The sequence below is a fragment of the Oncorhynchus mykiss genome, chromosome 9, assembly GCF_057628025.1.
Source record: "Oncorhynchus mykiss isolate SJ-2025 chromosome 9, ASM5762802v1, whole genome shotgun sequence".
In the NCBI taxonomy this organism is placed as follows: domain Eukaryota; kingdom Metazoa; phylum Chordata; class Actinopteri; order Salmoniformes; family Salmonidae; genus Oncorhynchus; species Oncorhynchus mykiss.
The window spans coordinates 83,802,917-83,875,005 of NC_143030.1; the positions used below are offsets into that span (position 1 = coordinate 83,802,917).

At 48.2% G+C, this 72,089-nt stretch overlaps 1 protein-coding gene across 1 annotated transcript; it reads left to right on the forward strand.

Annotated features, from left to right (window-relative positions):
- Nucleotides 1–18,469: 18,469 nt before the first annotated feature.
- Nucleotides 18,470–40,790, forward strand: sephs3 (selenophosphate synthetase 3). Its single transcript, XM_021617016.3, has 8 exons — nt 18,470–19,380; nt 21,278–21,381; nt 21,755–21,862; nt 29,932–30,086; nt 30,256–30,346; nt 30,617–30,716; nt 31,008–31,220; nt 39,986–40,790. Exons 1-8 carry the CDS (start codon nt 19,095–19,097, stop codon nt 40,216–40,218), a joined length of 1,290 nt encoding a protein of 429 aa, XP_021472691.3. The 5' UTR covers nt 18,470–19,094; the 3' UTR covers nt 40,219–40,790.
- The last annotated feature ends 31,299 nt before the right edge of the window (nt 40,791–72,089 follow it).

Genomic DNA, 72,089 nt, shown 5'->3' on the forward strand with positions numbered 1-72,089 from the left:
AGTTAGGTCCTAAAGCTGAGACTGACACCAGATACAGTTAGACCCTGAAGCTGAGACTACACACTGACACCAGATACAGTTAGGTCCTAAAGCTGAGACTGACACCAGATACAGTTAGGTCCTAAAGCTGAGACTGACACCAGATACAGTTAGACCCTAATGCTGAGACTGACACCAGATACAGTTAGACCCTAAAGCTGAGACTGACACCAGATACAGTTAGACCCTAAAGCTGAGACTACACACTGACACCAGATACAGTTAGGTCCTAAAGCTGAGACTGACACCAGATACAGTTAGGTCCTAAAGCTGAGACTGACACCAGATACAGTTAGACCCTAATGCTGAGACTGACACCAGATACAGTTAGGTCCTAAAGCTGAGACTGACACCAGATACAGTTAGGTCCTAAAGCTGAGACTGACACCAGATACAGTTAGACCCTAATGCTGAGACTGACACCAGATACAGTTAGGTCCTAAAGCTGAGACTGACACCAGATACAGTTAGACCCTAAAGCTGAGACTGACACCAGATACAGTTAGACCCTAAAGCTGAGACTGACACCAGATACAGTTAGACCCTAAAGCTGAGACTGACACCAGATACAGTTCGGTCCTAAAGCTGAGACTGACATCAGATACAGTTAGACCCTAAAGCTGAGACTACACACTGACACCAGATATAGTTAGACCCTAAAGCTGAGACTGACACCAGATACAGTTAGGTCCTAAAGCTGAGACTGACACCAGATACAGTTAGACCCTAAAGCTGAGACTGACACCAGATACAGTTACACCCTAAAGCTGAGACTGACACCAGATACAGTTAGACCCTAAAGCTGAGACTGACACCAGATACAGTTAGACCCTAAAGCTGAGACTGACACCAGATACAGTTAGACCCTAAAGCTGAGACTGACACCAGATACAGTTAGACCCTAAAGCTGAGACTGACACCAGATACAGTTAGGTCCTAAAGCTGAGACTACACACTGACACCAGAGACAGTTAGACCCTAAAGCTGAGACTGACACCTGATACAGTTAGACCCTAAAGCTGAGACTGACACCAGATACAGTTAGACCCTAAAGCTGAGACTACACACTGACACCAGAGACAGTTAGACCCTAAAGCTGAGACTGACACCAGATACAGTTAGACCCTAAAGCTGAGACTGACACCAGATACAGTTAGACCCTAAAGCTGAGACTGACACCAGATACAGTTAGACCCTAAAGCTGAGACTGACACCAGATACAGTTAGACCCTAAAGCTGAGACTACACACTGACACCAGATACAGTTAGACCCTAAAGCTGAGACTACACACTGACACCAGAGACAGTTAGACCCTAAAGCTGAGACTGACACCAGATACAGTTAGGTCCTAAAGCTGAGACTGACACCAGATACAGTTAGGTCCTAAAGCTGAGACTGACACCTGATACAGTTAGGTCCTAAAGCTGAGACTGACACCAGATACAGTTAGACCCTAAAGCTGAGACTACACACTGACACCAGATACAGTTAGGTCCTAAAGCTGAGACTGACACCAGATACAGTTAGGTCCTAAAGCTGAGACTGACACCAGATACAGTTAGACCCTAATGCTGAGACTGACACCAGATACAGTTAGACCCTAAAGCTGAGACTGACACCAGATACAGTTAGACCCTAAAGCTGAGACTACACACTGACACCAGATACAGTTAGGTCCTAAAGCTGAGACTGACACCAGATACAGTTAGGTCCTAAAGCTGAGACTGACACCAGATACAGTTAGACCCTAATGCTGAGACTGACACCAGATACAGTTAGGTCCTAAAGCTGAGACTGACACCAGATACAGTTAGGTCCTAAAGCTGAGACTGACACCAGATACAGTTAGACCCTAATGCTGAGACTGACACCAGATACAGTTAGGTCCTAAAGCTGAGACTGACACCAGATACAGTTAGACCCTAAAGCTGAGACTGACACCAGATACAGTTAGACCCTAAAGCTGAGACTGACACCAGATACAGTTAGACCCTAAAGCTGAGACTGACACCAGATACAGTTAGGTCCTAAAGCTGAGACTGACATCAGATACAGTTAGACCCTAAAGCTGAGACTACACACTGACACCAGATATAGTTAGACCCTAAAGCTGAGACTGACACCAGATACAGTTAGGTCCTAAAGCTGAGACTGACACCAGATACAGTTAGACCCTAAAGCTGAGACTGACACCAGATACAGTTACACCCTAAAGCTGAGACTGACACCAGATACAGTTAGACCCTAAAGCTGAGACTGACACCAGATACAGTTAGACCCTAAAGCTGAGACTGACACCAGATACAGTTAGACCCTAAAGCTGAGACTGACACCAGATACAGTTAGACCCTAAAGCTGAGACTGACACCAGATACAGTTAGGTCCTAAAGCTGAGACTACACACTGACACCAGAGACAGTTAGACCCTAAAGCTGAGACTGACACCTGATACAGTTAGACCCTAAAGCTGAGACTGACACCAGATACAGTTAGACCCTAAAGCTGAGACTACACACTGACACCAGAGACAGTTAGACCCTAAAGCTGAGACTGACACCAGATACAGTTAGACCCTAAAGCTGAGACTGACACCAGATACAGTTAGACCCTAAAGCTGAGACTGACACCAGATACAGTTAGACCCTAAAGCTGAGACTGACACCAGATACAGTTAGACCCTAAAGCTGAGACTACACACTGACACCAGAGACAGTTAGACCCTAAAGCTGAGACTGACACCAGATACAGTTAGACCCTAAAGCTGAGACTGACACCAGATACAGTTAGACCCTAAAGCTGAGACTGACACCAGATACAGTTAGACCCTAAAGCTGAGACTGACACCAGATACAGTTAGACCCTAAAGCTGAGACTGACACCAGATACAGTTCGGTCCTAAAGCTGAGACTGACATCAGATACAGTTAGACCCTAAAGCTGAGACTACACACTGACACCAGATATAGTTAGACCCTAAAGCTGAGACTGACACCAGATACAGTTAGGTCCTAAAGCTGAGACTGACACCAGATACAGTTAGACCCTAAAGCTGAGACTGACACCAGATACAGTTACACCCTAAAGCTGAGACTGACACCAGATACAGTTAGACCCTAAAGCTGAGACTGACACCAGATACAGTTAGACCCTAAAGCTGAGACTGACACCAGATACAGTTAGACCCTAAAGCTGAGACTGACACCAGATACAGTTAGACCCTAAAGCTGAGACTGACACCAGATACAGTTAGGTCCTAAAGCTGAGACTACACACTGACACCAGAGACAGTTAGACCCTAAAGCTGAGACTGACACCTGATACAGTTAGACCCTAAAGCTGAGACTGACACCAGATACAGTTAGACCCTAAAGCTGAGACTACACACTGACACCAGAGACAGTTAGACCCTAAAGCTGAGACTGACACCAGATACAGTTAGACCCTAAAGCTGAGACTGACACCAGATACAGTTAGACCCTAAAGCTGAGACTGACACCAGATACAGTTAGACCCTAAAGCTGAGACTGACACCAGATACAGTTAGACCCTAAAGCTGAGACTACACACTGACACCAGAGACAGTTAGACCCTAAAGCTGAGACTGACACCAGATACAGTTAGACCCTAAAGCTGAGACTGACACCAGATACAGTTAGGTCCTAAAGCTGAGACTGACACCAGATACAGTTAGGTCCTAAAGCTGAGACTGACACCTGATACAGTTAGGTCCTAAAGCTGAGACTGACACCAGATACAGTTAGACCCTAAAGCTGAGACTACACACTGACACCAGATACAGTTAGGTCCTAAAGCTGAGACTGACACCAGATACAGTTAGGTCCTAAAGCTGAGACTGACACCAGATACAGTTAGACCCTAATGCTGAGACTGACACCAGATACAGTTAGACCCTAAAGCTGAGACTGACACCAGATACAGTTAGACCCTAAAGCTGAGACTACACACTGACACCAGATACAGTTAGGTCCTAAAGCTGAGACTGACACCAGATACAGTTAGGTCCTAAAGCTGAGACTGACACCAGATACAGTTAGACCCTAATGCTGAGACTGACACCAGATACAGTTAGGTCCTAAAGCTGAGACTGACACCAGATACAGTTAGGTCCTAAAGCTGAGACTGACACCAGATACAGTTAGACCCTAATGCTGAGACTGACACCAGATACAGTTAGGTCCTAAAGCTGAGACTGACACCAGATACAGTTAGACCCTAAAGCTGAGACTGACACCAGATACAGTTAGACCCTAAAGCTGAGACTGACACCAGATACAGTTAGACCCTAAAGCTGAGACTGACACCAGATACAGTTAGGTCCTAAAGCTGAGACTGACATCAGATACAGTTAGACCCTAAAGCTGAGACTACACACTGACACCAGATATAGTTAGACCCTAAAGCTGAGACTGACACCAGATACAGTTAGGTCCTAAAGCTGAGACTGACACCAGATACAGTTAGACCCTAAAGCTGAGACTGACACCAGATACAGTTACACCCTAAAGCTGAGACTGACACCAGATACAGTTAGACCCTAAAGCTGAGACTGACACCAGATACAGTTAGACCCTAAAGCTGAGACTGACACCAGATACAGTTAGACCCTAAAGCTGAGACTGACACCAGATACAGTTAGACCCTAAAGCTGAGACTGACACCAGATACAGTTAGGTCCTAAAGCTGAGACTACACACTGACACCAGAGACAGTTAGACCCTAAAGCTGAGACTGACACCTGATACAGTTAGACCCTAAAGCTGAGACTGACACCAGATACAGTTAGACCCTAAAGCTGAGACTACACACTGACACCAGAGACAGTTAGACCCTAAAGCTGAGACTGACACCAGATACAGTTAGACCCTAAAGCTGAGACTGACACCAGATACAGTTAGACCCTAAAGCTGAGACTGACACCAGATACAGTTAGACCCTAAAGCTGAGACTGACACCAGATACAGTTAGACCCTAAAGCTGAGACTACACACTGACACCAGAGACAGTTAGACCCTAAAGCTGAGACTGACACCAGATACAGTTAGACCCTAAAGCTGAGACTGACACCAGATACAGTTAGGTCCTAAAGCTGAGACTGACACCAGATACAGTTAGACCCTAAAGCTGAGACTGACACCAGATACAGTTAGACCCTAAAGCTGAGACTGACACCAGATACAGTTAGACCCTAAAGCTGAGACTGACACCAGATACAGTTAGACCCTAAAGCTGAGACTGACACCTGATACAGTTAGACCCTAAAGCTGAGACTGACACCAGATACAGTTAGACCCTAAAGCTGAGACTGACACCTGATACAGTTAGGTCCTAAAGCTGAGACTGACATCAGATACAGTTAGACCCTAAAGCTGAGACTGACACCAGATACAGTTAGACCCTAATGCTGAGACTGACACCAGATACAGTTAGACCCTAAAGCTGAGACTGACACCAGATACAGTTAGGTCCTAAAGCTGAGACTGACACCAGATACAGTTAGACCCTAAAGCTGAGACTGACACCAGATACAGTTAGACCCTAAAGCTGAGACTGACACCAGATACAGTTTTGTCCTAAAGCTGAGACTACACACTGACACCAGAGACAGTTAGACCCTAAAGCTGAGACTGACACCTGATACAGTTAGGTCCTAAAGCTGAGACTGACACCAGATACAGTTAGACCCTAAAGCTGAGACTGACACCTGATACAGTTAGACCCTAAAGCTGAGACTGACACCTGATACAGTTAGACCCTACTGACACCTGATACAGTTAGGTCCTAAAGCTGAGACTGACACCAGATACAGTTAGACCCTAAAGCTGAGACTGACACCAGATACAGTTAGACCCTAAAGCTGAGACTGACACCTGATACAGTTAGGTCCTAAAGCTGAGACTGACACCAGATACAGTTAGGTCCTAAAGCTGAGACTGACACCAGATACAGTTTTGTCCTAAAGCTGAGACTACACACTGACACCAGAGACAGTTAGACCCTAAAGCTGAGACTGACACCTGATACAGTTAGGTCCTAAAGCTGAGACTGACACCAGATACAGTTAGACCCTAAAGCTGAGACTGACACCTGATACAGTTAGACCCTAAAGCTGAGACTGACACCTGATACAGTTAGACCCTTCTGACACCTGATACAGTTAGGTCCTAAAGCTGAGACTGACACCAGATACAGTTAGACCCTAAAGCTGAGACTGACACCAGATACAGTTAGACCCTAAAGCTGAGACTGACACCTGATACAGTTAGGTCCTAAAGCTGAGACTGACACCAGATACAGTTAGACCCTAAAGCTGAGACTGACACCAGATACAGTTAGACCCTAAAGCTGAGACTGACACCTGATACAGTTAGACCCTAAAGCTGAGACTGACACCAGATACAGTTAGACCCTAAAGCTGAGACTGACACCAGATACAGTTAGACCCTAAAGCTGAGACTGACACCTGATACAGTTAGGTCCTAAAGCTGAGACTGACACCAGATACAGTTAGACCCTAAAGCTGAGACTGACACCAGATACAGTTAGACCCTAAAGCTGAGACTGACACCTGATACAGTTAGGTCCTAAAGCTGAGACTGACACCAGATACAGTTAGACCCTAAAGCTGAGACTGACACCAGATACAGTTAGACCCTAAAGCTGAGACTGACACCTGATACAGTTAGACCCTAAAGCTGAGACTGACACCAGATACAGTTAGGTCCTAAAGCTGAGACTGACACCAGATACAGTTAGACCCTAAAGCTGAGACTGACACCAGATACAGTTAGACCCTAAAGCTGAGACTACACACTGACACCTGATACAGTTAGGTCCTAAAGCTGAAATTGAAAATGGGGAAATTACACACTCTAATTGTTTAATATGTTTTACATTTTGTCAGGAAATGCAGCTCCGTCTCAGGTTCTGCTGTGGTGCTGTGGTTACACAGCCTTTCCTCTACAGGGAGCCAGGTTCTGCTGTGGTGCAGTGGTTACACAGCCTTTCCTCTACAGGGAGCCAGGTTCTGCTGTGGTGCTGTGGTTACACAGCCTTTCCTCTACAGGGAGACAGGTTCTGCTGTGGTGCAGTGGTTACACAGCCTTTCCTCTACAGGGAGCCAGGTTCTGCTGTGGTGCTGTGGTTACACAGCCTTTCCTCTACAGGGAGACAGGTTCTGCTGTGGTGCAGTGGTTACACAGCCTTTCCTCTACAGGGAGCCAGGTTCTGCTGTGGTGCTGTGGTTACACAGCCTTTCCTCTACAGGGAGACAGGTTCTGCTGTGGTGCAGTGGTTACACAGCCTTTCCTCTACAGGGAGACAGGTTCTGCTGTGGTGCAGTGGTTACACAGCCTTTCCTCTACAGGGAGCCAGGTTCTGCTGTGGTGCTGTGGTTACACAGCCTTTCCTCTACATGGAGACAGGTTCTGCTGTGGTGCAGTGGTTACACAGCCTTTCCTCTACAGGGAGACAGGTTCTGCTGTGGTGCAGTGGTTACACAGCCTTTCCTCTACAGGGAGCCAGGTTTTCCTGTGTCTACCCTTCTCAATGGCAAGGCTGTGCTCACTGAGCCTGTAATTTGTCAAGGTTTTTTTTTAATGTTTTAAAGGTTTTGATCAGTAACCATGGTCAAATATTTAGCCACGGTGTACTGTTGATTTAGGGCCAGATAGTACTGCTTTGTGCTTGTGTTTCCCAGTAAGCAATGTAGTGTTGTTTGACTGTTGTAATTTGGTTTATTCTGATTGATTAGATGTTCTGGTCCTGAGGCTTCAGTGTGTTAGTAGAACAGGTTTGTGGCCCCAGGGCCAGCTGGATGAGGGGACTGAGGCTTCTGTGTGTTAGTAGAACAGGTTTGTGGCCCCAGGGCCAGCTGGATGAGGGGACTGAGGCTTCTGTGTGTTAGTAGAACAGGTTTGTGGCCCCAGGGCCAGCTGGATGAGGGGACTGAGGCTTCTGTGTGTTAGTAGAACAGGTTTGTGGCCCCAGGGCCAGCTGGATGAGGGGACTGAGGCTTCTGTGTGTTAGTAGAACAGGTTTGTGGCCCCAGGGCCAGCTGGATGAGGGGACTGAGGCTTCTGTGTGTTAGTAGAACAGGTTTGTGGCCCCAGGGCCAGCTGGATGAGGGGACTGAGGCTTCTGTGTGTTAGTAGAACAGGTTTGTGGCCCCAGGGCCAGCTGGATGAGGGGACTGAGGCTTCTGTGTGTTAGTAGAACAGGTTTGTGGCCCCAGGGCCAGCTGGATGAGGGGACTGAGGCTTCTGTGTGTTAGTAGAACAGGTTTGTGGCCCCAGGGCCAGCTGGATGAGGGGACTGAGGCTTCTGTGTGTTAGTAGAACAGGTTTGTGGCCCCAGGGCCAGCTGGATGAGGGGACTGAGGCTTCTGTGTGTTAGTAGAACAGGTTTGTGGCCCCAGGGCCAGCTGGATGAGGGGACTGAGGCTTCTGTGTGTTAGTAGAACAGGTTTGTGGCCCCAGGGCCAGCTGGATGAGGGGACTGAGGCTTCTGTGTGTTAGTAGAACAGGTTTGTGGCCCCAGGGCCAGCTGGATGAGGGGACTGAGGCTTCTGTGTGTTAGTAGAACAGGTTTGTGGCCCCAGGGCCAGCTGGATGAGGGATATTTGAGATGTTTCCAAAACTGAATTGCTCTTTTTTGAGTTTTTATTATTAGTGGATATTGGCCTAATTCTGCCCTGCATGCATTGTTTGTAGTTTTCCTCTGGACATGCAGGGGTGTTTGTCCCATTTGGTGAAATCTTGTTTTGCAAGTGGACCCCACACCTCGCTGCCATAAAGTGCAATTGGTTCAATGACACATTCATTTAGTTTTAGACAAATTTTAATAGGTATTTCAATTTGAATTTGTTTTCTTAATGATGTAGAATGCATGTTTCTCTCTCAATTCATTCACTGCCTCATTAAGGTGTCCAGTTGAGCTTATTTTAAACCTCAGTAATTGTAGTGTGCAGTACTCTCTATATTTTGTACTAATTGAGAACTTTGGTCTAATTCCCTGAGATCTGGATCTTCTCTGGAAAATAATGATTATTTTCTGTATTTTTGGCTTTGCTATCTCTCTCCCTCTATATATATATCTCTCCATCCCTCCATCTCTCTTTCTTTCTCGCCCTCTCTCCCCAAATCTCGCCCTCTCTTTCCCCATCTCGCCCTTTCTCCATCCCTCCATCTCCTTTCAGATGGTAGACTGGAAGAGCATGTGGGAATGAGTCTACCTGACCTCTAACCCCAGTGGTGTCTATTAGAATATAAGCACATGATAATCCACCATTCCCATTTGTGTGAATATTATCTGTAGTTATTGGTCTTTCAGGCCAGATAGTGTTTTATATTGTTGTATTGGAGAGGTAATAAATATTAACATATCACAAAGTGAATTTAGTGTTTCAGTTCCCTACTTTGCCAGTGTCATCCACCAGGGGGCGCTGAGAGCATGAAGGAACACTGGGATGAGACCACTTGAGTCAAGATGGGTTGGTTGCTTAGTAACAAAACAGACACGTGAACAACCATGGAGCGAAACAGACAGGGTTGGCTCAGATTGTTGACATGTAAACTGTATTTAGTCTCCAGAATGAATGAGCACTTGTCTGTCAAATACATGGTTATAGTTGTGAGTTAGCGAGCTAGAAAATGTTATCCATATTAGCATGGATATGAAATCAGTCAAAACAACTCAAAACAAGACATGGTATCAAGAACAAGATGAAACGAGCTGCAAGGAGTCACGATTCCCCACATGTCAGTTTCTTGTCCTTGTTGGTATCTATCTGGCCACCCAGAATCAGGGCAGTTTAAAGTCCTTGTTGGTATCTATCTGGCCACCCAGAATCAGGGCAGTTTAAAGTCCTTGTTGGTATCTATCTGGCCACCCAGAATCAGGGCAGTTTAAAGTCCTTGTTGGTATCTATCTGTCTTCTGCCCCATTGAAGCAAATGCATTGTTTTCCTGACATTGTCAGGTAACCCATCTAACCCTAACCCCAACCCCTAACCCTAACCCCCAACCCCAACCCTAACCCTAACCCTAACCATTGTCAGGTAACCCATCCAACCCCAACCCCAACCCCAACCCTAACCCTAACCATTGTCAGGTAACCCATCCACAGGTCAAATCCTAATTTCAGCTAAGAAATATTATACGAGATAAAGTATTGTAATGAAACAGGCAGGGAGCAGGTCTCGAACCCTCAACCTTCTAGTCCGAAGTCCAGCGTGCTATCGACTGCCCCAAAAGCTCGAGTGGTGGAGTCGATATCCGCGCTTATAAACCCAGGGTCCTTACACTATTATAACATACATGACTTCTGATTCATCTGAAATACACTGATAAAATCTGGGGAAAAGAGACAACTGGGGTTGGAGAGACAACTGGGGTTGGAGAGACAACAGGGTTGGAGAGACAACGTACGGATGTTGGTGTTCCTGCTGCACCTGACGCTGTTGTCAAGAGAACTGGGATCTCTGGAACAAACAAGGTCAAATCATGACGTCAGGGATTTTCAGGTCAGAGCTCTAGGAAGATGCCCGAGTTGACCATTTTAAACTATACTTCCCCAGTCGGAGCTTGTTGTTATGAGTTCCCAGTTGTTTTGAGTGCGGTAATGTGTCCAATAATGTGTGATTGGGGTCGCAATTCAGGCCGTTCTGCAGGAACCCCTCATTATGCTTCTATTGGTCCGTTTTTACACTCCAGTACAGTAGGTGGCATTAATGCACAATTAGGTTGGATGCCAGCCGCCGATAAACCCCACAGAAGAAGGGGTGCGGGCGACTACGGTAGCTAGCTAGCCGCACACCGGTAGGGCACATCGACCGTTTTTTCACCTTGTCAGCTCAGGGATTCGAACCAGTGACCTTTCAGGTTACTGACCCAACGCTCTTAACCTCTAGGCTATCTGCCAACCATGACAGACAGTTGGTGCTTAGTGGACTCAATGCCCATCACTAGTATAATAAGAATGGGGAAGACTCAATGCCCATCACTAGTATAATAAGAATGGGGAAGACTCAATGCCCATCACTAGTATAATAAGAATGGGGAAGACTCAATGCTCCATCACTAGTATAATAAGAATGGGGAAGACTCATTGCTCCATCACTAGTATAATAAGAATGGGGACGACTCAATGCCCATCACTAGTATAATAAGAATGGGGAAGACTCAATGCTCCATCACTAGTATAATAAGAATGGGGAAGACTCAATGCTCCATCACTAGTATAATAAGAATGGGGAAGACTCAATGCTCCATCACTAGTATAATAAGAATGGGGAAGACTCAATGCTCCATCACTAGTATAATAAGAATGGGGACGACTCAATGCGCCATCACTAGTAAAATAGGAATGGGGAAGACTCAATGCTCCATCACTAGTATAATAAGAATGGGGAGACTCAATGCTCCATCACTAGTATAATAAGAATGGGGACGACTCAATGCTCCATCACTAGTATAATAAGAATGGGGAAGACTCAATGCCCATCACTAGTATAATAAGAATGGGGAAGACTCAATGCTCCATCACTAGTATAATAAGAATGGGGAAGACTCAATGCTCCATCACTAGTATAATAAGAATGGGGAAGACTCAATGCTCCATCACTAGTATAATAAGAATGGGGAAGACTCATTGCTCCATCACTAGTATAATAAGAATGGGGAAGACTCAATGCTCCATCACTAGTATAATAAGAATGGGGAAGACTCAATGCTCCATCACTAGTATAATAAGAATGGGGAAGACTCAATGCTCCATCACTAGTATAATAAGAATGGGGAAGACTCAATGCCCATCACTAGTATAATAAGAATGGGGAAGACTCAATGCTCCATCACTAGTATAATAAGAATGGGGAAGACTCATTGCTCCATCACTAGTATAATAAGAATGGGGACGACTCAATGCGCCATCACTAGTATAATAAGAATGGGGAAGACTCAATGCTCCATCACTAGTATAATAAGAATGGGGAAGACTCAATGCCCATCACTAGTATAATAAGAATGGGGAAGACTCAATGCTCCATCACTAGTATAATAAGAATGGGGAAGACTCATTGCTCCATCACTAGTATAATAAGAATGGGGACGACTCAATGCTCCATCACTAGTATAATAAGAATGGGGAAGACTCAATGCTCCATCACTAGTATAATAAGAATGGGGAAGACTCATTGCTCCATCACTAGTATAATAAGAATGGGGACGACTCAATGCTCCATCACTAGTATAATAAGAATGGGGAAGACTCATTGCTCCATCACTAGTATAATAAGAATGGGGACGACTCAATGCCCATCACTAGTATAATAAGAATGGGGAAGACTCAATGCTCCATCACTAGTATAATAAGAATGGGGGAGAGAGCAAGAGCTCTCTTGGAGGTGGGACCAGTCGGTTTCTTCTAATCAATCAGATGAGGTTTTAATTTACCAGGATATTCTACACTGCTTGGTGACTATGGAAGTGTTTACCATGGGCAAATGATACATCAATATTATGTTTGCTATTCCTTTTCCTAAATGGGTATGCATGTTTTGTGACAAAATTGAAATGAGAAATACATACTAAATGATAATTTTCATGATTGAGAATGCATAAAGTCTGCCAATCTGAAAAATACATAGCAAAGTGTTTATATTTAATTTCCATGGCACTATCCAGTACAACACTGACACATTTACAACCTAAATGTGAATGCTTCAATTACAAATCGTTTATCCTGTTTTCTATTTCATTTCCTTGTTGTGAGAGCAAGAACTGTATTCTCAATGGTATACTCTGTGTGGTTTAAGACTGATCATTATAATTTTGACAATCAAATTCGATAAATGCTTAATTTTGCTATTCCATTTCCTCATTGCTCATTTACATTTTCGATGTTAGACATGTCAATCAAGCACAGTGGGCTCGATTACGGACTGACATTTTAGGACAAATCTTGTAATTCTGACGTACAATAATACCTTTCAGAGACTTGGCAGTTTCATCTCAACTAAAAAAATGTACACCAAACGGCCTGTGAACAAGCATAACACAGAAGTCAGGGAAACCGGAAAGAGGTATCCTGCACTTTTGAAGTTGAGCTTCCGTTCTCTATTACACTTCAACTGAGTTTAGATAGCTAATGGAGTTGATTACCAGCGCAATTCTAGATAGCACTAGCCGTATTATGCCTACAGCAGTCAAGTTTCAGTCCTCTAGAGGTGTCTCTCTCCAGCATGGACATTTCTCTGGGTGACGTCCCCATGCATGCACCGTATCAAAATATGACTAATTCAATATTGCACCACCCCATTCTCTGGGCTCTGTCTGCAAAAATAACCAGTAGTATTTACAGCGCATTCGGAAAGTATTCAGACCCCTTCCCTTTTTTCACATTTTGTTACGTTACAGACTTGTTCTAAAATGAATTAAATAAAAAATATATATACACAACCCTCATCAATCCTCATCAACCCTCATCAACCCTCATCAATCCTCATCAATCCTCATCAACCCTCATCAACCCTCATCAATCCTCATCAATCCTCATCAACCCTCATCAATCCTCATCAACCCTCATCAATCCTCATCAACCCTCATCAATCCTCATCAATCCTCACACAATAGCCATAATGACAGCGAAAACAGGTTCAGATTTGTTTGCACATGTATTAAAAATAAAAAACACCTTATTGACATAAGTATTCAGACCCTTTGCTATGAGACTCAAACATAGGCTATTCCCTCCATCCAGCTGCTGCCCAGTTGAAGAGCTTGTGATCTCCATGCAGCACCACAGCACCATGCTCCTTCAGAAAAGCCCCCCTCAGCCTCAGAAGATGCCCTTCTGAAGGCATGCAGCCATACAGTCCTTATACCCTTATGTAGGCCTGTGCCTTCGAGCCAAATAAAGTGCAGATCATGCATAATGCTTGCAACTCATCATTCCAACATATTTTATCATTTCATTCATCCTTCATTCAGTTCAGTCATCCGTTCAGTCATTTGTCTGAGTTGCAATAGGAACTAAACCAAAGAGAACAGAATATCCATTTGTTCATTGAAATCCATGTGTGTATTCAAACTTATCTACATTTTCCAAGGTTCTTTAGCCTATCCCTTTAATAATTCAATATTTAATTTAGGTCTATCCCTTTAATAATTCAATATTTAATTTAGGCCTATCCCTTTAATAATTCAATATTTAATTTAGGCCTATCCCTTTAATAATTCAATATTTAATTTAGGCCTATCCCTTTAATAATTCAATATTTAATTTAGGCCTATCCAAATAAAAAAATAGGCTTTCAACTTGTTGCAATTTCGGCTATCATTTCGCGTACTGGTGTCTTGCGGAATAATTTTTGAATTATATTTGTGTTTTATAACAGTTTTTATTACAGGCCTCCCCTTAAAAAGAGACTGTAGTTCACAGGCCTCTAAATACATTTGAAACAAAAAGAAGCACATGCAGTGGCTGATAGGGAAAATCTGTGATCTGTGAGATATACCTGATCTGTGAGCTGCTCTGACAGCTGATGCTTACAGCTAGTGAGGGAGATATGAGTCTCCAGCTTCAGAGTTTTTTGCAGTTCGTTACAGTCATTGGCAGCAGAGAACTGAAAGGAAAGGAGGCCAAAGGAGGAATTGGCTTTGGGGATGACCAGTGAGATATACCTGCTGGAGCGCGTGCTACAGGTGGTTGCTGCTATGGTGACCAGTGAGCTGAGATGAGGCGGGGCTTTACCTAGCAGAGACTTGTAGATAACCTGGAGCCAGTGGGTTTGGCGACAAATATGAAGCGAGGGCCAGCCAACGAGAGCATACAGGTCGCAGTGGTGGGTAGTATATGGGGCTTTGGTGACAAAACGGATGGCACTGTGATAGACTGCATCCAATTTGCTGAGTAGAGTGTTGGAGGCTATTTTGTAAATGACATCACCGAAGTCAAGGATCGGTAGGATAGTCAGTTTAACGAGGGTATGTTTGGCTGCATGAGTGAAGGATGCTTTGTTGCGAAACAGGAAGCTGATTCTAGACTTAATTTTGGATTGGAGATGCTTAATGTGAGTCTGGAAGGAGAGTTTATAGTCTAACCAGACACCTAGGTATTTGTAGTTGTCCACATATTCTAAGTCAGAACCGTCCAGAGTAGTGATGCTGGACGGGCGGGCAGGAGTGGGAAGCGATCGGTTGAAGAGCATGCATTTAGTTTTACTTGCATTTTTAAGAGCAGTTGGAGGCCACGGAAGGAGAGTTGTCTGGCATTGAAGCTCGTCTGGAGGTTAGTTAACTCATTCCAAAGGGCCAGAAGTATACAGAATGCAAAATAAATATATTTATTGAATCATCATGGTGCCCATAGAATATATCATGGTGCCTATAGAATATATAATGGTGCCCATAGAATATACCATGGTGCCCATAGAATATACCATGGTGCCTATAGAATATATCATGGTGCCCATAGAATATATCATGGTGCCCATAGAATATATCATGGTGCCTATAGAATATATCATGGTGCCCATAGAATATATCATGGTGCCCATAGAATATACCATGGTGCCTATAGAATATATCATGGTGCCCATAGAATATATCATGGTGCCCATAGAATATATCATGGTGCCCATAGAATATATCATGGTGCCTATAGAATATATCATGGTGCCCATAGAATATATCATGGTGCCCATAGAATATACCATGGTGCCTATAGAATATACCATCGTGCCTATAGAATATATACCATGGTGCCTATAGAATATATCATGGTGCCCAAAGAATATATCATGGTGCCTTTAGAATATATCATGGTGCCCATATAATATATCATGGTGACCATAGAATATATCTGGTGCCCATAGAATATACCATGGTGCCCATATAATATATAATGGTGCCCATATAATATATCATGGTGACCATAGAATATATCATGGTGCCTATAGAATATATCATGGTGCCTATAGAATATATCATGGTGACCATAGAATATACCATGGTGCCTATAGAATATACCATGGTGCCTATAGAATATATCATGGTGACCATAGAATATATCATGGTGACCATAGAATATACCATGGTGCCTATAGAATATACCATGGTGCCTATAGAATATACCATGGTGCCTATAGAATATATCATGGTGCCTATAGAATATATCATGGTGACCATAGAATATACCATGGTGCCTATATAATATATAATGGTGCCCATATAATATATCATGGTGACCATAGAATATATCATGGTGCCTATAGAATATATCATGGTGCCTATAGAATATATCATGGTGACCATAGAATATACCATGGTGCCTATAGAATATACCATGGTGCCTATAGAATATATCATGGTGACCATAGAATATATCATGGTGACCATAGAATATACCATGGTGCCTATAGAATATACCATGGTGCCTATAGAATATACCATGGTGCCTATAGAATATATCATGGTGACCATAGAATATATCATGGTGCCCAAAGAAAATGCAACCGTTTGGGCTTCAGGCCATCATCAGCCGTTTGGGCTTCAGGCCATCATCAGCCCTTTGGGCTTCGGGCCATCATCAGCCGTTTGGGCTTCGGGCCATCATCAGCCGTTTGGGCTTCAGGCCATCATCAGCCGTTTGGGCTTCGGGCCATCATCAGCCGTTTGGGCTTCGGGCCATCATCAGCCGTTTGGGCTTCGGGCCATCATCAGCCGTTTGGGCTTCAGGCCATCATCAGCCATTTGGGCTTCGGGCCATCATCAGCCATTTGGGCTTCGGGCCATCATCAGCCATTTGGGCTTCGGGCCATCATCAGCCATTTGGGCTTCAGGCCATCATCAGCCGTTTGGGATTCAGGCCATCATCAGCCGTTTGGGCTTCGGGCCATCATCAGCCGTTTGGGCTTCGGGCCATCATCATCCCTTTGGGCTTCAGGCCATCATCAGCCGTTTGGGCTTCGGGCCATTATCAGCCGTTTGGGCTTCAGGCCATCATCAGCCGTTTGGGCTTCAGGCCATCATCAGCAGTTTGGGTTTCAGAACATCATCAGTAGTTTGGGCCTCAGGCCATCATCATTGAGTGTGCAAAGCTGTCATCAAGGCAAAGGGTGGCTTTTTGAAGAATCTAAAACATAAAATATATTTGGTTACTACATGATTCCATATGTGTTAATTTAATAGTTTTGATGTCTTCACTATTATTCTGCAATGTATTAGGACATTAGGATGCTTGAGAGCCTGTTGGTGATAACGTCCACCACCTCCTCCCACTCTGCAGCCAATAGTATGGCCAATAACTCCACTGTGTAAACAGATCAATTATCCGTTGCTCTTTTTGTCACTGCCATCTAAAACTCAGGAACACTAAAAGCTGCTCCTGTCCTCCCTGTTTAGGGTCCTTAGATCTGTGAATATGTTCAAGAAATCATAGTATTGTGTTGTTAAATGTTCACTTACATCTGAATCTACTCCTTCCTCAACATCTCTTACCCTCTCAAGCAACCCTAGGTCTATCACTGGTTGAGGGAGAAACCAAGGTGTGATAGCAGGAAGAACCACAGATGGGCTGAACTCCTTGCCAAACAACCCCATCTCTCTCACCATGCCATTGCCTGTCCACCCATTGCCTGCACCCTTCTCGTTAGCTATGTTCTAGAGAGCAGTCAAATCCATGATGCATTGTGGGTAAATGGTGACTGACTTATTGATCCACAAATATGAATTAATTGTTATTTATGATGCAAGGTGATCTGTAGATCAGTTAGCAGTCGCCTGCACTGTTGGCTGCAATTTCGAACAAGCCCTGTGTGTGTGTGTGTGTGTGTGTGTGTGTGTGTGTGTGTGTGTGTGTGTGTGTGTGTGTGTGTGTGTGTGTGTGTTTTCAGGAATTTGGAAAAAACGAGGTAAAATAGTGACGTCAGTGATTTTCAAGTTGGAACTCTAATATGATCCCAGAGTTTTTGACTGAGAGTTCCGTGGTGGATGACTGTTCTAAACGATTTTTCCCAGTCGGAGCTTGTTTTCCCAAATTCCCAGTTGTCCCAAACACACTGTCAACACTAGCCACTTTAACAATGTTTACATATCTTGCATTACTCATCTCATATGTATATACTGTATTCTATACTATCTACTGTATCTTAGTCTATGCTGCTCTGACGTTGCTCATCCATATATTTATATACGTTCTAATTCCATTCCTTTACTTAGATCTGTGTGTATTGGGTAGTTGTTGGGGAATTGTTAGATATTACTGCACTGTCGGAACTAGAAGCACAAGCATTTCGCTACACTCGCAATAACATCTGCTAACCATATGTATGTGACCAATCACATTTGATTTGATGTCCGAGTGTTCCGAGTTCCCAGCTGTCTTGAACGCGGTGTGTGTCAGTGATGTCACTACGCACAGATCGTCACTCTCCCCATTCATATCTACCAGAGAGGAAGAGGACGAGAGAGGCCAACTCGGTGGAAAATCTCTCTCCCTCCAGCATGTGGCGTTTTTTTGTTGTTGTTTCGCTCACCAAGCAATGAGTTTTTGTATAGAAGTCAATGAGAGTGTCGAATTTGGTCGACAATACAATTAATTGCTTATTAGCTAAGTGATATTTATTTGACCGAAAATAAGTTTCGTAGTGCATTAGCTGTTACTCTTGAACTGAAATAAGTAGGACACGTGACAACTCATGCAACGTTGAATCAAGATGCCTATGCATATTCATGAGATAACGGCTCTCACCATTGGATACAGGCGGTGACGTCAACAACCCTATTCAAATATTCAAAATAGGATTACAATAAGGACATGTATCCACCAATCCAAAGAAAGGATAGGCGGGAGCTAGACAGCCCGCCGGGCCGCTTTGTGGACAGCGAACTCCCATTGGTGGGACGGAGATACGTGTATCTTGTCAGTATATCCATAATCTTTGTATTTATTCATCACACACACGCTTTCCTCTCCTCTGTTGCTGGGATCTGAACTAGCTAGTCGAGCTATCCTCCAAACAGACAAACTACCCAGCAATGTCAGCTACCTCTCCTCCCACCCCACCGGCTGATGCTTCGGCGGGGACAGAATCATGCTTCCCCCCGGGATACAAGCCTTTCCGTCCCGAAGAGCATGGCCTGGACTCCGGCTTCCGCCTGACGGGCTTCTCGGATATGAAGGGATGAGGATGCAAGGTCCCCCAGGAGACGCTGCTCAAACTCCTGGCGGGACTGGAGCCTCACCGGCCCGGGGAAACCGGGGACCAAGGCACCGATTTCGGACAACTCACTCCCAACAACACCTCCGCTGGCCCCCGACTAGGTAGCTAGCTCGTTAGCATAGCTAGCAAAATTATATTCGTTTTCAAGTAAACTTGTCAAGTTATTTAATGTAGCTAACTTGTTTTATATTATTATTATCAAACTAACATAAGCTGATTAGTTAACTATGTCGTGGCTAAGTTAGCAATGTAGCCATATAAGCCTGCTAACAATCAAGTCCCTTCTCGAGCCAACTAGCAGTATGTATGCTAGCTGAAGGTAGGGCTGTCCCGGTGCGCCTTATCTCTTAGCATCTCTGATGCAAGGCCAGATAGCTGACTGTTGATGGTGTCTAGCTAACTGCTGTTTAGTAAATGAATAACGTTGTCTAGGTAATAAACAGGGGTGAAAGTATTATTTATTTCCGGTACTGGACCTCCAGAAATGATGGGCCTAATCATAGAATTCCATATAGAACCCCTATTAATTCAATAGGATCTCTGTGGGCCTATTCATAAAAATGTCATTTAACTTTGAAAATGTGTTACATTTTTAATTGTGGCATAAACAACCAGTCATTATTATTATTATTTTTTTATATATATTTTTATCAATCACTTCAAAAGGGCTCCTTTACTCAACTTGGTCTCAGATCATTTCGTATTATTCTGCACGTACATCCGAGACACTCCATTTAGTGTGATATGTTACGTTTCTTATGGTATGTATTAGTTTGTGGATGGCCTAGAGCAGTGTTTGTTAATCCTGGTCCTGGGGACCCAAAGGCTGTGCATGTTTTGTGTTTGCCTAATTCAAATGATCAACTCATCATCAAGCTTTGATGATTTGAATCCGGTTTAGCACTAAGGCAACAACTAAAACGTGCACCGCTTTGTGTCCCCGGGATCAGGATTAAGAAACACTGTCCCAGATCCATTTCATAAGATTTGTTACAAATTCCAATATGTGCTATGTTTTGCAAAATATACATTATGGTACAAAATCTATCTAGGTGGCTAACATTAGATAGTTAGGGTTAAGTTAAAGGGTTAGTGGAAGGATTAGCTAACATGCTAACTAGCTGCAAAGTAGCTAAAGTTGTCCGTGATTCGATGTTGATGTGGGCGTATAACGTGAACATCTAGCAACCTTTGGGCTGCTAGACGTTTTAACGACCCCCCCATTTAGCCAGCCACCATACTTTCATTTTTGCCTTAAGTAACCAAACCAAACTTAACGTATCATACTAAATGGAGTGTCTCGGATTTACTTTTTTTAAATTTAAAATTTAACCTTTCATTTAACTAGGCAAGTCAGTTAAGAACAAATTCTTATTTACAATGACGGACGACCGGGGAACAGTGGGTTAACTGCCTTGTTCAGTGAGACAGAACGACATATTTTTACCTTGTCAGCTCTGGGATCCAATCCAGAAAGCTTCTGGTTACTTGTCCAACGCTCTAACCACTAGGCTACCTGCCGCCCCATTACATACAGAATAATATAATGCTTTGAGACCAGGTTGCAACATTAGGCTACCCACTCATGTCCATCTACTTGCAACATATAGTACCAGTCAAAAGTTTGGACACGCTTACTCATTCCAGATTTTTCTTTATTTTTTACTATTTTCTACATTGTAGAATAATAGTTTAGACATCAAAACTATGAAATAACACATATGGAATCATGTCGTAACCAAAAAAATAGAATTCATATTTGAGATTCTTCAAAGTAGCCACCCTTTGCCTTGATGACAGCTTTGCACACTCTTGGTATTCTCTCAACCAGCTTCATGAGGTAGTCACCTGGAATGCATTTCAATTAGCAGGTGTGCCTTGTTAAAAGTACATTTGTGGAATTTATTTCCTTACTTTCATCCCCATTCATAAATCAGTCAATCATTGCATACCATGGTAGCATGAATATTGTTAAAGTGTGTGTGTGTGTGTGTGAAGGTATAGGCATGGACTCCTGTGTGGTGCCTCTGCGACATGGAGGCCTCTCATTGGTCCAAACTACAGACTTCTTCTACCCTCTGGTGGAGGACCCCTACATGATGGTGAGTTCTGACACTTGACCTTTAACCCCTGACCTCCATTGTAACCTCTCATCTCCTAACATTTCTTAGGGCATGATTTATGCTTTATGCCCCAACTTATATCATCTGTATGAGTGAATTACATTTAATTTTCTTGTCAAATCGCCAGTTGGTGACCCATCCTTTACGAGATTGTATGTCTCTCTCTCTCTCTCCTTCCCCACATCTCTCGCTCTCTCTCCTTCCCCACATATCTCCACCATCTCTCGCTCTTTCTCCTTCCCCACATCTCTCCACCATCTCTCGCTCTCTCTCCTTCCCCACATCTCTACACCATCTCTCGCTCTCTCTCCTTCCCCACATTGCTCTCTCTCTCTCTCTCTCGCCCCCCCAGGGAAGGATAGCGTGTGCTAATGTCCTCAGTGATCTCTATGCTATGGGCATCACAGAGTGTGACAACATGCTGATGCTACTCAGTGTCAGCCAGAAGATGTCAGAGCAGGTAGGTATTGTTGTGTAATATGATGTTGTTGCCATCCTAATGCACATTCAAATGTTCAACTCTGCAGAGCTCTCCCTGTCTTCTGCCGTGCCCTGATTGTATTACTGCTGATGATATCCGGAAATGTGCATGTACACCCTGGCCCATCTACAATTGCTAACCCCAATTCTGACTTATGCTCTATCTGTTTAACTGATTTCTGCTGTCGTAAAAGCCTGGGTATTCTGCACGGTAACACTAGAAGCGTATTACCTAAATTGTGACACGCTTAGTTTCCTTAAACGGATGTCGCGGGTTTAAGAGCCGTTTGAACGTAAACTTTAATAAAATCAAAATGCGTTTGTTGTCTCAGCCACTGCCTGTCACCAAGGGAGTACCCCAAGGCCCGATCCTAGCCCCACACTCTTCTCAATTTACATCAACAACATAGCTCAGGCAGTAGGACGCTCTCTCATCCATTTATATGCAGATGACAGTCTTATACTCAACTGGCCCCTCCACAGATTTTGTGTTAAACGCTCTACAACAAAGCTTTCTTAGTGTCCAACAAGCTTTCTCTTCCCTTAATCCCTTAACCTTGTTCTGAACACCTCCAAAACAAAGGTCATGTGGTTTGGTAAGAAGAATGCCCCTCTCCTCACAGGTGTGATTACTACCTCTGAAGGTTTAGAGCTTGAGGTAGTCACCTCATACAAGCACTTGGGAGTATGGCTAGATGGTAAACTGTCCTTCTCTCAGCACATATCAAAGCTGCAGGCTAAAGTTAAATTTAGACTTGGTTTTCTCAATCCGTCTTTCACCCCAGCTGCCAAACTAACCCTGATTCAGATGACCATCCTACCCATGCTAGATTCCGGAAACGTAATTTATAGATCGGCAGGTAAGGGTGCTCTCGAGTGGCTAGATGTTCTTTACCATTCTGCAATCAGATTTGCCACCAATGCTCCTTATAGGACACATCACTGCACTCTATACTCCTCTGTAAACTGGTCATCTCTGTTCACCCGTCGCAAGACCCACTGGTTGATACTTATTTATAAAACCCTCTTAGGCCTCACTCCCCCTGAGATACCTACTGCAGCCCTCGTCCTCCACATACAACAACCATTCTGCCAGTCACATTCTGTTAAAGGTCCCCAAAGCACACACATCCCTGGGTCGCTCCTCTTTTCAGTTAGCTGCAGCTAGCGACTGGAACGAGCTGCAACAAACACTCAAACTGGACAGTTTTATCTCAATCTCTTCATTCAAAGACTCCATCATGGACTCTCTTACTGACAGTTGCAACTGCTTTGTGTGATGTATTGTTAGGGTTGCACATTTTGGTAAATATACAGAGGTGGGAATTAACTTTAATTAAATGAGTTGACTCTTCACATGGGATGATTTCACTGTACAACAAAAGGGAATATTGAATGATCCCCAATGATCCATCGTATCTCCCAAAAACGTTTTCAACATGCATCTGTAAAATGATAATCTATAAACTAAAGCTTTGGTTGACTTCCTCTCAGGCTTCCATGTCTTCTCCCTGAACCTCCTCAATGTCCACCTCTTGAACATCAGACTCTGAGGCCTCATCTTCACTGTCACTTTCCAACCTTGTTGAGGATAACTCATTGTCAGGCTCAAAAAGCCTCAAATTTGCACGGATGGCCACCAATTTTTCAACCCTTATATTGGTCAGCCTGTTGCGGCCTTTGGTGTGTGTGTGTGTGTTCCCAAACAAGGACCAGTTACGCTCTGAGGCAGCTGATATTGGTGGGATTTGGAGGAGGAGGATGATGGAGGCAACAGGGGAAAGAGTCTCACATCCACAAAGTCCCTTCCACCAGGTGGCTGATGAGATGGTGTAAAAAAAAAAAAAAGTGTGTGACCCTTTTGGAAATGCCTGGATTTCTGCATAAATTGGTCATCAAATTTGATCTGATCTTCATCTAGGTCACAACAATAGACAGTCTGCTTAAACTAATAACACACAAACAATCATCCGTTTTCAACGGTCAGGAGGAATTCTGGACCATTCCTCTTTACAAAACTGTTTCAGTTCAGCAATATTCTTGGGATGTCTGGTGTGAGCCACTCTCTTGAGGTCATCCCACAGTATCTCAATCGGGTTGAGGTCAGGACACTGCATCTCAATCGGGTTGAGGTCAGGACACTGCATCTCAATCGGGTTGAGGTCAGGACACTGCATCTCAATCGGGTTGAGGTCAGGACACTGCATCTCAATCGGGTTGAGGTCAGGACACTGCATCTCAATCGGGTTGAGGTCAGGACACTGCATCTCAATCGGGTTGAGGTCAGGACACTGCATCTCAATCGGGTTGAGGTCAGGACACTGCATCTCAATCGGGTTGAGGTCAGGACACTGCATCTCAATCGGGTTGAGGTCAGGACACTGCATCTCAATCGGGTTGAGGTCAGGACACTGCATCTCAATCGGGTTGAGGTCAGGACACTGCATCTCAATCGGGTTGAGGTCAGGACTGACTGGGCCACTCCAGAAGGCGTATTTTCTTCTGTTGAAGCCATTCTGTTGTTGATTTACTTCTGTGTTTTGGGTCGTTGTCCTGTTGCATCACCCAACTTCTGTTGTGCTTCAGTTGGCGGACAGATAGCCTTACATTCTCCTGCAAAATTTCTTGATAAACTTGTGAATTCATTCGTCCGTCGATGATAGCAAGTTGTTCAGGCCCTGGGGCAGCAAAGCAGCCCCAAACCATGATGCTCCCTCCACCATACTTTACAGTTGGGATGAGGTTTTGATGTTGCTCTGCTGTGCCTCTTTTTCTCCACACATGGTGTTGTGTGTTCCTTCCAAACAACTCAACTATAGTTTCATCTGTCCACAGAATATTTTGCCAGTAGCGCTGTGGAACATCCAGGTGCACTTTTGCAAACTTCAGACGTGCAGCAATGTTTTTTGGGACAGCAGTGGTTTCTTCTGTGGTGTCCTCCCATGAACACCATTCTTGTTTAGTGTTTTACGTATCGTAGACTCGTCAGATGTTAGCATGTTCCAGAGATTTCTGTAAGTCTTTAGCTGACACTCTTCTTAACCTCATAGAGCATTCTGTGCTGTGCTCTTGCAGTCATCTTTTCAGGATGGCCACTCCTAGGGAGAGTAGCAACAGTGCTGATCTTTCTCCATTTTATAGACAATATGTCTTACCGTGGACTGATGAACATCAAGGCTTTTAGAGACACTTTTGTAACCCTTTCCAGCTTTATGCAAGTCAACAATTCTTAATCTTATGTCTTCTGAGATCTCTTGTTCGAGGCATGGTTCACATCAGGCAATGCTTCTTGTGAATAGCAAACTGAAATTTTGTGAGGTTTTTTTTTATAGGGCAAGGCAGCTCTAACCAACATCTCCAATCTCGTCTCATTGATTGGACTCCAATTAGCTTTTGGTGAAGTCATTAGCCTAGTGGGTTCACGTACTTTTCCCAACCTACACTGTGAATGTTTTAAATGATGTATTCAATATAGACAAGAAAAATACAATTTGTGTGTGTGTGTGTTTTATTGGTTTAAGCACAGTGTGTTTGTCTGTTGTTGTGACCCAGATGAAGATCAGATCAAATGTTATGACCAATTTATGCAGAAGTCCAGGTATTTCCAAAAGGGTCACACACTTTTTCTTGCCACTGTGTTTTTGCTTGACTGCCATATTGCGTCTCAAAGCCCTTGGAAGTGTACTTCGCCAGACTGCAAAGAAACCTTGCCCTCATCCAGGCCGAGGTGGCGAGACACGATAGTGATGACACCATAGGCCTTGTTGATCTCTGCACCAGACATCATGCTCTTGTCAGCATACTTGGGGTCCAACATGTACGCTGCGGCGTGTTTGGGCTTCAGGTAAAAGTCTTCACACTTTTTGATGTATTTCAGAACGGCAGTTTCCTCTGCTTGGAGCAACAGTGAAGTGGGCAGGGCAGTACGGATTTATTATCTTACATCTGCAAGCAGAGTCTGAACATCAGACATGATGGCGTTGTCTCCCTCAATCCGTGCAATGGCTACTGCTATAGGTTTTCAGGAGTTTCAGACTGCTTTCCACTCTCTCCCAAAATACATCATCCAGGAGGATCCTCTTGATGGGGCTGTCCATATCGGCAGACTGTGATATGGCCATTTCTTGGAGAGACTCCTTCCCCCCCCAGGAGACTGTCAAACATGATGACAACACCACCCCAACGGGTGCTGATGGGCAGCTTCAATGTGGTGCTCTTATTCTTCTCACTTCGCTTGGTGAGGTAGATTGCTGTTGTAACTTGATGACCCTTCACATGCCTAACCATTTCCTTGGCTCTCTTGTAGAGAGTATCCATTGTTTTCAGTGCCATGATGTCCTTGAGGAGCAGATTCAATGCATGAGCAAGCACAGCCAATGGGTGTGATGTGAGGGTAGGACTCCTCCACTTTAGACCAAGCAGCCGTCATGTTCGCAGCATTGTCTGTCACCAGTGCAAATACCTTCTGTGGTCCAAGGTCATTGATGACTGCCTTCAGCTCATCTGTAATGTAGAGACCGGTGTGTCTGTTGTCCCTTGCCTGTGCTCTTGTAGAATACTGGTTGAGGGGTGGAGATGATGTAGTTAATTATTTCTTGCCCACGAACATTTGACCACCCATCAGAGATGATTGCAATAGTCTGCTTTCTCTATGATTTGCTTGACCTTCACTTGAACTGGTTAAACTTTGCATCCAGCAAATGAGTAGATAATGCTTGTCTGGTTGGAGGGCAAAGAACATTCAGAAATCTCTTCCAATACACACTGCCTGTGAGCATCAGAGGTGAACCAGTTGCATACTCGAGCAAGACATTCATCAGCATTTCTCTGACTACATTCCTCAATTGAGTCAAAACAAACTAGGAGGACGATGAGCTGTTGCTATCGATAAGGTGTCTGATTCATAATTTTCACCTCCAATAGAAGTAGAGGGACTTTTGTCAGAGGTTGCTTGTTGTGAACGCTGAGGGAACTTTATGCACTTGGCCAGATGATTCTGCATCTTTGTTGCATTCTTCACACATGATTTGGCACAGTATTTGCAAATGTACACAGCTTTTCCTTCTACATTGGCTGCAGTGAAATGTCTCCACACATCAGAAAAGTGCCCGTGGCATTTTCCTGTAAAGATTAGAAAAAATGTGTTAAAAAAAAACAACATACAATTCCATGTACAGATTGTTAAGCAGTTAGAACAACTCCTTTGTGTGAATGTTTTAAAATGAAACGTATGGAAACAGGTGAATTAACACTCCTCAGTTAGCAGGCTCAAGCAAGCTAAAACCCCACATGGTAGCAGAAACTAACTAGAAGAAATTGTTAACGAGTTAGAAAATGATTTAAACACACTTTGCTGTAGGCTACTATTTACTAGTTTAAAAAAAATATAATGTTTGTCGTAGGAAATATCTTCACCCAGTATTGTTATCAAAACCTACCAAAAAGCATGGCTCAGACAGTGCAGTGGGTTCAATAGCATCTCATTAGTTAGCAAGATCTTGAGAATTGTATTTTTATTTATTTAACCTTACCTGGGCAAGTCAGTTAAGTACAAATTATTATTTACAATGACGGCCTACTGGGGAACAGTGGGTTTAACTGCCTTGTTCAGGGGCAGAACGACAGATTTGTACTTTCTCAGTTCGGAATTCGATCCAGCAACCTTTCGGTTACTAGTCCAACACTCTTAACCACTAGGCTACCTGCCGCCCCTCCGCTCTAACCACTAGGCTACCTGCCCCCCTACACTCTAACCACTAGGCTACCTGCCACCCCTACACTCTAACCACTAGGCTACCTGCCCCCCTACGCTCTAACCACTAGGCTACCTGCCCCCCTACGCTCTAACCACTAGGCTACCTGCCCCCCTACGCTCTAACCACTAGGCTACCTGCCGTCCCTACACTCTAACCACTAGGCTACCTGCCCCCCTACGCTCTAACCACTAGGCTACCTGCCGCCCCAGAATCAGCTGTACATGTGATGGAAGAATGCGCTGTGCATGCAGAGGGTTGCAATTGGGTTGCAATTTATCCAAAATATGCCACAAGACATAGTTTTGCCTTATGTGTATCCCACAAAAAAAGGTTCACTGTTATAAGTTAACTTTTTTTGATGAATTTAAGCAAAGCTCCCCAAATTAACTTCCCATTGAAATTTACCGTGAAGTTTCCGACCCTTTGCAGCCCTATTTGTTGTCTCCTGTGTGTGTCGTTGTCTCCACCTTCTTGCCCTGTGTGTCGTTGTCTCCACCTTCTTGCCCTGTGTGTGTCGTTGTCTCCACCTTCTTGCCCTGTGTGTGTCGTTGTCTCCACCTTCTTGCCCTGTGTGTGTGTCGTTGTCTCCACCTTCTTGCCCTGTGTGTGTGTCGTTGTCTCCACCTTCTTGCCCTGTGTGTGTGTCGTTGTCTCCACCTTCTTGCCCTGTGTGTGTGTCGTTGTCTCCACCTTCTTGCCCTGTGTGTGTGTCGTTGTCTCCACCTTCTTGCCCTGTGTGTGTCGTTGTCTCCACCTTCTTGCCCTGTGTGTGTCGTTGTCTCCACCTTCTTGCCCTGTGTGTGTCGTTGTCTCCACCTTCTTGCCCTGTGTGTGTCGTTGTCTCCACCTTCTTGCCCTGTGTGTGTCGTTGTCTCCACCTTCTTGCCCTGTGTGTGTCGTTGTCTCCACCACCTTGCCCTGTGTGTGTCGTTGTCTCCACCACCTTGCCCTGTGTGTGTCGTTGTCTCCACCACCTTGCCCTGTGTGTGTCGTTGTCTCCACCTTCTTGCCCTGTGTGTGTCGTTGTCTCCACCTTCTTGCCCTGTGTGTGTCGTTGTCTCCACCTTCTTGCCCTGTGTGTGTCGTTGTCTCCGCCCAATAATGTGTGTACCATGTTTTGTGCTGCTACAGTGTGAGCGTGCACACACACTCCGGTCTTCGGCGTTGCTTGTCCTAATATTTATATATTTCTTAATTCTGTTCTTTTACTTTTAGATGTGTGTATTGTTGTGAATTGTTCAATATTACATAAGCATTTAGTTAGATACTACTGCACTGTTGGAGCTAGAAACACAAGCATTTAGTTAGATATTACTGTACTGTTGGAGCTAGGAACACAAGCATTTAGTTAGATACTACTGCACTGTTGGAGCTAGAAACACAAGCATTTAGTTAGATATTACTGTACTGTTGGAGCTAGAAACACAAGCATTTAGTTAGATACTACTGCACTGTTGGAGCTAGGAACACAAGCATTTAGTTAGATACTACTGCACTGTTGGAGCTAGGAACACAAGCATTTAGTTAGATACTACTGCACTGTTGGAGCTAGAAACACAAGCATTTAGTTAGATATTACTGCACTGTTGGAGCTAGGAAAACAAGCATTTAGTTAGATACTACTGCACTGTTGGAGCTAGGAACACAAGCATTTAGTTAGATACTACTGCACTGTTGGAGCTAGGAACACAAGCATTTAGTTAGATACTACTGCACTGTTGGAGCTAGGAACATAAGCATTTAGTTAGATACTACTGCACTGTTGGAGCTAGGAACATAAGCATTTAGTTAGATACTACTGCACTGTTGGAGCTAGGAACATAAGCATTTAGTTAGATATTACTGCACTGTTGGAGCTAGAAACACAAGCATTTAGTTAGATATTACTGCACTGTTGGAGCTAGGAAAACAAGCATTTAGTTAGATACTACTGCACTGTTGGAGCTAGGAACACAAGCATTTAGTTAGATACTACTGCACTGTTGGAGCTAGGAACACAAGCATTTCACTACACCCACAATAATATCTGCTAAATATGTGTATGCGACCAATAAATGGATTTGTTGTTAACCTGATGCTGTGTGTAGCAGGGTGTCTGGAGGGGATTCAGAACAGTTGCCTGTTAATTCATAAACCCACTAATCTACAAATATCAGACTTTAGACTGACTTCCATGTGACGCAACCTCTCTGTGTGTGTGTGTGTGTTCCTGAAGTTGTGCCTAGTCAGTGTAACTTGCAAAACTGGGAGCTAGTTGGTCGTGATGAAATGATAACCGCGTGTGTGTGTGCAGGATCGTGAGCGTGTGATGCCTCTGATGATCCGTGGTTTCCGTGACGCGGCGGAGGAGGGCGGGACTTCGGTGACAGGCGGCCAGACGGTGGTCAACCCCTGGATCATCATAGGGGGTGTGGCCTCGGTCGTCTGCCAACCCAACGAGTTCATCATGTAAGAGAGGGAGTATTCTGTTCAGACTGGGATCAGGGTGTTCTGTTCAGACTGGGGTCAGGGTGTTATCAGTTCTTGTTGGTAATCTTGATGTTAGAGAGTCGGGCCAAACAGGATCAATTCTAATGGGGAGTTTCCTTGTCAATACTGTGTCTTACTGTGTGTGTAGGCCAGACAGTGCAGTACCGGGGGACGTGTTGGTGCTGACCAAGCCTCTAGGAACCCAGGTAGCTGTCAACGCTCACCAGTGGCTGGACCAGGTACTATACCATAATACTGTCTATCTGGTGGCTGGACCAGATAGGTGATAAACAGACCAGGATGCTAGAATATTTTTCTGGTGGCTGGACCAGGTAGGTGATATTCTAGCTTCCTGGTCTGTCTTCACTTTCTCTCTGGGGAAGTCAGAGACTTATTTTAGATTTTTCTGTAGTGTCCAAAAATTAGGATGTCTTATTGAAATAGGTAAATAATCTCTCCTCTTTCGATCCCTACCTCTCTCTCTCTCGTGTGTGTGTGTGTGTGCGCAGCCAGAGAGGTGGAATAAGATCAAGCTAGTGGTCTCTAAGGAGGAAGTGGAGCAGGCCTACCAGGAAGCCATGTTCTCCATGGCAACGCTCAACCGCACAGGTAACACACACACACACACTAATATAACAGGTAGCCTAGCGATTAAGCGCTTTGGGCCAGTAACCGGAAGGCCGCTGATTCAAATCCCCGAGCCATCAATTAAGGCAACGCCGCACCTACCTCTCTGATTCAGAGGGGTTGGGTTAAATGTGGAAGACACATTTCAGTTGATTGCATTCAGTTAAAAAACTGACGAGCCCCCCCCCCACCTCCCACACACACACACATTAACATAACACACACCACAACCTAGTCTGTAACAACCCACTGTGTGTTTGTGTGCGATCACAGCGGCAGGCCTCATGCACAGGTTCCAGGCCCACGCTGCAACAGACGTGACTGGGTTTGGGTTGCTAGGGCACGCCCGTAACCTAGCGACGATGCAACGTGATGAGGTAGCCTTCGTCATCCACAACCTCCCCATCATTGCCAAGATGGCCGCCATCAGCAAGGCCTATGGAAACATCTTCAACCTGCTGGGGGGGACGTCCTCGGAGACATCTGGTAGGAGACTAGAGCTTGGCCAAAATATCATCTCACAATATGTTTCATATTTATTTGATGTTTTTGAGTAATCAAAGTTCTTCATTTGCTTTATGAGTGAACCCAGGGTGTCAACACACACATTCGAAGTGATTTTATTGGGTCTTTCTCCATTCTGATGGTTTCATAGTGTTTTCATTCATCTATTTACCCTGTTTTCGCCCCAATGTCCTGGTATCCAATTGGTAGTTACAGTCTTGTCTCATCGCTGCAACTCCCGTATGGACTCGGGAGAGGCGAAGGTCGAGAGCCGTGCATCCTCCGAAACCTAACCAGGCCGCACTGCTTCTTGACACAATGCCTGCTTAACCCGGAAGCCAGCCGCACCAATGTGTCGGAGGAAACACTGTGCACCTGGCAACCGTGTCAGCGTGGACTGCGCCCAGGCCCACCACAGGAGTCGCTAGTGCGTGATGGGACAAGGACATCCCTGCCTGCCAAACCCTCCCCTAACTCGGACGACGCTGGGCTTATTGTGCGCCGCCCCATGGGTCTCCCGGTCCCGGCCGGCTGCGACAGAGCCTGGACTCGAACCCAGAATCTCTAGTGGCACAGTTAGCACTGCGATGCACTTGGGAGGCCTGTTTTATACCGTTTAATCAAACTTCAACCAAAGGTTTCTAATTTGAGATTTCTACACTGCCACAGTGTGGCCAAAAGTATCTAGGCCTTAATTTTGACCAAATATTGCAATTAGATAAAAACACAAGTGAATTGTTGGAATCATGGAAATAGAATGATTATTCTGTAGTCAGAATGTAATCCTGGGCACTTTGAAAACAGTTTTTGACACGACAGCGAATTAAATAGGCAGGGAGGCGTTCATAGAAATAGGAATTAGAATACTAGTAGGGTCTCTATGGAGGCACTATTGTGACAGGGTAGGAACCAAAGTGTTGGTCAGTTTAAAGGGACCCTATACATTTGACTTGTCATGCTTATGTATATAGGTTAATTTGCATAACTTTGGAGTTAAATTGGTGCGTATTTTCGTTAGTGGTTATGTAGCCCATCTTATTCAGCACACAACATACAGATCCTATATTTGAGTGGAAAGTCTGTCGAAGTGCAAGAGCTGTTGCTACAGCTCTTCAAATGGCTCTTTCTTTGCTATTGGAACTAAACGTTCTTTAATCAACGTGCCCAATCAATGCTCAACAATTCTAACTGCAATCTCGTGTTTTGATGGCCACGATTAAAAAAAAAAAGAAGCTATTTTTATTTCTCAGCTGGTAATTGAGGCTTCCCATTCTCCATTCAAGTGCTTAGCCAGGCTTGAGCATGTCACACATTTGAAAACGTATACTTCGTTGTTTGAAAGTTTTTTTGTTATTTATTTCATATTATGAGGCATGTTTTACCTTGCTTCAAAGTAGCCTAGTCAAAATTATTTTGTAAAGACTTTCAAATGCCATTGAAATCAGTAGCCTATTTCTCCCATGCTCTGTTAGTTTTCAAATCAACTTTCTTTCATTGTCCAGTAGCCCAACCAGTCCTAGTCATATTAGCATCCCATGCTAGTTGATGATAATCCTAGTCATATTAGCATCCCATGCTAGTTGATGATAATCCTAGTCATATTAGCATCCCATGCTAGTTGATGATAATCCTAGTCATATTAGCATCCCATGCTAGTTGATAATCCTAGTCATATTAGCATCCCATGCTAGTTGATAATCCTAGTCATATTAGCATCCCATGCTAGTTGATGATAATCCTAGTCATATTAGCATCCCATGCTAGTTGATGATAACCCTAGTCATATTAGCATCCCATGCTAGTTGTTGATAATTCTAGTTATATTAGCATCCCATGCTAGTTGATGATAATCCTAGTCATATTAGCATCCCATGCTAGTTGATGATAACCCTAGTCATATTAGCATCCCATGCTAGTTGATGATAATCCTAGTCATATTAGCATCCCATGCTAGTTGATGATAATCCTAGTCATATTAGCATCCCATGCTAGTTGATGATAATCCTAGTCATATTAGCATCCCATGCTAGTTGTTGCATCTTTAGATCTCTACATTTCTAATTGATATTTTCCTATCTGTCACGCCTGCATGTGCAGTGCGCTTTTGGCAATGGAGTTTTCCCATCAATTTCTTAATGAAACGAACATTCGTGTGTAGCCTTGTGCTGCACTTAAAGTGAAATAATACTTCACCGTTTGAAGCTTAATGTTATGGTCTGTTGCATTGGTTCTCTTCGCTAACATTAAGACCCTTTTTTTTTAACTCTGCAAAAATGACTAATTAAAATGACTAATTAAAATGACTAATTAAAATGACTAATTAAAAAGACTAATTAAAAAGACTAATTAAAAAGACTAATTTAAAATGACTAATTAAAATGACTAATTAAAATGACTAATTAGCGGTTTCAGATCCAAATATGTATAAGGCAAATATTGCTGATAATGCGGTGGTAGATGTTCACTTCCCCTTATGGCTCACTACATACATACGCACGCACACATTTACACACGCACACATTTACACACGCATACATTGTGTACAAAACAGGGATGCTGGCCCATGTTGACTTCTCACAGTTGTGTCAAGTTGGCTGGATGTCCTTTGGGTGGTGGACCATTTTTGATACACACAGCAAGCAAACTGTTGCGCTACGGCTGGTCTATACAGTGCCTTCGGAAAGTATTCAGACCCCTTGACTTTTTCCACATTTTGTTACGCTACAGCCTTATTCTAAAATTGATTAAATAAATAATGTCCATCAATCTATTCTAAAATGTATTAAAAATAAAACAACATAGCTTATTTACATCCGTATTCAGACTCTCCTGGGAGACTTGAAATTGAGCTTAGGTGCATCCTGTTTCCATTGATCATCCTTGAGATGTTTCTACAAGTTGATTGGAGTCCACCTGTGGTAAAATCAATTAATTGGACATGATTTGGAAAGGCACACGCCTTTTTTTATATAAGCTCCCACAGTTGACAGTACTTCAGAACAAAAACCAAGCCATGAGGTCAACGGGATTGTCTGTAGAGCTCCGAGACACAAATGTGGGGAAGGGTACCAAAACATTTCTGCAGCATTGAAGGTCCCCAAGAACACAGTGGCCTCCATCATTCTTAAATGGGAGATGTTTGGAACCACCAAGACTCTTCCTAGAGCTGGCCGCCCGGCCAAACTGAGCAATCAGGGGAGATGGGCCTTGTTCAAGGAGGTGACCCAGGACCCAATGGTCACTCTGACAGAGATCTATAGTTCCTCTGTGGAGATGGGAAAACCTTCCAGAAGGACAACCAGCTCTGCAGCACTCCACCAATCAGGCCTTTATGGTAGAGTGGCCAGACGGAAGCCACTCCTCAGTAAAAGGCACATGACAGCCTACTTGGAGTTTGCCAAAAGGAACCTAAAGACTCTGACCACGAGAAACAAGATTCTCTGTTCAGATTAAACCAAGATTGAACTCTTTGGCCTGAATGCCAAGTGTCACTTCTGGAGAAAACCTGGCACCATCTCTACGGTGAAGCATGGTGGTGGCAGCATCATGCTGTGGGGATGTTTTTCAGCGGCAGGGACTGGGAAACTAGTCAGGATTGAGGGAGAGATGAATGGAGCAAAGTACAGAGAGATCCTTGATGATAACCTGCTCCAGACAAAGGGTCACCTTCCAACAGGACATCCACCCTAAGGACAAGTCTCTGAATGTCCTTGAGTGGCCCAGCCAGAGCCTGGACTTGAACCCGATCGACCATCTCTGGAGACCTGAAAATAGCTGTGCAACGATGCTCCCCATCCAACCTGATAGAGCTTGAGAGGATCTGCAGAGAAGAATGGGAGAAACTCCCCAAATACAGGTGTGCCAAGCTTGTAGCTTCATACCCAAGAAGACTGGAGACTGTAATCACTGGTGCTTCAACAAAGTACTGAGTAAAGGGTCTGAATACTTGTGTAAATGTAATATTTCTGTTTTTATTTTATTTTAATAAGTGTGCAACAAAGTTGCTTTGTCATGATGGTCTATTGTGTGTAAATTGACGAGGGGGGGTACCATTTTTATACATTTTTGAATAAGACTGTTTTACATTACAATGTGGAAAAAGTCAAGGAGACTTTTCAACGTAGTTGAGAGATCACATCTTCCTCTCTGACTAGCGGTTTTAACTCTCTCTTTGCTGTTGAGGTTTGGTCCAACCGAATCGGCCATATGGACACCAACACATTGAGACATTATTTTACTGTAATAGAGAAGTTGAGACATTATTTTACTGTCTCAACTGCTCAGAGCAGACACTACTAAAACACAAGTATTAATGAACATTGATTCTGGAAAATGGATATTCAGTTTGTTGTGCCATTGGTGTATATTACTATTCAACTGTTACCCCTTGTTAGCTAGCAAATAGGTCCAAGCTGGCTCAACTGTTACCCCTTGTTAGCTAGCAAATAGGTCCAAGCTGGCTCAACTGTTATACCTTGTTAGCTAGCAAATAGGTCCAAGCTGGCTCAACTGTTATACCTTGTTAGCTAGCAAATAGGTCCAAGCTGGCTCAACTGTTATACCTTGTTAGCTAGCAAATAGGTCCAAGCTGGCTCAACTGTTACCCCTTGTTAGCTAGCAAATAGGTCCAAGCTGGCTCAACTGTTATACCTTGTTAGCTAGCAAATAGGTCCAAGCTGGCTCAACTGTTACCCCTTGTTAGCTAGCAAATAGGTCCAAGCTGGCTCAACTGTTACCCCTTGTTAGCTAGCAAATAGGTCCAAGCTGGCTCAACTGTTACCCCTTGTTAGCTAGCAAATAGGTCCAAGCTGGCTCAACTGTTACCCCTTGTTAGCTAGCAAATAGGTCCAAGCTGGCTCAACTGTTATACCTTGTTAGCTAGCAAATAGGTCCAAGCTGGCTCAACTGGTATACCTTGTTAGCTAGCAAATAGGTCCAAGCTGGCTCAACTGTTATACCTTGTTAGCTAGCAAATTGATCCAAGCTGGCTCAACTGTTATACCTTGTTAGCTAGCAAATGGATCCAAGCTGGCTCAACTGTTATACCTTGTTAGCTAGCAAATAGGTCCAAGCTGGCTCAGCTGTTATACCTTGTTAGCTAGCAAATGGATCCAAGCTGGCTCAACTTGAAATATAAAGATTAGCTGGCTACTCACGAGCACGTGGGCTTGAGAGGCTGTTAATGAGACCTGTGTTAATGTTCTATAGCCTAATTCCTGCTACAATAAGGTAGCATTATTAGTGAACGTTAGGTTCTGGGGACATTTGTAAAAAAAATAAAAAATAATGCAATTTTCATAGACTGAATTGAAAGCCAGATTAGTGATTATTGCAACAACAACAAAAAAGCAGGTTAAACTTCTTTTTTTTAAATTATTAGTGGGTCTGATGGTTGTGGAAAGCTTATTTAGCCTAGGTATAACTAAGTCCTGAATTCAATAGGTACAACTAAGTCCTGAATTCAATAGGTACAACTAAGTCCTGAATTCAATAGATTATTGCTGACTGTGTAAAATGCGGTGTATTTAACCTTTAATTGTACAACGCTTATTTAGAGGTTAAATCTATATATACCACAAGTTTGAAAAATCAATATGATTTTTAGGCCATATCGCCCAGCCCTTTGTTGATTGTGACAAATCTAGCAGCGTTGCAGTTCTTAAACCAGTGTTCCTGGCAACTACCAAAGGCACTTAAATATTTTGCCTTGCCTATTCACCCTCTGAATGGCACACATACACAATCCATGTCTCAAGGCTTAAAAAATACTTCTTTAACCTCTTTCTCCTCCCCGATTTTAAATTGGATTTAACAAGTGACATTAAGGGATCATAGCTTTCACCTGGTCAGTCTATGTCATGGAAATAGTAGGTGTTCTTAATGTTTTGTACACTCAGTATACAGTCGTGGCCAAAAGTTTTGAATGACACAAATATACATTTTCACAAAGTCTGCTGCCTCAGTTTGTATGATGGCAATTTGCATATACTCCAGAATGTTATGAAGAGTGATCAGATGAATTGCAAAGCCCCTCTTTGCCATACAAATGAACTGCGCCCAAGAAAGTCCAGCGAGCGCCAGGACTGTCTCCTAAAGTTGATTCAGCTGCGGGATCTGGGCACCACCACTACAGAGCTTGCTCAGGAATGACAGCAGGCAGGTGTGAGTGCATCTGCAAAAGGTACAGGGATTGGACTGGGGTAAAGTCATTTTCTCTGACGTTTGTTTGGGGCATCTTTCTCTGATGTTTGTTCCGATTGTTTGGGGCATCTGGGGAAAAAAGCTTGTCCGGAGAAGACAAGGTGAGCGCTACCATCAGTCCTGTGTCATGCCAACAGTAAAGCATCCTGAGACCATTCATGTGTGGGGTTGGCTCTCAGCCAAGGGAGTGGGCTCACTCACAATTTTGCCAAAGAACACAGCCATGAATGAAGAATGGTACCAACTCATCCTCCGAGAGCAACTTCTCCGAACCATCCAGTTTGGTGACGAACAATAGCTTTTCCAGCATGATGGAGCACCTTGCCATAAGGCAAAAGTGATAACTAAGTGGCTCGGGGAACAAAACATTGATATTTTGGGTCCATGGCCAGGAAACTCCCCAGACCTTAATCCCATTGAGAACTTGTGGTCAATCCTCAAGAGGCGGGTGGACAAACAAAAACCCACAAATTCTGACAAACTCCAAGCACTGATTATGCAAGAATGGGCTGCCATCAGTCAGGATGTGGCCCAGAAGTTAATTGACAGCATGCCAGCATGCGGATTGCCGAGGTCTTGAAAAAGAAGGGTCAACACTGCAAATATTCCATAGTAACATCTGACAAATATCTAAAGACACTGAGGCAGCAGACTGGAAATTAACATTTGTGTCATTCTCAAAACTTTTGGCCACGCCTGCATCATTCCCAGTCGGCTCAGACGGATCCGGCTCATGAGCTCCATAAGCAGACGATTTTAATTAATGGAAAATGAATGTGGTTTGTGCTTCATATCGCATCAAACTGAATCGCATCGATTTGTTCCTCTAATCAAACCAAATCACAGTCAATCATTTGAAAGTAAAACGTTGCCCGTGTATCGAGTCGTCTTGAAAGGGAAGGATCCTTGCTATTGCTCTCTATTCATCTGATTTTAGAAGATATCGTTGCACAAACAACAACATGCTGACACCAACACTGGTATCCGGCTGTATTAGCTACGCTCTGACTCGGATTACATGTACAGTGTGCTCCAAAAGTATTGGAACAGTGTTTTGTTTTGGCTCTGTTCTCCAGCCCTTTGGATGTGTTGTTGTTTTGGCTCTGTTCTCCAGCCCTTTGGATGTGTTGTTGTTTTGGCTCTGTATTCCAGCACTTTGGATTTGAAATGATACAATGACATTAAAATGACTGTGGTTAGTTTTAATTTGAGGATATTTGCATCCATATCTGGTGAACCATTTTAGAAATTACAGCACTTTATGTACAAAAATATTGGGACAGATTCACTTACGTGTATAAAAGTAGTCAGAAGTTTAGTATTTGGTCCCATAGTCCTATCACACAATGACCACATCAAACTTGTGACTCTATAAACCTGTTGGATCCATTTGCTGTTTGTTTTGGTTGTGTTTCAGATTATTTTGTGTCCAATAGAAATGAGATGATAAATAATGTATTGTGTTGTTTTGGAGTCACTTTTATTGCAAATAAGAATAGAATATGTTTCTAAACACTTCTACATTTAATGTGGATGTTACCATGGTTATGGGTAACTCTGAATGAATCATGAATAACGAGTGAGAAAGTTAGAGCCATAAATATCATACCCCCTCAAAATGCTAACCTCCCCTGTTATGCTAACCTCTCACCATTACAGTAACAGGGGAGGTTAGCATTATATATATCATACCCCCAAGGCATGCTAACCTCTCACCATTACAATGTCTTGGGGGTATGATATAAAATGCTAACCTCGCCTGTTATTGTAATGGTGAGAGGTTAGCATGTCTTGGGGGTATGATATAAAATGCTAACCACCTATGTTATTGTAATGGTGAGAGGTTAGCATGTCTTGGGGCTATGATATAAAATGCTAACCTCTCCTGTTATTGTAATGGGGAGAGGTTGAGAGGTTAGCATGTCTTGGGGGTATGATATAAAATGCTAACCACCTCTGTTATTGTAATGGTGAGAGGTTAGCATGTCTTGGGGCTATGATATAAAATGCTAACCTCTCCTGTTATTGTAATGGGGAGAGGTTGAGAGGTTAGCATGTCTTGGGGGTATGATATAAAATGCTAACCTCCCCTGTTATTGTAATGGTGAGAGGTTAGCATGTCTTTGGGGGTATGATATAAAATGCTAACCTCTCCTGTTATTGTAATGGGGAGAGGTTAGCATGTCTTTGGGGTTATGATATAAAATGCTAACCTCTGTTATTGTAATGGGGAGAGGTTAGCATGTCTTTGGGGTTATGATATAAAATGCTAACCTCTGTTATTGTAATGGTGAGAGGTTAGCATGTCTTTGGGGGTATGATATAAAATGCTAACCTCTCCTGTTATTGTAATGGGGAGAGGTTGAGAGGTTAGCATGTCTTGGGGGTTTGATATTTGTGCTCTGTAGCTTTCTCACTCATCATTATTCGCAATTCATTCAGGGTTATCTTTAATCATGTTGAAGTATTTAGAAACATTTTATTCTTATTTACAATAAAAGTTACTCCCAAATGACACAAGATGTTATTTCCCATTCACCCTGTAGGTGGCCTTCTAGTAAGTCTGCCCAGAGAGCAGGCGGCCCGGTTCTGTGCGGAGGTGAAGGGTCAGGGGTCTGGGGGTGGAGCCTGGATCATCGGCATCGTGGAGAAAGGAGAACGCGGCGCTCGCATCATCGACAAACCACGCATCATCGAAGTCCAACCGAGAGGGACCGCTGCAGCCAATCAGGAGAACAGCAGCTCTACTAGTCCAGCTCCTGGCGATACGCTGTCATAGACTCCCTCTTACGTGTGTTGCTGTCCATCTCTTTCCCTTGTTTAGCCACAGGAGCTACAGGCCAAAACACCGAACATGGAGAGGGAATGGACAACACTCCAAATGGTTCCTCTTTTAAATTAAATTAACATTCCAACAGTTTTCCCTCCAATCAGTGAATGGGAAATAGATCAAGTTGTGTATGTGATTTTAGAGTGTGGGTCAGAACATTCTCCTGGTGAAACTTTTGTCATTGTGGGAGTGGTTGGAAAAATGTTTATTTAATGTGTTTCTATTGGATATTTGGCTTGTCTATAAGGATGTCTGGCTCTACCCATTGGTTCAGAGGCAGGGTTGAGCAGCTCTCTCTGGACCAATGGGGTCGTCCGGTATGTCCTCTGCCAGCTGACTGGCTGCTCAGCTCAAAGCCCCCCCTACCTGTTTATGAAGCTCCGCCTTCCAAACCTCAGCCAATGGGGCCAGGCGGAGTGGATGTCTGTCTCAGGAAGGGGGTGGGGCTCATGTGCTGGGTTCCAGCCATTGGCTATGTGTTTCTGGAGAATTCACAATCAATAAACCGATCATCAACTCACTGTTCTGTCCCTTTGGTACTTCCTGTGTGTGTGTGTGATTTAAAATGAATATATTTTTTAGGACAGTGGGGTACAGAATGATTAATGGTGGAATACGTTAGAATATTGGTCTTCTGTATATCAGTTGGTTGAGCACGGCGCATGCGACCATCCATAAGATGTACTGTATGCATGCATACAGGATAAAAGTGTCTGCTATTAAGGCATATTTTATATTAAAATGTATCACCGCGTTCTAACCCGAGAGACCTGGGAAAAGATCGGTCTGTCGCGGGCTGCTTCAGCCTGCCCCGCTTTCCAACCCTCTGAACAGAGACGCAAATAAGATGAGAATAGCAGCAACTGTTGGATAATGGAAGTTGATTTTAAAAAATACTTTATTGTTAATGATGTTGGTTAGCTAGCTAGCGAATTTTAACCATATTGGCATAGACATGATGACATCAGTCAAGACATGGTATCATTAAGTTGAAACAAGCCACCTAACGAGTCCCCCACACGGCAGCTTCTTGTCAGTGAGCACGGTTAAATACACAATAATGCGACCGTGGACAGTCCGTTTGTTTACATGGACACATCTATAACCAAGCTACTGATTAATAAATACAGAAAATCGCCAATCAAAATGAACGTTCTGGCACAGTGACAGTGTTATTTTTGCTTAAGACTTTTTGATTCTGAGTTCGGACATATACAGTACATTTTGAAATATATGGTGCATCCTAACACCTTTGCCGAAATCACTTCACTCGCGCAACGAGTGGGGCGTTGGTGCTGGCACATGCGCATATTAAACTGTTTCCATGTCCTAATAATTCTAACGATTGCTCAGAAAACCAGTTGTTTTAATCGGTATCTGCTTACATCGATTATGACCTTACGCCGATGAAGATAAACAGAGTAAGGAGTTTACATGAATAATGCCATAATCATTTTGATATCGAATGATGCTTTCATGACAACTGGGAACTCTGAAAAATACGTGGTCTAATCATGACGGCAGTGATTTTCAGGTCGGAAAGTCGGAGCTCTAGAGAGGACAGAGTTCCCAAAATTGGAATTCCGAGTTGGATGACAGTTCAAAACCATTTTTCCCAGTCGGAGTTCCAAGTTCCCAGTTTCCTTGAACGCTCGGAAGTCTGAGATTACCGAGTTTCGAGGTTGTTTTGAACACGGCATAAGAACTAGAGACTGCCTCCAAGATGGCCGACCACTGTTTCAACGTAATCCACTCACTATCGCATATGTCGATTCGTGGGGGCTCACTTTAAATGGACGTAAATGGTGCAGATCTCGGTTCCTTATCGTTTACGTTCACTGCTCCTACGTCCTTGACTCATCCTACTACAGTTTATACTTTTATATAATCTTTGTTGTTTTGTCTTTGTCTATATTATCTCTTAATGCTAGGGGGGTAACGAAACAATGTGAAGCGCAAGGCCTTATTTGTATTTGCTAAACAATTTCGAACAGATTTGAGCTTTTTTCAAGAGTCTCACTCAATTTCGGCTGATGTCAACTTCTGGAGGTCACAGTGGGGCAACGATATTTCTCTTTCCCATGGATCTCTACGCTCCGCTGGTGTCACTACAATGAAAAATACCTTTGGTGGTAATATTCTACACTCTGTGACCCCTTTGGTGGTAATATTCTACACTCTGTGACCCCTTTGGTGGTAATATTCTACACTCTGTGACCCCTTTGGTGGTAATATTCTACACTCTGTGACCCCTTTGGTGGTAATATTCTACACTCTGGGACCCCTTTGGTGGTAATATTCTACACTCTGTGACCCCTTTGGTGGTAATATTCTACACTCTGTGACCCCTTTGGTGGAAATATTCTACTCTCTGTGACCCCTTTGGTGGTAATATTCTACACTCTGTGACCCCTTTGGTGGTAATATTCTACACTGTGACCCCTTTGGTGGTAATATTCTACACTCTGTGACCCCTTTGGTGGTAATATTCTACACTCTGTGACCCCTTTGGTGGTAATATTCTACACTCTGTGATCCCTTTGGTCACTTTATTTGTCTTGTGATCAGTTACAATGACATTGCACTCATTACTGTAAACCTCTACGGGTACAACACCAAACATGAGAATGATGAGTTACAATGACATTACACTCATTACTGTAAACTTCTACGGGTACAACACCAAACATGAGAATGATGAGTTACAATGACATTACGCTCATTACTGTAAACTTCTAGGGGTTCAACACCAAACATGAGAATGATGAGTTACAATGACATTACACTCATTACTGTAAACTTCTACGGGTACAACACCAAACATGAGAATGATGAGTTACAATGACATTACGCTCATCATTACTGTAAACTTCTAGGGGTACAACACCAAACATGATGAGTTGCTTGAATCTGTAGAGAAACATATACTTCATTGGTTATCTAAATTTCCCAATTCGTTATTATTGATAGGAGGGGACTTTAACATTACAATAGATAACTCAACTGATAGATGGCCCCAAGGTAGGCCAACCAATCAGACTTTTGGTTTAATACTTTTTATGGAAAAGTTTGAATGGAGAGAGAGGTTTCCGGCCAACAGATCATTCACTTGGAGTAACAAAACAGGTTCCAGACAATCGAGAATAGATTTTGGGCTCATATCCAAATGTATTGATGGTGAGTGTGTTACTACTGATATTTGTACTACCCCCCTCACCGACCATAGGGCCATTTACATTGATATCAAAATATTTACCCCTGATACTAACCTTGGCAGAGCATCCTACTGGAAGCTAAATAGTTCATTATTGAATAATGATATAGTTAAATTTGAGGTTAAAGATCTGCTCTCACACTTTTGGGAAAGGGCTTGTAAAGAAAAATCGTATTGCAAGAATTAATTAATTAAATTAATTAAATTTGAGGTGTCCAAATACCTTAGAAAATATGGTAGTAATCTTGCTAAGACCAGTAGAGCTGAGGAGGAAAAGGTGATCATTAAGATAACTTCCCTTTCTCAGAAGTCCCCAGCCAGCCTCTCGGGGGAGGAGAAGATGGAACTAATTGAGTACAAAATAAACTGGATAACATATATAAATTAAAAGCAGAAGGAGCCTTTACTAGATCAAGGAAAAAACGGATTGAGGAGGGAGAACAGAATTCATCCTATTTCTTTAGACTTGAGAAATTCCACTCTACAAATAACACTATCCAAAGTTAAACATTGATGGTGTTATTACAGATGACCAAAAAGTAATCGCTAAATACTGTAGCAATTTTTACAGAAAATTGTATAGCTCTACGTTCTGTCAGGAATCCACAGATATGTTTTTTAACTCACTGAATAATGTTCACTCTATCAGTGATATAGAATCTAAACAGTGTGATGAAACCATCAAAGTTGAAGAGATTATAGAGTCTATCAAACATCTAAAGAACAATAAATCACCAGGTGTTGATGGAGTTACATCAGAATTTTACAAATTATTTTCTGAATAAGTAGCTCCCTACCTATTTGAAGTCTTATTAGAGAGTATTAAAAACAATGTTCTCCCTCCTACAATGAGTCAGGGGTTAATAACACTGATACATAAGCCTAAAAAATAAGTGCTGTTCATCGATAACTGGCGTCCCATTTGTCTTCTTAATAATGACTATAAGATATTAGCCTCACTACTTGCAAAAATAATTAAAGAAGTCCTGGATGCAATCATTGACGAAACACAGTCGGGCTTCATGAGGAACAGACATATTTCTAAAAATGTCAGACTAGTATTAGACATACTTGACTACTCAGACCTAATAACTAATAAGCTTCATATTATTTTTAGATTTTTATAAAGCATTTGACACAGTAGAGCATCAGTTTCTCTTCCACTCCCTTGAGAGACTTGGCTTTGGGGATTTTTTCTGTAAGGCTATTTAAGACTCTATGCAAATGGTAACAGCTCTATCAAATTGAAATATGGCACCTCACCTAGATTTGAGTTAAAGAGAGGAATTCGGCAAGGTTGTCCTATCTCTCCGTACCTGTTTTTATTAATCACCCAACTTCATGCAAATTCTTTAAATAATAGTCCTGTACAAGGTATTTCCATAGCTGGTAAATAAATTATTATAAACCAGCTGGCTGATGATACTACACTTTTTCGATCAATGTGACACAATCCTTTTCCAAAGCTTCTGGTCTATATCTTAACATTAATAAATGTGAACTCATAGCTGTCAAAGATTGTGTGACACCTTCATATTATGGTATTCCAGTAAAATAAGAACTTCCATATTTAGGCATAACCATTACAAAGGATCAGAAGTCTAGAGGCTTACTACATTTTAACCCTCTTATTAAAAAATCCCAGAAGAAACTAAATCAATGGCTACAGAGGGACTTACAGTGCCTTGCGAAAGTATTCGGCCCCCTTGAACTTTGCGACCTTTTGCCATATTTCAGGCTTCAAACATAAAGATATAAAACTGTATTTTTTTGTGAAGAATCAACAACAAGTGGGACACAATCATGAAGTGAAACGACATTTATTGGATATTTCAAACTTTTTTAACAAATAAAAAACTGAAAAATTGGGCGTGCAAAATTATTCAGCCCCTTTACTTTTAGTGCAGCAAACTCTCTCCAGAAGTTCAGTGAGGATCTCTGAATGATCCAATGTTTACCTAAATGACTAATGATGATAAATACAATCCACCTGTGTGTAATCAAGTCTCCGTATAAATGCACCTGCACTGTGATAGTCTCAGAGGTCCGTCAAAAGCGCAGAGAGCATCATAAAGAACAAGGAACACACCAGGCAGGTCCGAGATACTGTTGTGAAGAAGTTTAAAGCCGGATTTGGATACAAAAAGATTTCCCAAGCTTTAAACATCCCAAGGAGCACTGTGCAAGCGATAATATTGAAATGGAAGGAGTATCAGACCACTGCAAATCTACCAAAACCTGGCCGTCCCTCTAAACTTTCAGCTCATACAAGGAGAAGACTGATCAGAGATGCAGCCAAGAGGCCCATGATCACTCTGGATGAACTGCAGAGATCTACAGCTGAGGTGGGAGACTCTGTCCATAGGACAACAATCAGTCGTATATTGCACAAATCTGGCCTTTATGGAAGAGTGGCAAGAAGAAAGCCATTTCTTAAAGATATCCATAAAAAAAGTGTTGTTTAAAGTTTGCCCCAAGCCACCTGGGAGACACACCAAACATGTGGAAGAAGGTGCTCTGGTCAGATGAAACCAAAATTGAACTTTTTGGCAACAATGCAAAACGTTATGTTTGGCGTAAAAGCAACACAGCTCATCACCCTGAACACAGCATCCCCACTGTCAAACATGGTGGTGGCAGCATCATGGTTTGGGCCTGCTTTTCTTCAGCAGGGAAAGGGAAGATGGTTAAAATTGATGGGAAGATGGATGGAGCCAAATACAGGACCATTCTGGAAGAAAACCTGATGGAGTCTGCAAAAGACCTGAGACTGGGACAGAGATTTGTCTTCCAACAAGACAATGATCCAAAACATAAAGCAAAATCTACAATGGAATGGTTCAAAAATAAACATATCCAGGTGTTAGAATGGCCAAGTCAAAGTCCAGACCTGAATCCAATCGAGAATCTGTGGAAAGAACTGAAAACTGCTGTTCACAAATGCTCTCCATCCAACCTCACTGAGCTCGAGCTGTTTTGCAAGGAGGAATGGGAAAAAATGTCAGTCTCTCGGTGTGCAAAACTGATAGAGACATACCCCAAGCGACTTACAGCTGTAATCGCAGCAAAAGGTGGCGCTACAAAGTATTAACTTAAGGGGGCTGAATAATTTTGCACGCCCAATTTTTCAGTTTTTGATTTGTTAAAAAAGTTTGAAATATCCAATAAATGTCGTTCCACTTCATGATTGTGTCCCACTTGTTGTTGATTCTTCACAAAAAAATACAGTTTTATATCTTTATGTTTGAAGCCTGAAATGTGGCAAAAGGTCGCAAAGTTCAAGGGGGCCGAATACTTTCGCAAGGCACTGTATCTTTAAAAGGTAGAGTCCTATTAACCAAGGCTGAAGGTATCTCTAGACTAACATATGGTGCTCTATCTTTATATCGTGACAGTAAAATAAGCAAGGAGATAGACCAGATGCTTTTCAACTTTCAGTGGAGAAACCGTACCCATTACATTAGGAAAACTGTTGTAATGAACACTTATGAGAATGGTGGACTGAATTTTCTGGACTTTACTACTTGAATACTTTTAAGATCAATTGGATAAAACAATTCCTAAGAAGACCCACTTCTATCTGGAATGTTATTCCTCATCATGTCTTCTCTACTTTTGGTGGCCTTAACTTCATCTTGTTTTGCAATGATAATATTAACAAAGTTCCAGTGAAACTTTCTGCTTTTCATCGGCAGGTTTTCTTGTCATGGTCCTTAATTTATAAACACAATTTTTCTCCACACAGATATTATATATGGAATGATCGGGATATATTGTATAAAAATTCCTCTTTGTTTTTAGAATATTGGTTCCGAAATAATATCCTATTGGTGCCAACTGGTAAATGCAGAGGGTCTTTTACTCAGTTATAAGGAATTCTTATCCCTTTACAAGGTCCCTGTAACACCTAAAGATGTTGCCATTGTTTTAGATGCCATTCCCTCGGGTGTTGCTATGTTATTCAGGAACGTGTCAAGACCTGACCATCAGAGCCTACCTTCTATTGACCCTGTTGAATCAGTAGGAAAGACCTGACCCTCAGAGCCTACCTTCTATTGACCCTGTTGACTCATCAGTAGGAAAGATTTGTTTCTCTTTTGGTCCATTCAACAACAGAGCGATACGAACCTTGTTTCAGCAGGATGTTGTATCTACTATACCTTATGTCATGCCTTATTGGAATGGATTTATTGATAATATCTGTTGGAAAAAAGATTGGATGTTGCCACACACATACCTACTTGTTAACAAAATTTAGGAAGTTCCCTTTAAAATGATTCATAAATATTATCCTGCCAACCACTATATGAAGAAGTTTAAGGAAAACATCAACTCAAATTGCTCCTTTTGTAATGACCTCCCAGAAACAGTGTTGCATCTTTTTGGGCATTGTATTGACATCAGTAGGTTTATAATTGAACACATTTATGAAGATTTTACACTATTGTGGAGAGATGTACTGTTTGGATTCTTTACATACGATAGAAATAAACTGAAATAGTTTTATGTAATTTATTTCATTATTCTTTTGGCCAAATTTCATATACAGAAATGTACATTTACAAACAGAAAACCACATTTTCTCACCCTACAAAAAGAAATTGAACTTTATTTTAAGACGGTTAAATGCTCTACTAACAAAAAAGCTGTTAGAATTGTAAGTATATGTATGTTCCTTATTAAGGTCCTTGTGTAATTGTAATGTGATATTGTACCCCCTAGCCCCGCCCCCAGCCCCGCCCCTAGTTCGATTATCCATTGTTTGTAATCTATGTATGCTTGTGTTCACTCATGTGCTTTATGTATTGATTTGTTGTCAATAAAAATAATTTTAAAAATAATTTAAAAAAGATTCATGGGGGCTGACATTTTGCTAGTTCCGGTCTCAGGAGCCCATTGATACATGCGCACTAGCACTCGAGCCCAGCGCGAACTCGAGCTGGTCGTGGATTTGATTAGTGGGGGATGGTAAATGCGCACAAAGCACCACCACACACACAACCATTGGAAACATGAAGAACATGGGGTATGCAAGTAAGTTATTCAGGACGAAGAGGACTGTGCTCTAGATGTGCACCTCAGGAGACAGTTGGATGATATCTGTTTAACACAATCAGAATAAGCACCATCTGTCCCCACTGAGCTGACCCTGTCTCTACTGACTGACCCTGTCTCTACTGACTGACCCTGTCTCTGTCCCCACTGACTGACTCTGTCTCTGTCCCCACTGAGCTGACCCTGTCTCTGTCCCCACTGACTGACCCTGTCTCTGTCCCCACTGACTGACCCTGTCTCTGTCCCCACTGAGCTGACCCTGTCTCTGTCCCCACTGACTGACCCTGTCTCTGTCCCCACTGACTGACCCTGTCTCTGTCCCCGCAGACTGACCCTGTCTCTGTCCCCGCAGACTGACCCTGTCTCTGTCCCCGCTGACTGACCCTGTCTCTGTCCCCACTGACTGACCCTGTGTCTGTCCCCACTGACTGACCCTGTCTCTGTCCCCACTGACTGACCCTGTCTCTGTCCCCGCAGACTGACCCTGTCTCTGTCCCCACTGACTGACCCTGTCTCTGTCCCCACTGACTGACCCTGTCTCTGTCCCCACTGACTGACCCTGTCTCTGTCCCCACTGACTGACCCTGTCTCTGTCCCCGCAGACTGACCCTGTCTCTGTCCCCACTGACTGACCCTGTCTCTGTCCCCGCTGATTTATTGATAATATCTGTTGGAAAAAAGATTGGATGTTGCCACACACATATCTACTTGTTAACAAAATTTACAATTTACATTTACAACAAAATTCTGTCTCTGTCCCCACTGACTGACCCTGTGTCTGTCCCCACTGACTGACCCTGTCTCTGTCCCCACTGACTGACCCTGTCTCTGTCCCCACTGACTGACCCTGTCTCTGTCCCCGCTGTCTGACCCTGTCTCTGTCCCCACTGACTGACCCTGTCTCTGTCCCCACTGACTGACCCTGTCTCTATCCCCACTGACTGACCCTGTCTCTGTCCCCACTGACTGACCCTGTCTCTCTCCCCACTGACTGACCCTGTCTCTGTCCCCGCTGACTGACCCTGTCTCTGTCCCCGCTGACTGACCCTGTCTCTGTCCCCACTGACTGACCCTGTCTCTGTCCCCACTGAGCTGACCCTGTCTCTGTCCCCACTGACTGACCCTGTCTCTGTCCCCACTGAGCTGACCCTGTCTCTGTCCCCACTGACTGACCCTGTCTCTGTCCCCACTGACTGACCCTGTCTCTGTCCCCGCAGACTGACCCTGTCTCTGTCCCCACTGACTGACCCTGTCTCTGTCCCCGCTGACTGACCCTGTCTCTGTCCCCACTGACTGACCCTGTGTCTGTCCCCACTGACTGACCCTGTCTCTGTCCCCACTGACTGACCCTGTCTCTGTCCCCGCAGACTGAACCTGTCTCTGTCCCCACTGACTGACCCTGTCTCTGTCCCCACTGACTGACCCTGTCTCTGTCCCCACTGACTGACCCTGTCTCTGTCCCCACTGACTGACCCTGTCTCTGTCCCCACTGACTGACCCTGTCTCTGTCCCCACTGACTGACCCTGTCTCTGTCCCCACTGACTGACCCTGTCTCTTTCCCCTGTCTCTGTCCCCACTGACTGACCCTGTCTTAGTCCCCACTGACTGACCCTGTCTCTACTGACTGACCCTGTCTCTACTGACTGACCCTGTCTCTGTCCCCGCTGACTGACCCTGTCTCTGTCCCCACTGACTGACCCTGTCTCTGTCCCCACTGACTGACCCTGTCTCTGTCCCCACTGACTGACCCTGTCTCTGTCCCCACTGACTGACTCTGTCTCTGTCCCCACTGACTGACCCTGTCTCTACTGACTGACCCTGTCTCTACTGACTGACCCTGTCTCTGTCCCCGCTGTCTGACCCTGTCTCTGTCCCCACTGACTGACCCTGTCTCTGTCCCCACTGACTGACCCTGTCTCTGTCCCCACTGACTGACCCTGTCTCTGTCCCCACTGACTGACCCTGTCTCTACTGACTGACCCTGTCTCTGTCCCCGCTGACTGACCCTGTCTCTGTCCCCACTGACTGACCCTGTCTCTGTCCCCACTGACTGACCCTGTCTCTTTCCCCTGTCTCTGTCCCCACTGACTGACCCTGTCTCTGTCCCCACTGACTGACCCTGTCTCTGTCCCCGCTGACTGACCCTGTCTCTGTCCCCGCTGACTGACCCTGTCTCTGTCCCCACTGACTGACCCTGTCTCTGTCCCCACTGACTGAGCCTTTCTCTGTCCCCACTGACTGACCCTGTCTCTACTGACTGACCCTGTCTCTACTGACTGACCCTGTCTCTGTCCCCGCTGACTGACCCTGTCTCTGTCCCCACTGACTGACCCTGTCTCTGTCCCCACTGACTGACCCTGTCTCTGTCCCCACTGACTGACCCTGTCTCTGTCCCCACTGACTGACCCTGTCTCTACTGACTGACCCTGTCTCTACTGACTGACCCTGTCTCTGTCCCCGCTGACTGACCCTGTCTCTGTCCCCACTGACTGACCCTGTCTCTGTCCCCACTGAGCTACCCCTGTCTCTGTCCCCACTGGCTGACCCTGTCTCTGTCCCCACTGACTGACCCTGTCTCTGTCCCCACTGACTGACCCTGTCTCTGTCCCCACTGACTGACCCTGTCTCTGTCCCCACTGACTGACCCTGTCTCTATTGACTGACCCTGTCTCTGTCCCCGCTTACTGACCCTGTCTCTGTCCCCACTGACTGACCCTGTCTCTGTCCCCACTGAGCTGACCCTGTCTCTGTCCCCACTGACTGACCCTGTCTCTGTCCCCGCTGACTGACCCTGTCTCTGTCCCCACTGACTGACCCTGTCTCTGTCCCCACTGACTGACCCTGTCTCTGTCCCCACTGACTGACCCTGTCTCTGTCCCCACTGACTGACCCTGTCTCTGTCCCCACTGACTGACCCTGTCTCTCTCCCCTGTCTCTGTCCCCACTCACTGACCCTGTCTCTGTCCCCACTGACTGACCCTGTCTCTACTGACTGACCCTGTCTCTACTGACTGACCCTGTCTCTGTCCCCACTGACTGACCCTGTCTCTGTCCCCACTGACTGACCCTGTCTCTGTCCCCACTGACTGACCCTGTCTCTGTCCCCACTGACTGACCCTGTCTCTGTCCCCACTGACTGACTCTGTCTCTGTCCCCACTGACTGACCCTGTCTCTACTGACTGACCCTGTCTCTACTGACTGACCCTGTCTCTGTCCCCGCTGACTGACCCTGTCTCAGTCCCCACTGACTGACCCTGTCTCTGTCCCCACTGACTGACCCTGTCTCTGTCCCCACTGACTGACCCTGTCTCTCTCCCCACTGACTGACCCTGTCTCTACTGACTGACCCTGTCTCTGTCCCCGCTGACTGACCCTGTCTCTGTCCCCACTGACTGACCCTATCTCTGTCCCCACTGACTGACCCTGTCTCTGTCCCCACTGAGCTGACCCTGTCTCTGTCCCCACTGACTGACCCTGTCTCTGTCACCACTGACTGACCCTGTCTCTGTCCCCGCTGACTGACCCTGTCTCTGTCCCCACTGACTGACCCTGTCTCTGTCCCCACTGACTGACCCTGTCTCTACTGACTGACCCTGTCTCTGTCCCCGCTGACTGACCCTGTCTCTGTCCCAACTGACTGACCCTGTGTCTGTCCCCACTGACTGACCCTGTCTCTGTCCCCACTGACTGACCCTGTCTCTGTCCCCACTGACTGACCCTGTCTCTGTCCCCACTGACTGACCCTGTCTCTGTCCCCACTGACTGACCCTGTCTCTGTCCCCACTGACTGACCCTGTCTCTGTCCCCACTGACTGACCCTGTCTCTTTCCCCTGTCTCTGTCCCCACTGACCGACCCTGTCTCTGTCCCCACTGACTGACCCTGTCTCTACTGACTGACCCTGTCTCTACTGACTGACCCTGTCTCTGTCCCCGCTGACTGACCCTGTCTCTGTCCCCACTGACTGACCCTGTCTCTGTCCCCACTGACTGACCCTGTCTCTGTCCCCACTGACTGACCCTGTCTCTGTCCCCACTGACTGACTCTGTCTCTGTCCCCACTGACTGACCCTGTCTCTACTGACTGACCCTGTCTCTACTGACTGACCCTGTCTCTGTCCCCGCTGACTGACCCTGTCTCTGTCCCCACTGACTGACCCTGTCTCTGTCCCCACTGACTGACCCTGTCTCTGTCCCACTGACTGACCCTGTCTCTGTCCCCACTGACTGACCCTGTCTCTACTGACTGACCCTGTCTCTGTCCCCGCTGACTGACCCTGTCTCTGTCCCCACTGACTGACCCTGTCTCTGTCCCCACTGACTGACCCTGTCTCTTTCCCCTGTCTCTGTCCCCACTGACTGACCCTGTCTCTGTCCCCACTGACTGACCCTGTCTCTGTCCCCGCTGACTGACCCTGTCTCTGTCCCCGCTGACTGACCCTGTCTCTGTCCCCACTGACTGACCCTGTCTCTGTCCCCACTGACTGAGCCTGTCTCTGTCCCCACTGACTGACCCTGTCTCTACTGACTGACCCTGTCTCTGTCCCCGCTGACTGACCCTGTCTCTGTCCCCACTGACTGACCCTGTCTCTGTCCCCACTGACTGACCCTGTCTCTGTCCCCACTGACTGACCCTGTCTCTGTCCCCACTGACTGACCCTGTCTCTACTGACTGACCCTGTCTCTACTGACTGACCCTGTCTCTGTCCCCGCTGACTGACCCTGTCTCTGTCCCCACTGACTGACCCTGTCTCTGTCCCCACTGAGCTAACCCTGTCTCTGTCCCCACTGGCTGACCCTGTCTCTGTCCCCACTGACTGACCCTGTCTCTGTCCACACTGACTGACCCTGTCTCTACTGACTGACCCTGTCTCTACTGACTGACCCTGTCTCTGTCCCCGCTGACTGACCCTGTCTCTGTCCCCACTGACTGACCCTGTCTCTGTCCCCACTGACTGACCCTGTCTCTGTCCCCACTGACTGACCCTGTCTCTGTCCCCACTGACTGACTCTGTCTCTGTCCCCACTGACTGACCCTGTCTCTACTGACTGACCCTGTCTCTACTGACTGACCCTGTCTCTGTCCCCGCTGACTGACCCTGTCTCTGTCCCCACTGACTGACCCTGTCTCTGTCCCCACTGACTGACCCTGTCTCTGTCCCCACTGACTGACCCTGTCTCTGTCCCCACTGACTGACCCTGTCTCTACTGACTGACCCTGTCTCTGTCCCCGCTGACTGACCCTGTCTCTGTCCCCACTGACTGACCCTGTCTCTGTCCCCACTGACTGACCCTGTCTCTTTCCCCTGTCTCTGTCCCCACTGACTGACCCTGTCTCTGTCCCCACTGACTGACCCTGTCTCTGTCCCCGCTGACTGACCCTGTCTCTGTCCCCGCTGACTGACCCTGTCTCTGTCCCCACTGACTGACCCTGTCTCTGTCCCCACTGACTGAGCCTGTCTCTGTCCCCACTGACTGACCCTGTCTCTACTGACTGACCCTGTCTCTGTCCCCGCTGACTGACCCTGTCTCTGTCCCCACTGACTGACCCTGTCTCTGTCCCCACTGACTGACCCTGTCTCTGTCCCCACTGACTGACCCTGTCTCTGTCCCCACTGACTGACCCTGTCTCTGTCCCCACTGACTGACCCTGTCTCTGTCCCCACTGACTGACCCTGTCTCTACTGACTGACCCTGTCTCTACTGACTGACCCTGTCTCTGTCCCCGCTGACTGACCCTGTCTCTGTCCCCACTGACTGACCCTGTCTCTGTCCCCACTGAGCTAACCCTGTCTCTGTCCCCACTGGCTGACCCTGTCTCTGTCCCCACTGACTGACCCTGTCTCTGTCCCCAATGACTGACCCTGTCTCTGTCCCCACTGACTGACCCTGTCTCTGTCCCCACTGACTGACCCTGTCTCTATTGACTGACCCTGTCTCTGTCCCCGCTTACTGACCCTGTCTCTGTCCCCACTGAGCTGACCCTGTCTCTGTCCCCACTGACTGACCCTGTCTCTGTCCCCGCTGACTGACCCTGTCTCTGTCCCCACTGACTGACCCTGTCTCTGTCCCCACTGACTGACCCTGTCTCTGTCCCCACTGACTGACCCTGTCTCTGTCCCCACTGACTGACCCTGTCTCTGTCCCCACTGACTGACCCTGTCTCTTTCCCCTGTCTCTGTCCCCACTGACTGACCCTGTCTCTGTCCCCACTGACTGACCCTGTCTCTACTGACTGACCCTGTCTCTACTGACTGACCCTGTCTCTGTCCCCGCTGACTGACCCTGTCTCTGTCCCCACTGACTGACCCTGTCTCTGTCCCCACTGACTGACCCTGTCTCTGTCCCCACTGACTGACCCTGTCTCTGTCCCCACTGACTGACTCTGTCTCTGTCCCCACTGACTGACCCTGTCTCTACTGACTGACCCTGTCTCTACTGACTGACCCTGTCTCTGTCCCCGCTGACTGACCCTGTCTCTGTCCCCACTGACTGACCCTGTCTCTGTCCCCACTGACTGACCCTGTCTCTGTCCCCACTGACTGACCCTGTCTCTGTCCCCACTGACTGACCCTGTCTCTACTGACTGACCCTGTCTCTGTCCCCGCTGACTGACCCTGTCTCTGTCCCCACTGACTGACCCTATCTCTGTCCCCACTGACTGACCCTGTCTCTGTCCCCACTGAGCTGACCCTGTCTCTGTCCCCACTGACTGACCCTGTCTCTGTCACCACTGACTGACCCTGTCTCTGTCCCCGCTGACTGACCCTGTCTCTGTCCCCACTGACTGACCCTGTCTCTGTCCCCACTGACTGACCCTGTCTCTACTGACTGACCCTGTCTCTGTCCCCGCTGACTGACCCTGTATCTGTCTCCACTGACTGACCCTGTCTCTGTCCCCACTGACTGACCCTGTCTCTGTCCCCACTGACTGACCCTGTCTCTGTCCCCACTGACTGACCCTGTCTCTGTCCCCACTGACTGACCCTGTCTCTGTCCCCACTGACTGACCCTGTCTCTGTCCCCACTGACTGTCCCTGTCTCTGTCCCCGCTGACTGACCCTGTCTCTGTCCCCACGGACTGACCCTGTCTCTGTCCCCACTGACTGACCCTGTCTCTATCCCCACTGACTGACCCTGTCTCTGTCCCCACTGACTGACCCTGTCTCTCTCCCCACTGACTGACCCTGTCTCTGTCCCCGCTGACTGACCCTGTCTCTGTCCCCGCTGACTCACCCTGTCTCTGTCCCCACTGACTGACCCTGTCTCTGTCCCCACTGACTGACCCTGTCTCTACTGACTGACCCTGTCTCTACTGACTGACCCTGTCTCTGTCCCCGCTGACTGATCCTGTCTCTGTCCCCACTGACTGACAATGTCTCTGTCCCCACTGACTGACCCTGTCTCTGTCCCCACTGACTGACCCTGTCTCTGTCCCCACTGACTGACCCTGTCTCTACTGACTGACCCTGTGTCTACTGACTGACCCTGTCTCTGTCCCCGCTGACTGACCCTGTCTCTGTCCCCGCTGACTGACCCTGTCTCTGTCCCCACTGACTGACCCTGTCTCTATCCCCACTGACTGACCCTGTCTCTGTCCCCACTGACTGACCCTGTCTCTACTGACTGACCCTGTCTCTACTGACTGACCCTTTCTCTGTCCCCGCTGACTGACCCTGTCTCTGTCCCCACTGACTGACCCTGTCTCTGTCCCCACTGACTGACCCTGTCTCTGTACCCACTGACTGACCCTGTCTCTGTCCCCACTGACTGACCCTGTCTCTACTGACTGACCCTGTCTCAACTGACTGACCCTGTCTCTGTCCCCACTGACTGACCCTGTCTCTGTCCCCACTGACTGACCCTGTCTCTGTCCCCACTGACTGACCCTGTCTCTACTGACTGACCCTGTCTCTACTGACTGACCCTGTCTCTGTCCCCGCTGACTGACCCTGTCTCTGTCCCCATTGACTGACCCTGTCTCTGTCCCCACTGACTGACCCTGTCTCTGTCCCCACTGACTGACCCTGTCTCTGTCCCCACTGACTGACCCTGTCTCTACTGACTGACCCTGTCTCTACTGACTGACCCTGTCTCTGTCCCCGCTGACTGACCCTGTCTCTGTCCCCACAGACTGACCCTGTCTCTGTCCCCACTGAGCTACCCCTGTCTCTGTCCCCACTGGCTGACCCTGTCTCTGTCCCCACTGAGTGACCCTGTCTCTGTCCCCACTGACTGACCCTGTCTCTGTCCCCACTGACTGACCCTGTCTCTGTCCCCACTGACTGACCCTGTCTCTATTGACTGACCCTGTCTCTGTCCCCGCTTACTGACCCTGTCTCTGTCCCCACTGACTGACCCTGTCTCTGTCCCCACTGAGCTGACCCTGTCTCTGTCCCCACTGACTGACCCTGTCTCTGTCCCCGCTGACTGACCCTGTCTCTGTCCCCACTGACTGACCCTGTCTCTGTCCCCACTGACTGACCCTGTCTCTGTCCCCACTGACTGACCCTGTCTCTGTCCCCACTGACTGACCCTGTCTCTGTCCCCACTGACTGACCCTTCCTCTCTCCCCTGTCTCTGTCCCCACTCACTGACCCTGTCTCTGTCCCCACTGACTGACCCTGTCTCTACTGACTGACCCTGTCTCTACTGACTGACCCTGTCTCTGTCCCCGCTGACTGACCCTGTCTCTGTCCCCACTGACTGACCCTGTCTCTGTCCCCACTGACTGACCCTGTCTCTGTCCCCACTGACTGACTCTGTCTCTGTCCCCACTGACTGACCCTGTCTCTACTGACTGACCCTGTCTCTACTGACTGACCCTGTCTCTGTCCCCGCTGAGCTACCCCTGTCTCTGTCCCCACTGGCTGACCCTGTCTCTGTCCCCACTGAGTGACCCTGTCTCTGTCCCCACTGACTGACCCTGTCTCTGTCCCCACTGACTGACCCTGTCTCTGTCCCCACTGACTGACCCTGTCTCTACTGACTGACCCTGTCTCTGTCCCCGCTGACTGACCCTGTCTCTGTCCCCACTGACTGACCCTATCTCTGTCCCCACTGACTGACCCTGTCTCTGTCCCCACTGACTGACCCTGTCTCTGTCCCCACTGAGCTGACCCTGTCTCTGTCCCCACTGACTGACCCTGTCTCTGTCACCGCTGACTGACCCTGTCTCTGTCCCCGCTGACTGACCCTGTCTCTGTCCCCACTGACTGACCCTGTCTCTGTCCCCACTGACTGACCCTGTCTCTACTGACTGACCCTGTCTCTGTCCCCGCTGACTGACCCTGTCTCTGTCCCCACTGACTGACCCTGTGTCTGTCCCCACTGACTGACCCTGTCTCTGTCCCCACTGACTGACCCTGTCTCTGTCCCCACTGACTGACCCTGTCTCTGTCCCCACTGACTGACCCTGTCTCTGTCCCCACTGACTGACCCTGTCTCTGTCCCCACTGACTGACCCTGTCTCTTTCCCCTGTCTCTGTCCCCACTGACTGACCCTGTCTCTGTCCCCACTGACTGACCCTGTCTCTACTGACTGACCCTGTCTCTACTGACTGACCCTGTCTCTGTCCCCGCTGACTGACCCTGTCTCTGTCCCCACTGACTGACCCTGTCTCTGTCCCCACTGACTGACCCTGTCTCTGTCCCCACTGACTGACCCTGTCTCTGTCCCCACTGACTGACTCTGTCTCTGTCCCGACTGACTGACCCTGTCTCTACTGACTGACCCTGTCTCTACTGACTGACCCTGTCTCTGTCCCCGCAGACTGACCCTGTCTCTGTCCCCACTGACTGACCCTGTCTCTGTCCCCACTGACTGACCCTGTCTCTGTCCCCACTGACTGACCCTGTCTCTGTCCCCACTGACTGACCCTGTCTCTACTGACTGACCCTGTCTCTGTCCCCACTGACTGACCCTGTCTCTGTCCCCACTGACTGACCCTGTCTCTGTCCCCACTGACTGACCCTGTCTCTTTCCCCTGTCTCTGTCCCCACTGACTGACCCTGTCTCTGTCCCCACTGACTGACCCTGTCTCTACTGACTGACCCTGTCTCTACTGACTGACCCTGTCTCTGTCCCCGCTGACTGACCCTGTCTCTGTCCCCACTGACTGACCCTGTCTCTGTCCCCACTGACTGACCCTGTCTCTGTCCCCACTGACTGACCCTGTCTCTGTCCCCACTGACTGACTCTGTCTCTGTCCCCACTGACTGACCCTGTCTCTGTCCCCACTGACTGACCCTGTCTCTGTCCCCACTGACTGAGCCTGTCTCTGTCCCCACTGACTGACCCTGTCTCTACTGACTGACCCTGTCTCTGTCCCCGCTGACTGACCCTGTCTCTGTCCCCACTGACTGACCCTGTCTCTGTCCCCACTGACTGACCCTGTCTCTGTCCCCACTGACTGACCCTGTCTCTGTCCCCACTGACTGACCCTGTCTCTACTGACTGACCCTGTCTCTGTCCCCACTGACTGACCCTGTCTCTGTCCCCACTGACTGACCCTGTCTCTTTCCCCTGTCTCTGTCCCCACTGACTGACCCTGTCTCTGTCCCCACTGACTGACCCTGTCTCTGTCCCCGCTGACTGACCCTGTCTCTGTCCCCGCTGACTGACCCTGTCTCTGTCCCCACTGACTGACCCTGTCTCTGTCCCCACTGACTGAGCCTGTCTCTGTCCCCACTGACTGACCCTGTCTCTACTGACTGACCCTGTCTCTACTGACTGACCCTGTCTCTGTCCCCGCTGACTGACCCTGTCTCTGTCCCCACTGACTGACCCTGTCTCTGTCCCCACTGACTGACCCTGTCTCTGTCCCCACTGACTGACCCTGTCTCTGTCCCCACTGACTGACCCTGTCTCTACTGACTGACCCTGTCTCTACTGACTGACCCTGTCTCTGTCCCCGCTGACTGACCCTGTCTCTGTCCCCACTGACTGACCCTGTCTCTGTCCCCACTGAGCTAACCCTGTCTCTCTCCCCACTGGCTGACCCTGTCTCTGTCCCCACTGACTGACCCTGTCTCTGTCCCCAATGACTGACCCTGTCTCTGTCCCCACTGACTGACCCTGTCTCTGTCCCCACTGACTGACCCTGTCTCTATTGACTGACCCTGTCTCTGTCCCCGCTTACTGACCCTGTCTCTGTCCCCACTGACTGACCCTGTCTCTGTCCCCACTGAGCTGACCCTGTCTCTGTCCCCACTGACTGACCCTGTCTCTGTCCCCGCTGACTGACCCTGTCTCTGTCCCCACTGACTGACCCTGTCTCTGTCCCCACTGACTGACCCTGTCTCTGTCCCCACTGACTGACCCTGTCTCTGTCCCCACTGACTGACCCTGTCTCTGTCCCCACTGACTGACCCTGTCTCTTTCCCCTGTCTCTGTCCCCACTGACTGACCCTGTCTCTGTCCCCACTGACTGACCCTGTCTCTGTCCCCACTGACTGACCCTGTCTCTACTGACTGACCCTGTCTCTGTCCCCGCTGACTGACCCTGTCTCTGTCCCCACTGACTGACCCTGTCTCTGTCCCCACTGACTGACCCTGTCTCTGTCCCCACTGAGCTGACCCTGTCTCTGTCCCCACTGACTGACCCTGCCTCTGTCCCCGCTGACTGACCCTGTCTCCGTCCCCACTGACTGACCCTGTCTCTGTCCCCACTGACTGACCCTGTCTCTACTGACTGACCCTGTCTCTGTCCCCGCTGACTGACCCTGTCTCTGTCCCCACTGACTGACCCTGTCTCTGTCCCCACTGACTGACCCTTTCTCTGTCCCCACTGACTGACCCTGTCTCTGTCCCCACTGACTGACCCTGTCTCTGTCCCCACTGACTGACCCTGGCTCTGTCCCCACTGACTGACCCTGTCTCTGTCCCCACTGACTGACCCTGTCTCTGTACCCACTGACTGACCCTGTCTCTGTCCCCACTGACTGACCCTGTCTCTGTCCCCACTGACTGACCCTGTCTCTGTCCCCACTTACTGACCCTGTCTCTGTCCCCGCTGACTGACCCTGTCTCTGTCCCCACTGACTGACCCTGTCTCTGTCCCCACTGACTGACCCTGTCTCTGTCCCCGCTGACTGACCCTGTCTCTGTCCCCACTGACTGACCCTGTCTCTGTCCCCACTGACTGACCCTGTCTCTGTCCCCACTGACTGACCCTGTCTCTGTCCCCACTGACTGACTCTGTCTCTGTCCCCACTGACTGACCCTGTCTCTGTCCCCACTGACTGACCCTGTCTCTGTCCCCACTGACTGAGCCTGTCTCTGTCCCCACTGACTGACCCTGTCTCTACTGACTGACCCTGTCTCTGTCCCCGCTGACTGACCCTGTCTCTGTCCCCACTGACTGACCCTGTCTCTGTCCCCACTGACTGACCCTGTCTCTGTCCCCACTGACTGACCCTGTCTCTGTCCCCACTGACTGACCCTGTCTCTACTGACTGACCCTGTCTCTGTCCCCACTGACTGACCCTGTCTCTGTCCCCACTGACTGACCCTGTCTCTTTCCCCTGTCTCTGTCCCCACTGACTGACCCTGTCTCTGTCCCCACTGACTGACCCTGTCTCTGTCCCCGCTGACTGACCCTGTCTCTGTCCCCGCTGACTGACCCTGTCTCTGTCCCCACTGACTGACCCTGTCTCTGTCCCCACTGACTGAGCCTGTCTCTGTCCCCACTGACTGACCCTGTCTCTACTGACTGACCCTGTCTCTACTGACTGACCCTGTCTCTGTCCCCGCTGACTGACCCTGTCTCTGTCCCCACTGACTGACCCTGTCTCTGTCCCCACTGACTGACCCTGTCTCTGTCCCCACTGACTGACCCTGTCTCTACTGACTGACCCTGTCTCTACTGACTGACCCTGTCTCTGTCCCCGCTGACTGACCCTGTCTCTGTCCCCACTGACTGACCCTGTCTCTGTCCCCACTGAGCTAACCCTGTCTCTCTCCCCACTGGCTGACCCTGTCTCTGTCCCCACTGACTGACCCTGTCTCTGTCCCCAATGACTGACCCTGTCTCTGTCCCCACTGACTGACCCTGTCTCTGTCCCCACTGACTGACCCTGTCTCTATTGACTGACCCTGTCTCTGTCCCCGCTTACTGACCCTGTCTCTGTCCCCACTGACTGACCCTGTCTCTGTCCCCACTGAGCTGACCCTGTCTCTGTCCCCACTGACTGACCCTGTCTCTGTCCCCGCTGACTGACCCTGTCTCTGTCCCCACTGACTGACCCTGTCTCTGTCCCCACTGACTGACCCTGTCTCTGTCCCCACTGACTGACCCTGTCTCTGTCCCCACTGACTGACCCTGTCTCTGTCCCCACTGACTGACCCTGTCTCTTTCCCCTGTCTCTGTCCCCACTGACTGACCCTGTCTCTGTCCCCACTGACTGACCCTGTCTCTGTCCCCACTGACTGACCCTGTCTCTACTGACTGACCCTGTCTCTGTCCCCGCTGACTGACCCTGTCTCTGTCCCCACTGACTGACCCTGTCTCTGTCCCCACTGACTGACCCTGTCTCTGTCCCCACTGAGCTGACCCTGTCTCTGTCCCCACTGACTGACCCTGCCTCTGTCCCCGCTGACTGACCCTGTCTCCGTCCCCACTGACTGACCCTGTCTCTGTCCCCACTGACTGACCCTGTCTCTACTGACTGACCCTGTCTCTGTCCCCGCTGACTGACCCTGTCTCTGTCCCCACTGACTGACCCTGTCTCTGTCCCCACTGACTGACCCTTTCTCTGTCCCCACTGACTGACCCTGTCTCTGTCCCCACTGACTGACCCTGTCTCTGTCCCCACTGACTGACCCTGGCTCTGTCCCCACTGACTGACCCTGTCTCTGTCCCCACTGACTGACCCTGTCTCTGTACCCACTGACTGACCCTGTCTCTGTCCCCACTGACTGACCCTGTCTCTGTCCCCACTGACTGACCCTGTCTCTGTCCCCACTTACTGACCCTGTCTCTGTCCCCGCTGACTGACCCTGTCTCTGTCCCCACTGACTGACCCTGTCTCTGTCCCCACTGACTGACCCTGTCTCTGTCCCCACTGACTGACCCTGTCTCTGTCCCCACTGACTGACCCTGTCTCTACTGACTGACCCTGTCTCTGTCCCCGCTGACTGACCCTGTCTCTGTCCCCACTGACTGACCCTGTCTCTGTCCCCACTGACTGACCCTGTCTCTGTCCCCACTGACTGACCCTGTCTCTACTGACTGACCCTGTCTCTGTCCCTGCTGACTGACCCTGTCTCTGTCCCCACTGACTGACCCTGTCTCTGTCCCCACTGACTGACCCTGTCTCTGTCCCCACTGACTGACCCTGTCTCTGTCTCCACTGACTGACCCTGTCTCTGTCCCCGCTGACTGACCCTGTCTCTGTCCCCGCTGACTGACCCTGTCTCTGTCCCCGCTGACTGACCCTGTCTCTATCCCCACTGACTGACCCTGTCTCTGTCCCCACTGACTGACCCTGTCTCTGTCCCCACTGACTGACCCTGTCTCTACTGACTGACCCTGTCTCTACTGACTGACCCTGTCTCTGTCCCCGCTGACTGACCCTGTCTCTGTCCCCACTGACTGACCCTGTCTCTGTCCCCACTGACTGACCCTGTCTCTGTCCCCACTGACTGACCCTGTCTCTGTCCCCACTGACTGACCCTGTCTCTGTCCCCACTGACTGACCCTGTCTCTACTGACTGACCCTGTCTCTGTCCCTGCTGACTGACCCTGTCTCTGTCCCCGCTGACTGACCCTTTCTCCGTCCCCACTGACTGACCCTGTCTCTGTCCCCACTGACTGACCCTGTCTCTACTGACTGACCCTGTCTCTGTCCCCGCTGACTGACCCTGTCTCTGTCCCCACTGACTGACCCTGTCTCTGTCCCCACTGACTGACCCTGTCTCTGTCCCCACTGACTGACCCTTTCTCTGTCCCCACTGACTGACCCTGTCTCTGTCCCCACTGACTGACCCTGTCTCTGTCCCCACTGACTGACCCTGGCTCTGTCCCCACTGACTGACCCTGTATCTGTCCCCACTGACTGACCCTGTCTCTGTACCCACTGACTGACCCTGTCTCTGTCCCCGCTGACTGACCCTGTCTCTGTCCCCGCTGACTGACCCTGTCTCTGTCCCCACTGACTGACCCTGTCTCTACTGACTGACCCTGTCTCTACTGACTGACCCTGTCTCTGTCCCCGCTGACTGACCCTGTCTCTGTCCCCACTGACTGACCCTGTCTCTGTCCCCACTGACTGACCCTGTCTCTGTCCCCACTGACTGACCCTGTCTCTGTCCCCACTGACTGACCCTGTCTCTACTGACTGACCCTGTGTCTACTGACTGACCCTGTCTCTGTCCCCGCTGACTGACCCTGTCTCTGTCCCCGCTGACTGACCCTGTCTCTGTCCCCACTGACTGACCCTGTCTCTGTCCCCACTGACTGACCCTGTCTCTGTCCCCACTGACTGACCCTGTCTCTACTGACTGACCCTGTCTCTACTGACTGACCCTTTCTCTGTCCCCGCTGACTGACCCTGTCTCTGTCCCCACTGACTGACCCTGTCTCTGTCCCCACTGACTGACCCTGTCTCTGTACCCACTGAATGACCCTGTCTCTGTCCCCACTGACTGACAATGTCTCTACTGACTGACCCTGTCTCTACTGACTGACCCTGTCTCTGTCCCCGCTGACTGACCCTGTCTCTGTCCCCACTGACTGACCCTGTCTCTGTCCCCACTGACTGACCCTGTCTCTGTCCCCACTGACTGACCCTGTCTCTGTCCCCACTGACTGACCCTGTCTCTACTGACTGACCCTGTCTCTGTCCCCGCTGACTGACCCTGTCTCTGTCCCCACTGACTGACCCTGTCTCTGTCCCCACTGACTGACCCTGTCTCTGTCCCCACTGAGCTGACCCTGTCTCTGTCCCCACTGACTGACCCTGTCTCTGTCCCCGCTGACTGACCCTGTCTCCGTCCCCACTGACTGACCCTGTCTCTGTCCCCACTGACTGACCCTGTCTCTACTGACTGACCCTGTCTCTGTCCCCGCTGACTGACCCTGTCTCTGTCCACACTGACTGACCCTGTCTCTGTCCCCACTGACTGACCCTGTCTCTGTCCCCACTGACTGAAACTTTCTCTGTCCCCACTGACTGACCCTGTCTCTGTCCCCACTGACTGACCCTGTCTCTGTCCCCACTGACTGACCCTGTCTCTGTCCCCACTGACTGACCCTGTCTCTGTCCCCACTGACTGACCCTGTCTCTCTCCCCACTGACTGACCCTGTCTCTGTCCCCGCTGACTGACCCTGTCTCTGTCCCCACTGACTGACCCTGTCTCTGTCCCCACTGACTGACCCTGTCTCTACTGACTGACCCTGTCTCTGTCCCCACTGACTGACCCTGTCTCTATCCCCACTGACTGACCCTGTCTCTGTCCCCACTGACTGACCCTGTCTCTCTCCCCACTGACTGACCCTGTCTCTGTCCCCGCTGACTGACCCTGTCTCTGTCCCCACTGACTGACCCTGTCTCTGTCCCCACTGACTGACCCTGTCTCTGTCCACACTGACTGACCCTGTCTCTGTCCCCACTGACTGACCCTGTCTCTGTCCCCACTGACTGACCCTGTCTCTGTCCCCACTGACTGACCCTGTCTCTACTGACTGACCCTGTCTCTACTGACTGACCCTGTCTCTGTCCCCACTGACTGACCCTGTCTCTGTCCCCGCTGACTGACCCTGTCTCTGTCCCCACTGACTGACCCTGTCTCTACTGACTGACCCTGTCTCTGTCCCCGCTGACTGACCCTGTCTCTGTCCCCACTGACTGACCCTGTCTCTGTCCCCACTGACTGACCCTGTCTCTGTCCCCACTGACTGAAACTTTCTCTGTCCCCACTGACTGACCCTGTCTCTGTCCCCACTGACTGACCCTTTCTCTGTCCCCACTGACTGACCCTGTCTCTGTCCCCACTGACTGACCCTGTCTCTGTCCCCACTGACTGACCCTGTCTCTGTCCCCACTGACTGACCCTGTCTCTACTGACTGACCCTGTCTCTACTGACTGACCCTGTCTCTGTCCCCACTGACTGACCCTGTCTCTATCCCCACTGACTGACCCTGTCTCTGTCCCCACTGACTGACCCTGTCTCTCTTCCCACTGACTGACCCTGTCTCTGTCCCCGCTGACTGACCCTGTCTCTGTCCCCGCTGACTGACCCTGTCTCTGTCACCGCTGACTGACCCTGTCTCTGTCCCCACTGACTGACCCTGTCTCTGTCCCCACTGACTGACCCTGTCTCTACTGACTGACCCTGTCTCTACTGACTGACCCTGTCTCTGTCCCCGCTGATTGACCCTGTCTCTGTCCCCGCTGACTGACCCTGTCTCTGTCCCCACTGACTGACCCTGTCTCTGTCCCCACTGACTGACCCTGTCTCTGTCCACACTGACTGACCCTGTCTCTGTCCCCACTGACTGACCCTGTCTCTGTCCCCACTGACTGACCCTGTCTCTGTCCCCACTGACTGACCCTGTCTCTACTGACTGACCCTGTCTCTACTGACTGACCCTGTCTCTGTCCCCACTGACTGACCCTGTCTCTGTCCCCGCTGACTGACCCTGTCTCTGTCCCCACTGACTGACCCTGTCTCTACTGACTGACCCTGTCTCTGTCCCCGCTGACTGACCCTGTCTCTGTCCCCACTGACTGACCCTGTCTCTGTCCCCACTGACTGACCCTGTCTCTGTCCCCACTGACTGAAACTTTCTCTGTCCCCACTGACTGACCCTGTCTCTGTCCCCACTGACTGACCCTTTCTCTGTCCCCACTGACTGACCCTGTCTCTGTCCCCACTGACTGACCCTGTCTCTGTCCCCACTGACTGACCCTGTCTCTGTCCCCACTGACTGACCCTGTCTCTACTGACTGACCCTGTCTCTACTGACTGACCCTGTCTCTGTCCCCACTGACTGACCCTGTCTCTATCCCCACTGACTGACCCTGTCTCTGTCCCCACTGACTGACCCTGTCTCTCTTCCCACTGACTGACCCTGTCTCTGTCCCCGCTGACTGACCCTGTCTCTGTCCCCGCTGACTGACCCTGTCTCTGTCACCGCTGACTGACCCTGTCTCTGTCCCCACTGACTGACCCTGTCTCTGTCCCCACTGACTGACCCTGTCTCTACTGACTGACCCTGTCTCTACTGACTGACCCTGTCTCTGTCCCCGCTGATTGACCCTGTCTCTGTCCCCGCTGACTGACCCTGTCTCTGTCCCCACTGACTGACCCTGTCTCTGTCCCCACTGAATGACCCTGTCTCTGTCCCCACTGAGCTGACCCTGTCTCTGTCCCCACTGACTGACCCTGTCTCTGTCACCACTGACTGACCCTGTCTCTGTCCCCGCTGACTGACCCTGTCTCTGTCCCCACTGACTGACCCTGTCTCTGTCCCCACTGACTGACCCTGTCTCTACTGACTGACCCTGTCTCTGTCCCCGCTGACTGACCCTGTCTCTGTCTCCACTGACTGACCCTGTCTCTGTCCCCACTGACTGACCCTGTCTCTGTCCCCACTGACTGACCCTGTCTCTGTCCCCACTGACTGACCCTGTCTCTGTCCCCACTGACTGACCCTGTCTCTGTCCCCACTGACTGTCCCCGTCTCTGTCCCTGCTGACTGACCCTGTCTCTGTTCCCACGGACTGACCCTGTCTCTGTCCCCACTGACTGACCCTGTCTCTATCCCCACTGACTGACCCTGTCTCTGTCCCCACTGACTGACCCTGTCTCTCTCCCCACTGACTGACCCTGTCTCTGTCCCCGCTGACTGACCCTGTCTCTGTCCCCGCTGACTGACCCTGTCTCTGTCCCCGCTGACTGACCCTGTCTCTGTCCCCACTGACTGACCCTGTCTCTACTGACTGACCCTGTCTCTACTGACTGACCCTGTCTCTGTCCCCGCTGACTGACCCTGTCTCTGTCCCCACTGACTGACCCTGTCTCTGTCCCCACTGACTGACCCTGTCTCTGTCCCCACTGACTGACCCTGTCTCTGTCCCCACTGACTGACCCTGTCTCTACTGACTGACCCTGTGTCTACTGACTGACCCTGTCTCTGTCCCCGCTGACTGACCCTGTCTCTGTCCCCGCTGACTGACCCTGTCTCTGTCCCCACTGACTGACCCTGTCTCTGTCCCCACTGACTGACCCTGTCTCTGTCCCCACTGACTGACCCTGTCTCTACTGACTGACCCTGTCTCTACTGACTGACCCTTTCTCTGTCCCCGCTGACTGACCCTGTCTCTGTCCCCACTGACTGACCCTGTCTCTGTCCCCACTGACTGACCCTGTCTCTGTACCCACTGACTGACCCTGTCTCTGTCCCCACTGACTGACAATGTCTCTACTGACTGACCCTGTCTCTACTGACTGACCCTGTCTCTGTCCCCGCTGACTGACCCTGTCTCTGTCCCCACTGACTGACCCTGTCTCTGTCCCCACTGACTGACCGACCCTGTCTCTGTCCCCACTGACTGACCCTGTCTCTGTCCCCACTGACTGACCCTGTCTCTACTGACTGACCCTGTCTCTGTCCCCGCTGACTGACCCTGTCTCTGTCCCCACTGACTGACCCTGTCTCTGTCCCCACTGACTGACCCTGTCTCTGTCCCCACTGAGCTGACCCTGTCTCTGTCCCCACTGACTGACCCTGTCTCTGTCCCCGCTGACTGACCCTGTCTCCGTCCCCACTGACTGACCCTGTCTCTGTCCCCACTGACTGACCCTGTCTCTACTGACTGACCCTGTCTCTGTCCCCGCTGACTGACCCTGTCTCTGTCCACACTGACTGACCCTGTCTCTGTCCCCACTGACTGACCCTGTCTCTGTCCCCACTGACTGAAACTTTCTCTGTCCCCACTGACTGACCCTGTCTCTGTCCCCACTGACTGACCCTGTCTCTGTCCCCACTGACTGACCCTGTCTCTGTCCCCACTGACTGACCCTGTCTCTGTCCCCACTGACTGACCCTGTCTCTACTGACTGACCCTGTCTCTACTGACTGACCCTGTCTCTGTCCCCACTGACTGACCCTGTCTCTATCCCCACTGACTGACCCTGTCTCTGTCCCCACTGACTGACCCTGTCTCTCTCCCCACTGACTGACCCTGTCTCTGTCCCCGCTGACTGACCCTGTCTCTGTCCCCGCTGACTGACCCTGTCTCTGTCACCGCTGACTGACCCTGTCTCTGTCCCCACTGACTGACCCTGTCTCTGTCCCCACTGACTGACCCTGTCTCTACTGACTGACCCTGTCTCTGTCCCCGCTGATTGACCCTGTCTCTGTCCCCGCTGACTGACCCTGTCTCTTTCCCCACTGACTGACCCTGTCTCTGTCCCCACTGAATGACCCTGTCTCTGTCCCCACTGAGCTGACCCTGTCTCTGTCCCCACTGACTGACCCTGTCTCTGTCACCACTGACTGACCCTGTCTCTGTCCCCACTGACTGACCCTGTCTCTGTCCCCGCTGACTGACCCTGTCTCTGTCCCCGCTGATTGACCCTGTCTCTGTCCCCGCTGACTGACCCTGTCTCTTTCCCCACTGACTGACCCTGTCTCTGTCCCCACTGAATGACCCTGTCTCTGTCCCCACTGAGCTGACCCTGTCTCTGTCCCCACTGACTGACCCTGTCTCTGTCACCACTGACTGACCCTGTCTCTGTCCCCGCTGACTGACCCTGTCTCTGTCCCCACTGACTGACCCTGTCTCTGTCCCCACTGACTGACCCTGTCTCTACTGACTGACCCTGTCTCTGTCCCCGCTGACTGACCCTGTCTCTGTCTCCACTGACTGACCCTGTCTCTGTCCCCACTGACTGACCCTGTCTCTGTCCCCACTGACTGACCCTGTCTCTGTCCCCACTGATTGACCCTGTCTCTGTCCCCACTGACTGACCCTGTCTCTGTCCCCACTGACTGACCCTGTCTCTGTCCCCACTGACTGACCCTGTCTCTGTCCCCACTGACTGACCCTGTCTCTGTCCCCACTGACTGACCCTGTCTCTACTGACTGACCCTGTCTCTGTCCCCGCTGACTGACCCTGTCTCTGTCCCCACTGACTGACCCTGTCTCTGTCCCCACTGACTGACCCTGTCTCTGTCCCCACTGAGCTGACCCTGTCTCTGTCCCCACTGACTGACCCTGTCTCTGTCCCCACTGACTGACCCTGTCTCTACTGACTGACCCTGTGTCTACTGACTGACCCTGTCTCTGTCCCCACTGACTGAAACTTTCTCTGTCCCCACTGACTGACCCTGTCTCTGTCCCCACTGACTGACCCTTTCTCTGTCCCCACTGACTGACCCTGTCTCTGTCCCCACTGACTGACCCTGTCTCTGTCCCCACTGACTGACCCTGTCTCTGTCCCCACTGACTGACCCTGTCTCTACTGACTGACCCTGTCTCTACTGACTGACCCTGTCTCTGTCCCCACTGACTGACCCTGTCTCTATCCCCACTGACTGACCCTGTCTCTGTCCCCACTGACTGACCCTGTCTCTCTTCCCACTGACTGACCCTGTCTCTGTCCCCGCTGACTGACCCTGTCTCTGTCCCCGCTGACTGACCCTGTCTCTGTCACCGCTGACTGACCCTGTCTCTGTCCCCACTGACTGACCCTGTCTCTGTCCCCACTGACTGACCCTGTCTCTACTGACTGACCCTGTCTCTACTGACTGACCCTGTCTCTGTCCCCGCTGATTGACCCTGTCTCTGTCCCCGCTGACTGACCCTGTCTCTGTCCCCACTGACTGACCCTGTCTCTGTCCCCACTGACTGACCCTGTCTCTGTCCACACTGACTGACCCTGTCTCTGTCCCCACTGACTGACCCTGTCTCTGTCCCCACTGACTGACCCTGTCTCTGTCCCCACTGACTGACCCTGTCTCTACTGACTGACCCTGTCTCTACTGACTGACCCTGTCTCTGTCCCCACTGACTGACCCTGTCTCTGTCCCCGCTGACTGACCCTGTCTCTGTCCCCACTGACTGACCCTGTCTCTACTGACTGACCCTGTCTCTGTCCCCGCTGACTGACCCTGTCTCTGTCCCCACTGACTGACCCTGTCTCTGTCCCCACTGACTGACCCTGTCTCTGTCCCCACTGACTGAAACTTTCTCTGTCCCCACTGACTGACCCTGTCTCTGTCCCCACTGACTGACCCTTTCTCTGTCCCCACTGACTGACCCTGTCTCTGTCCCCACTGACTGACCCTGTCTCTGTCCCCACTGACTGACCCTGTCTCTGTCCCCACTGACTGACCTGTCTCTACTGACTGACCCTGTCTCTACTGACTGACCCTGTCTCTGTCCCCACTGACTGACCCTGTCTCTATCCCCACTGACTGACCCTGTCTCTGTCCCCACTGACTGACCCTGTCTCTCTTCCCACTGACTGACCCTGTCTCTGTCCCCGCTGACTGACCCTGTCTCTGTCCCCGCTGACTGACCCTGTCTCTGTCACCGCTGACTGACCCTGTCTCTGTCCCCACTGACTGACCCTGTCTCTGTCCCCACTGACTGACCCTGTCTCTACTGACTGACCCTGTCTCTACTGACTGACCCTGTCTCTGTCCCCGCTGATTGACCCTGTCTCTGTCCCCGCTGACTGACCCTGTCTCTGTCCCCACTGACTGACCCTGTCTCTGTCCCCACTGAATGACCCTGTCTCTGTCCCCACTGAGCTGACCCTGTCTCTGTCCCCACTGACTGACCCTGTCTCTGTCACCACTGACTGACCCTGTCTCTGTCCCCGCTGACTGACCCTGTCTCTGTCCCCACTGACTGACCCTGTCTCTGTCCCCACTGACTGACCCTGTCTCTACTGACTGACCCTGTCTCTGTCCCCGCTGACTGACCCTGTCTCTGTCTCCACTGACTGACCCTGTCTCTGTCCCCACTGACTGACCCTGTCTCTGTCCCCACTGACTGACCCTGTCTCTGTCCCCACTGACTGACCCTGTCTCTGTCCCCACTGACTGACCCTGTCTCTGTCCCCACTGACTGTCCCCGTCTCTGTCCCTGCTGACTGACCCTGTCTCTGTTCCCACGGACTGACCCTGTCTCTGTCCCCACTGACTGACCCTGTCTCTATCCCCACTGACTGACCCTGTCTCTGTCCCCACTGACTGACCCTGTCTCTCTCCCCACTGACTGACCCTGTCTCTGTCCCCGCTGACTGACCCTGTCTCTGTCCCCGCTGACTGACCCTGTCTCTGTCCCCGCTGACTGACCCTGTCTCTGTCCCCACTGACTGACCCTGTCTCTACTGACTGACCCTGTCTCTACTGACTGACCCTGTCTCTGTCCCCGCTGACTGACCCTGTCTCTGTCCCCACTGACTGACCCTGTCTCTGTCCCCACTGACTGACCCTGTCTCTGTCCCCACTGACTGACCCTGTCTCTGTCCCCACTGACTGACCCTGTCTCTACTGACTGACCCTGTGTCTACTGACTGACCCTGTCTC